General features: G+C 39.7%; 3 protein-coding genes across 5 annotated transcripts; 1 reads left to right on the top strand and 2 right to left on the bottom strand.

Moving 5' to 3' along the window:
- Positions 1-25,907: 25,907 nt before the first annotated feature.
- LOC124266916 (toll-like receptor 4) lies at positions 25,908-27,521 on the bottom strand. Its single transcript, XM_046701760.1, has one exon. It carries the CDS (start codon positions 27,519-27,521, stop codon positions 26,181-26,183), a length of 1,341 nt encoding a protein of 446 aa, XP_046557716.1. The 3' UTR covers positions 25,908-26,180.
- A 4-nt stretch (positions 27,522-27,525) lies between these two features.
- LOC124266917 (leucine-rich repeat-containing protein 4C-like) lies at positions 27,526-29,657 on the bottom strand. 2 transcript variants are annotated; one of them, XM_046701761.1, is made up of 2 exons: positions 29,440-29,657; positions 27,526-28,697 (listed from the first exon to the last, which is right to left on the bottom strand). In XM_046701761.1, the coding sequence occupies exon 2, from the start codon at positions 28,661-28,663 to the stop codon at positions 27,536-27,538; it is 1,128 nt and encodes a 375-aa protein (XP_046557717.1). In that variant the 5' UTR covers positions 28,664-28,697; positions 29,440-29,657; the 3' UTR covers positions 27,526-27,535. The 2 variants fall into 2 exon arrangements, with proteins under 2 accessions (XP_046557717.1, XP_046557718.1); XM_046701762.1 differs by having other exon boundaries at positions 29,444-29,657.
- Positions 29,658-31,327: 1,670 nt separating this feature from the next.
- On the top strand, positions 31,328-57,557 carry LOC124266915 (sushi, nidogen and EGF-like domain-containing protein 1). 2 transcript variants are annotated; one of them, XM_046701759.1, is made up of 7 exons: positions 31,328-31,441; positions 49,530-49,787; positions 50,475-50,906; positions 51,430-51,786; positions 53,959-54,126; positions 55,729-55,872; positions 57,025-57,557. In XM_046701759.1, the coding sequence occupies exons 1-7, from the start codon at positions 31,402-31,404 to the stop codon at positions 57,438-57,440; spliced, it is 1,815 nt and encodes a 604-aa protein (XP_046557715.1). In that variant the 5' UTR covers positions 31,328-31,401; the 3' UTR covers positions 57,441-57,557. The 2 variants fall into 2 exon arrangements, with proteins under 2 accessions (XP_046557715.1, XP_046557714.1); XM_046701758.1 differs by lacking the exon at positions 31,328-31,441 and adding an exon at positions 46,262-47,213.
- The last annotated feature ends 14,532 nt before the right edge of the window (positions 57,558-72,089 follow it).

Here is a 72,089-nt window from a genome sequence, read left to right as displayed (position 1 = left end):
TGTCATGGTAGGAGAAGGAGGGTGTGGGTCGGGATCCAGGTATATAACCGAAACTGATTTGTGTTTACATCAAATACATGCTCTTGATGCTCTTGGTCTCGTGGACATTTCCTCCAGGTATCTTGAAAGACGTTTGCTGCTTGTGTCTATATTTATTGCTTTTCGTCGTTGTGTGTGACATCAGATTTTAGTTAGATACATATAATGTATACTTAGAATACCATTCGCCTGCTCGTGTTTCTTTTGGGTTCCATGTAAACCAGACAGGCCATATTCGCAACTCTGTTCTATTTCCTGTTCTAAGAATAGCATTGGAAACCCGCCAGAGAGAAACCTTTTCTTCATCTAATCACAGTGGTAGTCTTGAGTGGCAACCTGTGACTCTGTGATTCTGTAATTGGAAATTCTTACTTCCTTCACTTACGGGCCTGACGGATGCTTCGTTTCACGCTACTCGAAGGTATTACGATATCGAGCATTTGACAGACTCGTGTCCAAGCAACTAGTCCTTTTCTGTCACAAGTATGGCCAAAACTGTGTTACATGTGTCATAATTAAAAAATACTGTCTTTGGGTTTCTCCCGGGGCACATATATACGATGTCAACTTCTTATTTCAATTCTTTAATAATTATGTACTTCACACAGGCTTTCATATACTGACTATAAACCTATTCAAAAGCATAAAATGATCGCCCTTGGAGCGATTAGTCAATGTTTCAATCTCTACACTGGTTAGAATTGGTCCTCAGCAACCGATATTTGTCGTATGAGGCGACTGACGGCATCGGGTGGTCAAACTCGTAGACTTGGTTGATGCATCTTATCCCATGATTGATGCTCATGACGTCAATCACTGGATTGTCTGGTTTAGACTTGATTATTTACAGACCGCCGTTATATACTGGGAGGACTGTTGAGTGTGGAGTTAAACAACAAACACATATACAATCTCGAACAACTCTTTGCAGTCGTGAATGAGTATAGATTCAAGATACCTAACAGCAACAGTGCACCAACTCGACTGGGGACAGCAGTCCATTCCATTGGCATCCTTCTGGCCGCCATACACTGGATGCGGCCCAAGAATTAACCCGACTGTCTTCCCAGCCTGCAAACGTCTACCTGATAGACTCTCTCGCTCCAAAAATATATTGCTAAAATGATGCTGCAAAAACATGATTTTATAATACATGCAATAGATCTTCCAAACATGTTCACATAAAGCATCACAAAGAATCTCCAATTCATGTGCAATCAGTACGTGAAAATTATACAATAAACATTTGAACCTTCAAATGATTATGCAAAATTTCACAAGACCCTTTCCGCCGCATATCCAGAAATATCTACAAAAGCAGAGTCGATCGTTCGACTGTATCATGAACATATCATTATTTATAACTCACCCATTGAAGATATCACTGTTTAATAATTTTACAATGTTATTACATATTGTGTAATAACATCGCGTGATGCCGTGCGTATGACGTCAAAGTGGTTTACAGTTATGACGTCACGATGCTAATACGTCTGTCACAATGGTATTAGACCTTGCTTGACTCGTGGAAAGCTGAGAAAGAAGTACTTCGCTCGATATTATTTTGCTAATGTTGGGTGAGTAATAAATAAAATACTAAACTATGTCCCGTGTAATACCATAGTTATGAAACTCGTGAATGGTATTGGTATCTAACTCGCATTCGGTCGTTAGATACCAAACCATTCACGAGTTTCATAACTATGGTATTACACGGGACATCGTTTAGTATTCTCTATTTATTACCTACGAGGGCGAACATATCGGAGTTGATATTTTTCATACGATGCCCTAGGGCAAAATATCACTTTGTCATGGTGACGTGACGTCATGAACAAGACTATTTCTTCTGTGACGTTGCGTTCTACATGCGGCGACCGCGGGTAACCAGCCTGTGTTTGAAAGTAGATTTGGGTTTATTTTCCTCAATTTGACGACTTCGGTAATAAACAGAATATTATAATCGTGCCCATATCATACTCTGTATACGACACTCGTGCCTAAATATCGCACTCGTGTCGTAAACATAGTATGACATGGGCACTCATATATCCTCTATGAATGACTGTTAGATAGGGGTCACTATAGACGTTCTTGCAAATGCGCTTATCCTGCTAACTGGCAGGTCAAATGTTAATTAATTTATGTGTTCATATGTTTAATGAATGTGTTTAATAAATACATGAATGCATGTCTTTAATGCATTAGTTTATCTTTTTTAACACTAAATAGCCCTGACGAAGGGTGAGACAGTGTCACCGTAAGTATCCGTAACAAACATAAATAAACGAACGGGCATGGGGAACGTATGGTACAAATGAAGATAAGAATTACATCAGCATCATTACAGACAGACAGTATTTATTCAGTACATAGACCCTCGCCCATAATGCAATCAGATTGACACTGTGATAAGTTGGTCCGCAAAACAACTTTGCAGCTCTACATCCTGGAGGTTATCAATTTCTGTACATGATATACGTAAAGGCCAACATTGCATATAACAGCATCATTTTTGTTTTGCAAAAGATTTACAAAAGAGTAATGAGTACGTGGTTCTTTAGTAAACTTATCATAAGCATTACAAATAAATAGTACATGGTATTCATTTTCTATATAATGCTGACCTCTGGTTTTACGCAAAGGGCATAGTCTTTCGCACCATTACAATATTCATGTTGCGTTCTCTAGGTGACCATCACCTTTTTGCAAATAGCTGATATCATTACAAAAAGTCATATTTAATGCATAGATGTCTCTAACGGATTGTGAGTCTTGGCATCCACAAGTGGTATAGTTTACATCATGAGCTACAAATGTAACGTCCTGCAAAAGGTTCTTGGATGAAATGATGCTCATATTGGAAAATGAAACTTGATCCTTGTGCTCCTTGATACTTGAAGTATCATGGGCCATTTTGAGATTAGATTCATTAGTTTACAGTTTTCAAATTCAGGAACGCGTGTTTTTTTCGGCTTTTGTGGAGTCCAAATACTTTCATTCTGTAAACAATAAAAGTATTATTCATGTGAATACTTATTCTCATGAAACAAACGTATAAATGAAATCAACAGAAGCATGAACTCATTAGAATCCTGTCAGCACCCTGATAAACACCATGTCCCGACGGTGCCAGGCAGCTGTCTTGGCTCACAAGGGAGCGGGATCATGCATTTTTCATTCAACCACATACTTATGATATAAACCCGTTCGGTATATATGTATATGTTGGATACATTCTATATAAATCTGAAAATCATAGTGAAGAATCATGGGGTTCCTCTCTTTTTCAAAGCTTTCGAAGTTTTTTTCAGCAAATGTAGGGATAAATCAAAAGAAAATGTAGAAATGGACCGGACAGTATCACAGTTCATTTCACATACTGTTTTTGAAACGAAGGCCTACATGTGTGTGAGACAGAACATGTATCATTACTTGAATACTTTCAGACTCGATTATTTAAAGACACATATAGCTGGAATATAGCTGTGTGCGGCTTTAAACAAACTTCATAATCTGATACTGGGCGGCGGGCTAACCTTGTGGTTAAATATTTCAAGCCAAAATACTGGGTTCCTTTGTAAACATAAGCACAGTGTGTTTAAACCCATTTCTGATGTGTTGGGGTACGGCTTGAATGTTAACAAAAGAAATATTACTCTATATCATGTACAAATTCTAATATATAAAATATAATCTATGGTCATATTCATCTGCATCTCGTTTCATAATCACGAGACGATTTATAACATCACGTGGTTCATTCATGTGATATCTGGCGTTTAATGTTTACACCACTGCAATACAATAGTTATATACCAGATCAATAGCACATAACGCTTGACTGGCCTAAAAGTGATCCTTTCAACGCCTGGTATAGCTAAATGCAGTTCCAGGAATCTAACAATGCACTGTAATCATAATATCAATTCCATGAAGGAAATTAACTTTTTCACGCCGAAGCCCAGACACAATAACCCGTACGACATGTCACGATTGTTGATTTCCAAAGTAGAAAAGGGAAAGTGGATATGACAGTGACAGAAACTCAAATGCCAAAGGTACCAAAAACGCTTCGTTAATACTGACTACACGAAGATAAATGTGTTTACCACATCCAAGGCACCACAGGCTAATTTTGATTGGACAGATTTAGAGAGCAATGATGGCCATTTCCTATGAAGTAAGCGTGCGATCGAATAACATGTTACCGTAGCATAAAATACATGACCTAATGCAGGATAGAAATGAATCCAATCGTTTTGGCTTTAACGTTTGTTTTACCTCCATAATTTTATTGAAACGTCTGGTAAAACATGTATAAAATAATTGTGCTTCCTTCATATAAAGAGACATGAAGTTGACGTTACTGAAAATAACAACATATTTTGGGTTTGATCACTGTTTTGTTATGACATTTTTTTTTAGCTTTTTAACCTGTTAGTGTTGAACTCATTACCCGATTTGGAGATGTTAAAGAACCACTAAACTTTGTATTTTGTTACTCTTTTAACCATTACATATGAAAGATTTGTGGTTAGTCTTATGCGGAACACCAAATTTATTCTTTAAAAACTTGTGGTTAATTAATACCGAGCGATTAAAAGTGGCCAAAAAAGTCGCCTGCTTCCCTCTCGCCCGCCAACGAAACCCCAGACAGGTTACGTAACTCTGTCGCCAGAGCACTGCAGTGACGTCATATGAGGAACGATTTTCAGTTAGTTGTATAGAAAATGTGTAGCACCCTCATCATTTTGATGATTTCTCGACATCAACGAAGACATGCCGAATCGTTGCTTTGTCGTCAATTGCTCCTAGGGGTCGGGCGATGGTGTCCCCATGCACAGATTTCCACAGGACCCCGCAGTTCGTGCTAAATGGGTTATGTTTGTGAGTGCGAAGCGAGCGTTGTGGAAGCCTGAAACGATATCTTACTTGTGTTCAGATCGCTTCACGGAAGTTAAAGAATCAAAACTACTTACTAGTTGTAATAAAATATGCATATGATTGATGACCATAAAGATTTTCCATGACACAACTTGTAACATAACGATTTCTTCCTCGGAAGCGAGGTTGTGGTCGAAGTAACAATAATATTGTAAGTAGTATTATATTGACACCCACCTCGCTGCCAGGAGAGAAATTGTTATGTTATACGTTATGTCATGCAAAATCATATTATTATCAATAAAATACATATTTACTACCAGTAGAAAGTAGTTTTGATTTTAACTCGGTGAAAACAAACCTAAATAGCATTTATCCTCAGACTGGCGGATGTTCCCGACAGGGCGCCGCCATTTTTAAAAATAAAAACATCTGTTAGAATTAATGAGATTATAGTTTGTTTTCATCAAGTTAGAAAATCAAGACTACTTTCTACTCGTAGTTAAATATGTATTGGAATCATAACCAAACGGATTTTGCATGACACAACTTATAACATAACGATTTCTTCCACGGAAGCGAGGTGGGGGTCGAAGTCACAATACTGCGCGATAAATTTCTTGCTACATTCCCATGGTTAATGTCCACTCACCAGTATGTAGATACTAGTCAATGTGCGTCTTTATATTTTGTCTTATAATCCTAATTAAATACTTGTATGCATTTTGAAACTAAATAAAAAGCAGACGATCTGCTGAATACTTATAGTGAATTTATAACAGAACTGTAATATTTAGACATTATATAGTTTGCCAATGTGAATCATAATTCGCACACACCCCCTAGTGCATGTTGTCTGTCTCATTACACTTCACGGCGAAAACAATGATTCTGTTGATATGCTACGACAAATGAATAAAAACAAAATGCAAATATTAAAATTAAAACAGATTAAAGTTATAGGAACAATATCAGGCCATTACCTTGTTCGAGGAATGTATCCATCAATATCCACAAATCTGTTCCAAATGATGTGTCTTTTAACAGTTTAATATACGAAAAAGTGATCAATCTTTTCAGGTATTGGTGTATAGTCTCATTGGTCACCCAAGATAGCACACCTGGCAACTAATTGCATAATGTCCGCCTTTCTTTAAAAACAGTAATTTAGTTAGCCAATAATGGGCAATCAATCAATGTATTGCCGGTTAATCCTTTGAAAGAAGGACGTTGTTTTTACGCAGACACAGACACGACAGAGTGTATTCAGTATAGATTAGTAAATCTACATACATAAACACTACCTTTTGACAATTCCGCTGTGTAAGATAAAAGTAATTAATTAATCAGCGTGTTATCGGTTAATCCTTTGATCGATGTTTATAATGTTGAATATTTACTCCAGACACAGGAAATGCCAAATGGGAACCTTTGTCGGGTAATCTAAGTGTGTTACCACTAATTATACCTGTTATAAATTCATTAACTGACCATCAAGTGAATGATGACAAATAACATATGTAGGTATATACCACCTAACACGGGTTACAACAAGGGAGTATTAATTGCTGTATTGCATGTGAAAACTTATGGGCCGACACTGTTTTGAGAATACAAACAGATTTTTACATGACATGATTAAATATCGAGGTCAAAAAACACAGAAATGGGATCAATTTGAATCAGTCATTATACAAATAGGGCCTAACGACACCAATCGATTTTGACAGAATCGTCTATGAAAACAAGTTGTAACTCGGAAACTAGGCAAAGCAGGAGACAAAATTAAATGACAGTAGATTGTGAGAACATATAGCTTTCATTTTCCACAACAATTGTCACGATTTCAGGTTTATACAAGCCTGTAAACAAGATAATTTAACCCCTAAAATGTAGATGAATTCTGCATCGGCCCTCAAAGCTATTCTCATATGACGTCACAGATGCGCGCCGCTCTGATTGGTTGAAATTTCGTTCGCGGGTGAGAATTGTGCACTGTTGTCAAAAAGGTCGATTTAAGTCAATTAAAGGTCGAAATGAGTAGTTTTAATGACGGGGTTTCATTTATAACGATGCCAGTTAGTGATTTATGTATTTTTAACCCCTAGGGTTTATGTGACCTTTAATAGTTTCTCTTGAGACCGATGCCCATTTCATGTGTCCAGATTCTTAGTCTTCACACAAAACTCGCAAAGATTGTAGTCATTTTTCGATTAAACCAGAATTCTAAACACATTAGAGTCAAATGTACAGTATGTGTCAAATGACTAATCATGATTTTTACAAAGATTTCAAATGTGCCATGCGACACTTGCTCAAACCCGCCGTGATGTTGCTGGAATACCACTAAAACTCACTCACTGACTTGCTCAAAGTTGAGGGGCCATGCATGGTTGCGACATTCCTCGCCCCATCAAACGTTTAAAAAGTGTCTCATGAAAGATATGTAGAAGCCATTTTCAAATCTGACACATTAGACTTATGTCCGATGCAATTATCTAATTTGATTCGTACCATTCGTTTCGTGCTTTTTGTATTTTGGTTCAGGTGAACACTTGATTTTGTAATGGACGTCACTGTTGGGGAACAGGATATGCTCATCTGTTTGTGAACACTTTAAGTGAGTGAGTGACTTTTACGCCGCGTTGAGCAATATTCCAGCACCATCACGGCAGGGGACACCAGAAATGGGCTTCACACATTGTATCCATATGGGAAATCGAACCTGAGTCTTCGGCGTGACGAATGAACGATTTATCCACTAGGCTACCCCATCGCCCCGAACACTTTGTATCATCATTATCTGAAAGAGACATTTAGGGCTTTACCAAAAATAGGTTTTTCTTCGAAGGTTGTGTATATTGTTCTTCCAACACATGTTTGTCATCGCTCACGAAGACATTACAATACCAGAGCATTGAATGGATCACTGCCAAAATTGTGGTGGCACCATCAGCTGATGAAAATGTAGTTAGTGAGTAAGTGACTTTGAGAAACAACGAGTCAAATGACTATGGTTGTTATATTAAAGGTGATCCCTTGGCTGGAGGTGATGTACACATAGTGAGTGGGTGAGAGTATGGTTCAATAAATATTCCAGCAATATCACTGCATTGGGCTTCACACATGTACCCATGTGGGGAATCGAACCCGGGTCTTCGGCGTGACGAGCGAAAGCTTTAACCACTGGGCTATCATAGCAGATGAAAGGCTGGGTATGTTATGCAATGTTATACCTCCTTTCCCTTAAATGCCAATTACAATCTTCTTAGTTTCATTTAACTCTGCCAACGTATTCAGCCTTGGCGCTGGAGCCAAACACCAGCGGTCTGTCTTTCGTCTTTGTTTTACTTGCCAACCAACAATTGGTTTTTCATTCAATCATAACATATGTGCAGATTTACAGTCTAAGCAATATAGAAATCATTATTCAGTGTTATATGTTTCAGCAAGCAACAACCCTAGACGACTCAATGTTTTCCGTGTACATTTCCGCTGACTTACACCACGCTTCCTTGTAAATCTATATGATGCTGTAGGGTCGTGGGAGTCATTAAGAAAGCTGTAGTGGTTGCAGACAAATAAAATTATCTTATTTATTTGATCGTTCACCCACTGAGACCCGAACTGCAAATGGAAATCAGGCTTCTCCGTCGTAAACAATCGTTTCATTTAATTTGTTTTTGCTCTCTCGTCTGTCCCATGCTCGCGCTGGTGTGAAATCAAAGCGTACCCTTTGGTGCTATAATATAGAATCTTGTCATTCATCGTAGTAATAAATTTTAAAGATATTTATTTAAAACAAAAGACTGATTTACTCATTATGGCTTTTTGAACATTTGATTTTATTCCTATTGTTTAATGCATCTTAATATTTGGTTAAGCATTTCACCACATTAACTTACGATTTGTTCATTAAATGATGGTCATTTCTTACTGATCACTTTTTTTTTTTTGATTGCTAGTCGTAATTCCCAAACCATTCAAATTTAAGTTAAACCTACAAGATTTTGTAACCGTAGTATATTTGTGATTTTAATCGTGACTGAATTTGATCACATTTGCTGAAAGGAAAGTGCAAATCCTCCTAGGGTTTATGCAGGTAGCAAAATTACTGTAAGTGCCCAGGGTCCCAAATATGGTGATCCACCTTCAGTTGCTTTTGATCTATAGTGTATTGTTCTGTCTAGAAATCATATTTACTGTCTTTTTTTGTCATTTAACTTTATTTATCGTGAATTTATAACATATTTAGTTTCGATATGGCTGAAATACTGCCGATGTGACTATAAATTTAATCTTAATCAAACTAAGTGCAGGCAGGCTGACACATGTCATCGTATCCCAATTGCGTAGATGCTCATGGTGTTGATCCCCGGATTGTCTGGTCCAAACTCGATTATTTACAGACCGCCGTCATGTAGCTGGAATATTGTGAGTGCGGTGTAAAACTAAACTCACTCACCCACTCAAACTGTGTGTCAGTGTTTAGATGTGTCCTTGCAATCAGTGTCTGGGTCATTACGATCTCTTGTTGGAGGATTTCTTCCCGTTTGAGGTTAGTTTGCAACGATTCCATTGTGATACAAGATTGAATTATAGTGTTATTTTATATTATTTCAACGGGATATCAGCTAAGGATGCTAATGACAATCAATGCACATAACAGTGCAAAACAAAAAGAAGGGAATTATTCAGATGTACGACATACATTAACGGACAGTTTTGGTCTTACATCGTGAAGACATCTGATATTTTCCAATCAGAATCAAAGGTGTATTCTACTTTACGGCTGACTGACTGACTGAGTTTAGTTTTACGCCGCTTTTAGCAATATTCCAGCAATATCACGGCGGGGGACACCAGAAATGGGCTTCACACATTGTACCCATGTGGGGAATCGAACCCGTGTCTTCGGCGTGACGAGCCAACGCTTTAACCACTAGGCCACCCCACCACCCCTTCCACTTTACGGGGACGGTGGGGTAACCTTGTGGTTCAAGCGTTTCTCGTCACGCCGAAGACCCGGGTGCGATTCCCCACATGAGTACAAGACTAATTTAGTCCATTTCTGGGGTCCCCCCACCGTGATATTGCTGGAATATTGCTTAAACGGCGTAAAATTAAATTCACTCTACTTCACGTTTTCGGATTTCGATTTCAGACTCACGTTAGCAGATTGAGGCTCAGGTATGCTAATGAGTTCATCTCAACAGCCAACACTTTACCACGGACCGCAGGCTCTATCACAGGCTCTATCACAGGCTCTATCACAAATAATCAGTGCTTGTTAGCAAATGATCAGCAACCGATTGTTTACCTTTATGGTTCGTCATTGCCTCAGCGAAACTCGACATGTTATAAATATAAACAGCCTTTCCTCGAATAACTTTGGAATAACTCCTAATAATAACAACTAACTACCATGAGACCATTCGAAAAGGTATGGAGCGCTTTTGTCACCGGAAGAACTAAGGTCTAGCGAAGTGCTGTTGACCTACTTACGGGTCCTATTGCTTTTCCTATTGACATGTTCCCCCATACAAATCGCTCCTCTCAACAGACAATGTGTGATAATTGTACAGTCACCAGGCACTCAAAGTAACCAGCTCTGTACCGAGCTAGACCACCCGATCTCGTGAACATTGTGTACATATTTTCATAAATAATTATAATTTGCTTTTTTCTGAAATGTTTATTTCTTGCTTAAAGACGCACTGACCAATAATCCAGCTATGTGACGGCACTCCGTTAATACGTGAGTCGGGACCCAGAAATCTAGTGCTTGACATCATGAGCAACGATCTACGCATTGGGGATGCGATGACATGCATCAACCAAGTCAGCGATCCTGACAACCCGAACCTGTTAATCGCCTCTTACAAGAAGCACGGGTAGGTTGAAACCAGTTCAAACCAAGAGCATCACCCGTACCACAGTATCTCTAGAATGAGTGTCCGCCTATATCCTGCTGGATGTTTATGACCAACAAAATGATCAGGTCTTTGAATGGCATTTAGAAGTGATACACACAAGGAAGTACGAAAGCGTAGTAGGGCCACGGTGAAAATTTTGTTTGTGTCACTATCTCCTACGTAAGAGTTATTAAGTCCTACGTAGGACATATTATCTCCTTCGTAGGGCATACTATCTCCTACGTAGTACTTAATATCTCCTACGTAGGACTTAGTATCTCCTACGTAGGACATACTGCCGAAGACCAAAAATTTCAAGTTATCTTTATCTACTATATCTACTTTAAGTTCCCACTACGACGCTATTGTTAAGATACCCTTTTGCGATCAAACACTCCTTCACGCTCCTTAGGGTTAGAATACTATACGATCCTGAGGTTTAGTTTCTTTAAGGAGTTATTCCAAAGTAATTCGAGGACATATAGGACATACTATCTCCTACGTAGGACTTAGTATCTCCTACGTAGGACTTAGTATCTCCTACGTAGGACTTAGTATCTCCTACGTAGGACTTAATATCTCTTACGTAGGACTTAGTATCTCCTACGTGGGACATAGTATCTCCTACGTGGGACATACTATCCCCTGCGTAGTACTTAATATATCCTTTTTAAGGTTCGGATTATGAAGTATGGTAATTAAGTTGAGAAATGTTTGGCTATGCAGGACGTTAGATAGTAGTCAGTGAATATTCTCGACACTAACGCAGTGTTACTATACAGTGTTATTGTGTGTGTTACGTTAGGGTGACGTGGACCCTGTTCTAATTGCAGTTATGGAGGTGTTGGTATGGTTATGTTTAATCTATCATACATACATCTATTCACACTCACAAACACACACACACACACACACACACACACACACACACAGAGAGGTGGGTGGGATGGTTGGGGTGAGGTTCTGATCTGAAACTCGGGTTATAACACGACCTCCGCAAGTTGTTGCTTGTCTTCAGATTGGGCTAGGTTGGATCAGATGCAACGCTCGTTTGCGGCTCGTTTTTTCGTAATTGTTTACAGGTTGACTTGACTGGGGTGGAAAAGCGGCGTAAACAATACGAAATTCAAAAAGGCAAAGAATTGTGATTATAGTTGTTTGAATAATTACAAGGGGATACGTACACATTGATTGCTACCGATAGTCTAAGACACGTCTGTACACGCACATTATGATTCATGTGCAACGACCTCTGAAATATCCAACGCATAATAGTAAAGTGTACCAAAGTGCAACATATAACAGTGAACTAACTTGACATTTCACTGCATGCATGAATAGTCCCTTGTATGTCAGCTCAATGTGAAAAGAGGTATAGATACGATACCAAGTAAGAATACCCGCACTAATATATATATTGGTATTAATTTGGGACAGGTACTTTTTGCTTTAAAAGGTCATGCATCCCTACAGAAGAACTGGTATTTTATGGTATGCTACTTGGAAGTAAGCAAATGCACATATATATCTGCTTACTTCCAAGTAGAATACCATAAAATACCAGTTCTACTGGAGGGATGCATGACCTTTTCAAGCAAAAAGTACCTGCCCTAAATTGTAATTATACACAAAGTACATGTAACTTACAAGCGTGTTTATATTTGCCATTGATTGTTACGACGGCAAAAAGGACATATATTACTATCGGAATTGCAAGTGTGGCGCCAAGGTTCCACGAATGCTAGATCCGATCACTACGCTAAATGTAGCTGCTGATATTTGGTGCCAGCGCCAGTGACATCAAATCTTGAGGTTTTTTTGTGGTAATTACCACATTTTGTTCTTTCGTCGGCCTACGATATCACCGACGTGGTCTTCTAAAACCATGGAGAAAGGTAATTAGCACCTCCAGCCTACGTGACAGATAAAGTCTGGGTTGGCACATCAAGTTGAGAATTACACCGTCAGAATTTGTTGTAATGAAAACCAAGTACAACACAGCGTTTGAAAAAAACTCTTCCATCACACAGGAAAATTAGACTCATTTTACCACCCACACATTGAGCCTCTGTCAGTCGAGTGCTGGATGTCGTGTTGAAAGTCCATAGGTGTGGCATCTAAATCTGCTGAAATTGGCATCAACTAATCTTCATCATTCCTCAAGGTCCAGATGTTACTGACATCTACTTTCCCGATGTTGACAATAGAGTCAAGTCAGTGGTTTTAATCCTCTCGTAGGAGCAAAAAAAACATGACGGAAATAACCAAAGAAAATGTCCTTTTGAAAGCCTCTTATTTATTTCGGACAAGTATTTGAGACAAGTGGAGACACGTGGGTTCAAAATCGTTGAATGATTTGGGTTGGATTTTTTCGATATTTTTGTAATGTCAGATAGAAACCAAGTAAAATTCTTTCTAAGCATTTGGGTTTTTAAAACTATGTCCACTATTATCCCATTCGTCAAACTCAACTGGAAGAAACATTTATATTTTCACTGTTTTTCGAGGGGAAAACTTAAAAGTCAAGGCTCTTGTAATGTTCGTCTGAATGGTCTTGATGACGTTGTGGTCTAATTCAGTGTTATTCCTAATCATCATCTCAGTTGTTATCATTAATACTGTTGCATTGTTGATCTTGTTTCTATATAAATATATGCTAACTAAAGCAATTGCATTTATCATTAACACAATACTTTATCACAACCTGAGCATCTTATGTTGTATGATGTGACACGTTATATAAATGGCGTCCAAGGTGTATCAGAGCACTATTGCTGATGTTGGAGATGTTTCGCTGTAGTGGATGTCGTAGTTGGAGGCCATAGTTGATGCAGATGTGCGGAAGGTTCGTCCTATGGTTGCGATGTGAGAAGACGTGGCGGTGGATGGTGGCAGATTTTTAAGATTTCATGGATGATGTGATCATATTAACAATGAGCCATATGCTACAATCGCTACCCATGTGGGAAATCGAACCCGGGTCTTCAACGTGACGAGCGGAGGCTTTAACGAAAAGGCTACACAAACGCCCCAGTAGTAGTAGTAGTAGTAGTAGTAGTAGTAGTAGTAGTAGTAGTAGTAGTAGTAGTAGTAGTAGTAGTAGTAGTAGTACGAGGATGTGTTAAGTATATTGTCACATTAATTACTTTTAGATACTATGGGTCACAGCAGTTCAAAGCGCTGAAAGTAGATTTGAACTCACACCGTGTATTGAACTTAGGCTATGTATTTTCAACTGTTACGAGTAAGCTGAGGAGTTACCTACCTTTGTTTTTTGCTTCCGGAGTCTTCGGTGGGATTCTAGAAATTCTGAGAAGATGGTGGTCTGGCATGTCTTTTGTCAGAACACTCTGGAACTGTATAATTGGTATATAAGGGGTGGTTGCTGAGATGTATGAGGGGACGATTTTGGATTTACGCTCATCTGTCTGCTATAGCTAACATTGACGTTTGAAGGCCTAACCCTCAAGAGGCCTCGTCTACATTGAACTTTCAACAGCTGTCAACAAACTTCAATCAGTATATCTACAATGATCAATACTTTGGTGACCATAGACGTTTTGTTAATATTTTAGATTTGTGGCCCAATCGTATTGTATTAGAAATCTGTACTGCCATTCATTGTAGCATTGTTTATTTTGTATTCAATATATAATTGAATATTATAGACTTGTTTCTGTTTTCTTTTGGAGGTTTAAAGGGGACTCACAAGCCTTTTATCACAGTAAATTCTAAATCGTAACAGTAGTAGTAGTAGTAGTTGCTGTTGTTGTTGTTGTTGTTGTTGTTGTTGTTGTTGTAGTAGTAGTAGTAGTATAGCAGTTGTTGTTTTTGTAGTAGGTTTACTAAAGTAAGCGTTGATGACGGTATGTGAACGGTCCTAATGTGTCGGTAATGACTCCTTTGTCCCCTGCCGTTCATTAACGCCATCAAATGGTCATATATCTCCCATTTCATCACACACAAAGCTCTCGCTAAAGAACTATTGGAATCACATCTGGCTATCGTTGAGCCTCCAGTCTTAGAAAGGACAGATTCACGACCACGGCACTCTGTCATGGACCGTTAAACCTTTCTCTGGTCAAAGTGCAAAATGGCTTGTTTCAGAGCAGCATACTTCATGTCACGTCAGCTTTAATCAACAGGCATCAAATTACTTACAAGCATCATATTACTTATAAAACCAAACACTAACTGATACAGATTCAAAAACAGTGAAGAACCGGATTAGAATTGATCAGTAACCCATTTTTGTCGTAAGGGGCGACTAACGGGATCGGCTGGTCAGGCCCGCTGACTTGGTTGACACATGTCATCGTATCCCACTTGCGTAGATCGATGCTCATGCTGTTTATCACTGTATTGTCTGGTCCAGACTCGATTATTTACAAATAGCTGGAATATTGCTGAGTGCGGCGTAAAACTAAACTCACTCACTCACCCACAAACATTTGGATATTGTATAACTTAGGGTCATTTAGGGTCACTGAGCAGAGGGAAAATATTTTGCAGCTCTGCTTGAATGACATTGCTTCGCGTCGAGCTAAAGAGTGTATTTTAGGAGTGTTTCAAATGGTAGCTTGTGGTGATGTCCGTCAACTAAGTTTCCTAGTAGGGGAGGTGGGGTAGCCTAGTGGTTAAAGCGGTGGCTCGTCGCGCCGAAGACCCGGGTTCGATTTCCCACATGGGTACAATGTGTGAAGCCCATTTCTGGTGTCCCCCGCCGTGATGTTGCTGGAACATTGCTAAAAGCGGCGTAAAACCAAACTCAGTCAGTCAGCCAGTCAGTTTCCTACTCAGGCCGGGTGGGACAACTTGGGAATGGCCAGCGAGTCCTAACTTGACACATAGAAGGAAGCGAGCTACAAAGACATATTTTATATCATTGGAAAGATCTCGAGGAGATGAACTCAACAAATTCATGTGCCAGTGCGCGCACGTGTTCATAAGCTCACAAATGGGCTCTGAAAATGCATTTCTGCAGAAATTACTGGCAGAATTATTTTTTTCCGCAGAAATTTCTGGCAGAATTTTTTTTTTCCGCAGAAATTTCTGGCAGAATTTTTTATTTCACTACCAGAATTATCTTAATTGAAAAATATTAGACACCATTTTAGGATAATTCAATATGGACTTTATTGAAATGATGTTACTTTCTCCTGTAAACAACTTCAAGTTGGAGGGGATAATGGTTCCCAGAAGTAGATCGCCGCACAAATCTTACAAGGCATATTTTAACATCTTATCAAGACGAAATGAAAATAAAAATAATATGGTGATTTTTTTATACATCTTTTATTCACGTTCTGTATAACATGAGTTTCACTGGACGAAGTTACAGTCATTTCATGTTAGACATGAGCCCTGTTGCCAAATGTTTCAGAGATAGATCCTCTCGGATCTGTGTCCTATATATATATATAAATATTTTTCAGGGTTGAGATTGCGATCTGATCGGAGATTCTACCAGTAGAGACTTCGCAGTCTTTACCAGTATCCTACGGTCTACTCCCATTTGTGAGAACTTCCAGTTGTGAGACTCCCAGTTGTGAGACAGTGGAGTAGGTACTTAGGAAAGAAAACACACCTTACTCCCCTATCTGATAGAATGGATTAACCCCAGCTAATTATGGATTAGCTATTTAACTGAATCTTGTGGAGGTAACTTAATGAAACTCTAAAAGATAAAGTAATTAACCTACTCAGATAAATGGCTTTAAAAAAATAAACACTTTGTGTAGGTAACTTCGTGATCATTTGAAAGAGAAATTAATTTACCTACTCAGATTTACGTGTTTGAAAAATCTAGCAATAACTGTTGTAACAATAATTAATCCAAATGTATTTATTAACCTTTGACTGCTCTTTCCGATCACCATTATGGCAGGCCTTCAACAAGTAGAATATATCACCAGTTCAGGATAATCTTTTTCAGTAATTCAGTATCTATTGAAAACAATAAATGCTCTTCAACGAACAATGTCTTCTGTGTCAATTAACTCATTAATGAACTATGCCTCCGGCGGGTACTCTTCAATAACAGGGCTGTTCAACAACAGGGCTGTTCCCACTTTCATCGTAGGGATGGGGAAGCACCACCTGTGTGCACTGAACCATTAATTAATGTGTCTCACAACTGGGAGTTCTCACAAATGGGAGGACACCGTATCCTACTAGTAGAGACTGAAATCGGATCCTACATGTCAGATCCGATTCTACCAGTACAATTTCCAATTCAACTGGTAGAAACCCTGATTTTCTGTAGGCAAACAACACTTGCATAGGTTATTCTATATAATAAGTTTCTACCAGTACAGACTCCGCTTGCAATCTCTACCCTGGCATATATATCATCTCTCTATATATACATTGTATATAGTTTAGGTGAATTAATTCATGTATTCAAATCATATATTCTGAACAACATGAAAAACCCTCAGTCTTTTCCTATAAATATAAATGCATCCAATATGTTTGGACACATACTAGATACATAATAACAATATTTGATCATTTACATATTCCTAGAAATGCCTCCATCAACACGCTCAACATGACCAGCGTACCGAACTGAGATGATAAACAATACATAAGCGACAATGTATCACTGTTCAAAGTGACAATACCCGAGAAAATCTAATTGTTTTCACACCTGATAATTTGTTGTTTATGGGGCTGTCCCTACAAGCGGCCACCGTCCCGGTTCGGTTGTCCCAGGTGGCCACAGCAATTAACAATTGCGTAATCCAGAGAGCGGCCACTCAGGGGAAAACACCAAAACAATGTCGGGTGGTGCCGCATGGACAATACACGTCTTTTGGGTTCTATCCAGTAGGGTTCGAATCCCCGCATGGGTACAATGTGTGAAGCCCATTTCTGGTGTCCCCCGCCGTGATGTTGCTGGAATATTGCTAAAAGCGGCGTAAAACCAAACTCAGTCAGTCAGTCAGTCTATCCAGTAGGTTTTATCGGTTCAGTTAAACACCAGATGATGATATTTTGTTGATTGTAGGAAGACATTAACAGAGAACTTTGTAATGAAACATACATTGGGTCCGCACAATTAAATTTCACAAGTTATAACTTTATAAATATTCTCTTTCATGTATTCAAAATACTTTTTTTTCTAAACGATGCATAGTTTGATAGTTTATCCATGTATATTGTGGTATTACACAAATATGATATTAAGCAGCATGCGCAAACATATTTAAGTCATATGTCTGCACCCCCAAGTACTTACAATGTCGTATCGGAAATATTCATTGTCCTGCAGCAACAACAGGTGTGCACTGTCTGCCGATTTCAAATAACAATATCAACCGGCATACCATGCAGATTTTATGTGGTACAGGAAAAGGTAGGCAACGGCTCAGTGTCCAAGCAAACATATGCTGCTGGGTAATCTACGATAAGGGTTACTATAATTCATTGCAAATGACAAAACTCTATTAGAGAGGGGGTAATCATAATTATCAAAAGGAGCAGGTGCCCACTCTTTGCACAGATCAGACTTTACAGGGAATAAGTAAAACAACATGTAGGCGTGCATCAAAGGGATTAACAGCAACAACTATAGGATAGGGTAATAAAGCAGTGACAACAGGGGGGAAGTCAAATGTCCAAGAGGTAGAAAATATACATGGCTGGAATGCTCTGCTAAGTTGTTGCTATCAGTTCATTGTATGCAGATGGGATGAGATATCCTTCATCTCTGTTGATGGAGGGCTTGTGTCCGCGGATTTGAACTGCTTAATCCATGTTGATGTATATATAAGTCTGCTACAGCACCTCAGTCTCGCTTGACAACGGTATAATAATCTATACTGAAACGCCGCATCCTATATAATATAGACGTTGTCATCCATGAAGCGAAAATGTGTTGAAAGAACAATATGAATGTAAGTCACTAACGTGAGGCTCTAAAATCATATGGTGGTGTGCAAATCATATGCGTTTAATTCGTGATTGGTATATTTTCTCATGATATTATTGTATGAATAATCGTTTCCTTTCACACTCGTATTACAACACAAATCATAAAATAGATAAGATCTATATATTATGATCTCGGTAGCAACAGCATGGAGCGTGTTGTTCAGTGACAAAACAATGTGAAAATTCATCGAGGAGATACTTTGTCCTTAACCACCTCAGCATATATACTATACTTCACGGCAATGACGATTTATCTCCTTTAGACAATGAAAACCTTATAAAATCCGTTCAGAATTATATAACTGAAACTAACCGCTTTACGGAATTCAAGTAACAACCTATAAACATAAAATGCACTTGGTGTCTTGTTCTTTATTTTATTTTCTTTATTTTCTTTTGTTTTGATTCATTCTTTAATGTCCTAATGTCTGCTCCATAGAATTAAGTCAAGATAATAACGAACTATATGCGGAGAAGCATTGACATAGGCCATATGGCCTGTTTGCTAATCCTATTTCCATTTTGTTATGTCGTGTATTATGAAAAATGTAAACATTAATGGAAATTTTAAAAAATACTGTTTAAATCACAATACTGTATAAATCTCGAACAACCTCTGCGTTTTGCAGGTATATATCGTAGCTCTTTCCAAACGTATTCATCAAGTTTCATTCACCATTTTATCTAAGAAAATTTTGATACCTTTTCGATAGAACGTAGACATTATAGTTTGTTGGACCACTGACTTCAAAATACTGACTTTATGCATTTCATTTGTGCAATGGTACATTATGTTTAGCACTATCTATGTGCACAAACCAGCCGTTTCAACACATTACCTGAAGAGATATTTTCATAAGCAAGTTTTGCTCTTTTACTGATCCAATGTATAGGTTGTTTATTGCAACGGCAGTGTTAGGTAAACAAGAGATGTGGATGAATGAATCATTAGGACTGGTATATTTTCAAACAATTAAACACGATATTTTGTAGGAATCCTGGGTGACTGACATCATTTCAAAAAATCAGTGGTGACACGACATTCACAATTGTCTCTAGTTTCCCAGGAATGCGACAGCAAAATTGCTAATAAAAGCATACGGTCTTTTTGATAGCAACTTCTTGTTAATTGCATAGAGCAACGTTTCTGTGTAGGTTCTCACACCATGTTCAAGCTTACGGTGACAAAAACCAAGTGATTAGAATGATCGAATGCTGTGACAAACATCGTGTACTTGAATAACAAGGGGTAGATAATTGGACGAGGCCAGGTGGGAAGTAAGAACAATAAATAGCACAGCCATGAAGCCGATAAGCAGGACGGATTAAGTTGTAAAAACAGTCATAAAAAACGGGTGCTGATTGAAGTCTATAGCTTGGTCAGTTCTTCGTAGGCTATGGTATGTAGTACCCTTCGTCAGCCACTACATTCACAGCGCTCGTCACACGTTGCTTTATTCAAAGAACAAGAAGTTGCTATTAAGAAGCCGCATGCTAGAATGCCAATGAAACATATAATCATAATTGCTGTTCATGACGTTGTTGTATAATTTGTATATATATATACAACCTACTTTATCTGACCTCGTACACCTGAAACATAGTGTATCGAACAGGTCCAACACAGAACTGAACCAAAACATCTAATGTCATGATGATATGAATTGCTTAAATTCCTCAAACCGGTCTTTGAGGTAATAACAGAAGTGTATATAGTTTTAGTTTCCTGATCATGAATCAGTTATTGTCATTCTGATGCAAATACCCCAAACCCAACAAGATCAGATCCAGATCAGTTGATCACACTGATTGCTAATTACCTAGAATAAACAAGAAGTGGCCCACACGCAGGTGTCTCATAAATTATCTGATACAGGTGAAAGGACGGTCAAATACACACTCTCCCAAATAATTAGCCATTACGAGTATTTACACAGGATGGTATTTGTCGGGATCGTTTATTACTGCTGTCTAGAACACATGTTTTCTACCCGCATTACGTTATTACACAACATAATGCAGGATTTGAAGAAGTGAAACATTTCAAGTTTTATACAATATGTATATACATGCATCCCTGTCTCAGTTCACAACATTATAATACTGTAATCAGAACCCTTGACCTAAACACTCACCTACTACCTATGGAAGATTCGTTCTGTTAGTTCATTCCGGGAAGACGACAACTGTGATGTTTAAAACAACAAATCAGTGGAGCATGCAAGGATTTTCAAGTCGACTGCCTCTGGAGAACAACGGAGGTTCTGTGTGATTTTAAGCAGATGGATGATACTAAATTGTTAACCGGTAAATAAATTAAATACTCCCACGAACCATTATTTACACCCCTTAAAATACATATGACATTTTTATCCGTGACAAGTTTATCGATAACAAATAATTTATATACATTTGAATGTCATCATTCAACTGTAGAAATAGTTTAAGTGCAGTTCTTATCTAGGCACATCCATGATATCCGCGATGCAGCATTGTGTTTGCGGCTCACTCTAAACATGTATCCTATCTATACAGAGACACCTTCCTCCACGTGAAGTTGGAATGAACTTGCACTCTAACTGCTGATTTGCCATTTCGAAAGTGATGCATTGGATTGCGGATAAGCAGGATATATACCAATAATAACTAGTGAGTAAATATCAACAAATAATATAGTGAATTAAAATCAGTGTCAAAGGCAATCAGTAGTAGTGAGTTTAAATAAATCAATGTCAATCAATAAGCAAACAAATAATTAGTGATTTAATATCAGTGTCAAAGGCAATCAGTTAGTCGTGAGTTGAAATCAATCAATGTCAGTCAATAAGCAGTGAGCTGAAATTAATCAATGTCAGTCAATAAGCAGTGAGTTGATACCAATGGAAATCAACAACCAGTGAGTTGATATCATGTTCATATTACAATGTGAGTTGATATCATGAAAATGAACACCGATTTCGTTATGCAGTTCAGTTTATAGTATAACCCACCTCACTAATCCATTAAAACAACATGAGTCTACCTCGGCGAAACATCAAAGGATTTTCACTGTAATACCAAATGTCGTCTTAAGGGGAAGACACCTAATCCTGATTCGATTATTGCAAGACTATTTGAAAGACAGCTTCATTGTGGTTTCAAGAGTACACATCTGCCATATACAATTCAGTGTTCCATTTTACAGTTCGAGTGACTATACAAACAATAGAGATACATAAACCATACCAAAGGGACAACGGGACTCATGTCAGAGATGAAATGACTGCAACTTAGCGCAATGAAACTCATGTAATACAGAGTGTGAATAAACGATGTATAAAGAAATCATCAAATTATTTTTATTTCATTTCGTCTTGATAAGATGTTAAAATATGCCTTGTAAGATTTGTGCGGCGATCTACTTCTGGGAACCATATTCCCTCCCACTTGAAGTTGTTTACAGGAGAAAACAACATCATTTGAAGAAAGTCCATATTGAATTATCCAAAGATGGTGTCTAATCATTTTCAATTAAGACAATTCTGGTAGTGAAATGAAAATTTCTGCCAAAATTCTGCCAGAAATTTCTGCGGAAAAAATTAATTCTGCCAGTAATTTCTGCAGAAATGCATTTTCAGAGCCCATTTGTGAGCTTATGAACACGTGAGCGCACTGGCACATGAACTTTTTGGGTTCATCTCCTCGAGATCTTTCCAATGATATAAATTATGTCTTGGTAGCTCGCTTCCTTCTGTGTGTCAAGTTAGGACTCGCTGGCCATTCCTAAGTTGTCCCACCCGGCCTTGGGCCCAGTGAGTAGTATTCCGAATTTCGGGAGACATGCGACTGTACATACGACAAAGTGGGTAAGCACCAGTAATGTCATTCGCTTATATGTTTGTAGCTGGTGCGAGGAAAATCTGGGTTAACTACATAGTTCTTTGTACCACCAGCCTCTGTTATAGTCATTATTTAAAAGTCACTCACAAGCTTATAATGCACAGTAAGATACACATTAACATATAAAGGTTAAGATTTCACATGATTTTATTGCTTCGATAGAATTCTGTGGACAATACGATATTGAAACCTTCTTTCCTTAGTGTTATGAAAAGCTCTAAATGGTACAAAATGATAGGTATTCCATACGTCAGGTGGAAAATAGTGATGAAGGTCTTTTTCCCATTTACCGTAATAACCTAAACGTGGAATAGAGTTTACCTTGTTTAGGAGCATTGTATTGAAAATATTGCAGCCTTTCTTATTTTCATAGAGTATTTTTACATTCGGGGAAATAAAGGGTAAATGTCTTTGCTTTGGCAATATTGTAGCTTTTTGTTTTTAATACTGTTTTATTGAAGATAATATTCACGCATATTCAAAGACATTTGTCACTACTCTATACATCTCTTTAAACTCAGTAAAAAGACAGAAAGGATTCATCATTTTTTAATACGTCATTTATAAATTTTACATTAATTTTGCTTTTAATTAGTGTTCATATAATATAGATTTGCTTCCATTTTTTGTATTGTTATTTGTCCAAATATACTGTTTGCAAAAGTCATATTTCTTATAAGGGTATCGTTCTTGTAAATCAGCCCAAGCTCCCAGAACATCTTTCCAGAAAAGGTTTTTAAGTTTTCGGATGATGTGTGTTTTCAGATAATTTGAGCCCATTTCTATTGGGTTTATAGTATTTACCGTGTTATTTAAGATATTGTTGAATTTAGAGTTTGTTGTAAATAACCTTCTTATCCATGGTAGTTTCTGAGATTTTATAGTTTCTAGTATATCTGGAACTTTCAAGCCGCCTTCTTTATAGTTTCTGATTATGAAAGATCTTTTAATTTTGTCTGGATTGCCTCTTTTTCATTTGAATTGTATTCATTTTTGGGTTTTGCAGTGAGGAAAATAAATAACTGAGTGTGGGAAATATTAGGCTTTTCAAGATTGTTATTCTGCCGAATGGTGTGAGATCTCTTAGTGACCAACGTTTCATTAATTTATCCATTTTCTTTAGTTTATCTTTATAGTTTCTTTCAACCATTTCTGCCTTATTATGTTGAAATAGAATACCTAGCAGTTTGAAAGGTCTTTGCGTCCAGTCCAGATAATAATCTCTGCAATACTGTGTACTTGAGAATTATTTAGAAATATCCACATATTTTAGTTTTATCAATGTTTTTTTCAAGACCAGAGAAGGATGCATACTTCTAATGATTTTTTAAAAAAACGTTCAGATCCGTCTAAAATTATAGTTGTATCGTCTGCACACTGTGTTAGCAAATATTCTAAGTCTAACATTTTTATCCCTTTTATTTTGTTATTATGACGTAGCATGTAGGCAAGGACTTCTGCGACTATGAGAAATATGTATAGCGATAGAGGATCACCTTGTCTACAGCCTCTAATCATGTGGAAGAAATCTGATGCAAAACCATTTATTAAGACGCTAGAATTTATGTTATTGTAAAATGTTTTAATCCAGATTGATGTTCCACATTAAAAAAAGAAAAACATTTCTCAATAAACGTCCATTCAACGGAATCGAAAACGTTTTCAAAGTCTATCATTACCAATAATCCTGGTATATTCATATAGTCTGTATATTCCATAATGTCACTAACCAATCTCGTACATTCACCAATGTATCTATCTACCTTTCATGAAGCCTTTCTGATCGTCGCTTATTATTTTCGGGAGTACACGTTCTATTCGCCCTGAAATTACAGACGAGGCTAGTTTATACGATATATTAAGAAGTAATATGGGCCTGTAGTTTTTAATTTGGTCTTTTGGTTTATCTTGTTTGGGAATACATGTTATAAGGCCCTGTTTTGGGCTTACCTAAGCTCACCTCTTTTGAAGGCGTGATTCAATGTGTTTATCCAAATATTTGTTAACATCATGCCAAAAGAATTTGTAAAATTCCGCAGTAAATCCAGTAAACGGCACACGCTTTAATAGAACACGTCGGCGGATAGGGTGTGATGCTTCTTTGTAACATCCCAATGGCGTTGTCCTAAAACTCAAACATTGAGTTTGTCAAGAGAATGCAAATGCAAATTTTGTTACACGCGACTGCATAAAACATTCTTTAAAAAGCAGTTGCTGGTTCAAAAGGAATATTACTGGGGGGAAAGTTCTGAGAACTTGTTATGGACAGTTATGGAACTGTTTGAAGTTGTGAATGACACAGACTCGCCATTCTTGCATTTTGTGCGAGATTTACGAATTTAGGAACTAAAGTTACAGAACTGACTGTCGAATATAAACCCTGAAGGAATGAAGTAAGTCTCTGGTCTGATCGGCCGAGTCTTGCAACTCATTAATAAGTGGTTCTATTAGTTTAACCCACATACCTCTATTTACCGTTTATTTCGCAGGCATTATCGATGTGAAAAATTCAGCTCTCCGTACAAGTATATAATTAGGTAAGATAAGATGAGATTAGAAAAGCTTTTATTATCCAGTAGGAAATTGATTTACAGAGTACAAGATCTACAGCAATATATAACAACAAGTCACGGTATCACAATACTTAAGAATGTATGCATATATACACAGAATACATAATATTACAGACAAGTGCTTGTAGTTATGAATGATCGCCGTTCCTGTGTCTTTTCATTGTCGGCATTCTCAGGCATTGTCCGAAGTGAGGTTTTTGTTATGTGAGGAAAAAAATTCGATATTTTCCTCACAATTCAGTGAATTTACTGTTTGTCAAATGCTTAGTCTATGATTTTATGAGCGGCGTTAATAATGTTTTTAAACTATTTTGAACAGAAATTTCAAAAAAACATTAACACAAATCACCAGTTTGTTTTCTGTACCAGACAAACAGACAATCAAAACAACAAGGGACGATTGCTTCACGAACAGTGAGTTGGCTTAAAGAGTAAACAACTGTTGCTGTCGACATATATACGTCTAGCAGCCTATTTGGGTTTGGAAAGCAATCAGACAAACAATCGTTTGTGTATTTGACCACGGACATTTCTTGTTCAAAATGGCTTTTACAAGAATACGGCTAGTGATTCCTTGCGAAGCTGGCGCTCATCCCCTTGGCTACCTCCATTAGGACAGAAACAGATTGCCACAGGACCGACAACTTACACAATAAAGATATATACAGATCTGGACTGCCTCAGCGTAACATAACCGGTTCTACTTCGTCAGACAAAGCACCCCTGAATGCCTCAGTTTTGTAAAAAATGTATAAATACAAGTTTAATTATCCATTTCTTCATTTTGAATTAGCTGTTAAAATGCATGTTTCTCAGTTACAAGATGCCTTTATAAATCTATGCATGTGTCTCAGTATCTGTTAAATGCATTAGATGCTTATAGCATGACAAAGGGCATATCTATATTGTCATTAGATAAAATGCAAGCAGATTTCAGCTGTAAAGGTTGTTAGAATACAATAGCAGATCCATTCTCCTCCATTATCAGTTGCCTAATTGTTGACCAAAACTCATCTCCATCACTGATGTCTATGATATGCTCCTCTGGTACAACATTCAGCAGCAGCATCGGAACTCTTGCCTTCACTTGCGGGGACACGTCTTTGTACAAGAGAATAATGCGACCAGTGATATCATTGTGGGAAGAAAAGAGTCTCACGGCAGACACAATAGTGAAGTGTGTCCACTCATCTGTGAACATTCTTTCAGAGATTACGACGACGACTTTCCAGCTGTTACTCAATGCCTCAATAATGGCATCAGCCTTGGAACACCCAGGCAGCTCATGTAGGTCAGGCAAATACAGTCTTATGTTATCGTCTAGCCTCTGTAGCTGCGGAAGCAGACACAGACATGGCCACTGATATTCTGAATTCTCGTAGGTGATGTAAGCATCAAACATGAAATCCTTTCTCTTCAGAGGTTCAATACTATTGTAACCGAATTTGTTCAGCAGAAAGTTTTCAATTTTAGGTGAATATTTTTTCAAAAGAAAAGCAGCTATAATGGACATGATTTGCAGAAGGAATAACACAATGGAAACTGTAAACCAACGCTGCCCTATACACTTTTTCCAGTGGTACTGAAAATGTATACTGAACAACCAAGTGTTCGATGTTAATCCCTCATTTGTCAGACAAGAATAGTTGCCTCGGTTATCCAGATTCACTTTCGTGGCCTGTAGCCATTGAATAAATCCAAGAGAAAAGCAGGAGCACACGAAGGTATTACCTTTTAGATGTAGATTGAAATCCTCCCAGTTTTCAACTATGTTATCAAGCGCATTCATGTCCCTCTCTGGCAATGAACTCAATGCATTGAATGATAAGTCAAGATTCTTTAAACTTTTCATGTTGTATATTTCCTCGGGTATGCAAGTAAATGTGTTTTCAGACAAAACGAGCGACTCCAATTTTGTGAAGCTTGTGAATGTGTGTTTTTCTATCTGAAACATTCCTTGTCCAGAAAGATCCAGTATTCGGAGATGAGGAATATCGAGAAATATCTTGGATGTCAGGAAACCCGGTGGAAAATAAGTATGGTCAGCATACAGTTCTTTTATGTTAGTTCTGATATCTGTGTTCTCAAACGATGACGGGTGAAAGGACCCATGAGATAAATACAACTTTTGTACATGACATAGACCTTTTATAAAGCCTCGTATGTATTGAAAACCGAGATGCGAAAAGTCAAGTGTATGAAGATTGGTTGTATTCATGAGCAAGACTTCAAAGTTAACGTCGTCATGGCCAAGAGTGTGTAACCCCAGTCTTTCTAACATAGGAGGCATGTGAAGTGTTAATCCTATCCCTTTCCGTCTTTTTGAAAAGTTTCCAGTCTTGATAATTCACCTGTATCCAAGTTTGACAATGCACCAACATTCAAAACCTGTAGATTTCTGAAAATCTGAAGTTTAAAGAACAATCCACCATCACCGTAAAGGGAATTCTCACTTAAATCCAGATTCTTCAAGCAATTGTAAAATGGTGAAGGAAAAACTGCATCAGCGCGAATTATCCGTAGTCTGTTTTGAGACAAATCAAATTTGTCCACGCATATCTCTGACACATACAGCATCATGGTTCTTGTTACTTCATCATTAGATCCTATACGCCACCGGGTGTCCTGAATACCGCGCAAACTGATTGTGGTCATATTTCTTCCAGAAAATGAATGCAAAGATCTCATTGCCTTGTCTAACGTCATTCTTCCGGAAAATCGGTTTTGGATGAATATGGTCTTCAATTGTGTAAGTGGAGAAAATATATTTTCGTCCATATCATCAATATGTCCATTTAAACGTAAAGTCGTGAGGGAAGTGCTACTCAGTATTACAAAGGTCGAATTTGGTAATACTCTACCGTACCAGTCGTCAATTTCGGTCACACTTAAATAAGACAGTTTTTGTAAATGTTGAAAGCAAAATGACTGATTTAGGTTTGGCCAGTAACTGAGTTCGAGGTGTTTTAGGTTTACTAAATGTTCAAATATATTACATGGAAATTTTCCATAACCGACCTCTTCCATTGTTGGCGTCAGTTTGAGGATTTGTAGATTCCACAAGTGTCTAAAAATACCATCAGGGTAAGTCTCTGAGTTCACATGTAAGTCGTTGCCACTTAAATCCAAAGATATTAAATTCAATAAACCATTAAACGCTCGTGATTCAAGTTGTGAAATATGATTAGCAGACAAAATCAATGCAGTTAAGTTACTGTAAAGATAGAATGTATTGTTTTTCAGTTGAGTGAGGTAATTACTTTGGAGATTAAGCACTGCAATGTCTCTTGGGAGATGCAATGGAACCGTTTGGAGTTGTCGCTTGCTACAGTCCGCAATCAGAGTCCTCCCGGAAGCATCATAGTGAACGTCACATGTTGATTGTGCTTTGTAAACATGAGTCAAGACGAGAAGTGAGAACACAATTAGCATTTTTGTTTTATCCAGAATATCGAAGTAATTCTTCCTGGAAAAGAAACGACTTACTATTAATTGAATAAATGACAATAATTTCAGCAACTGATGCATAAACATGAATATATTTCCTCATTTTAACTTTAATTCGATATTGTTAATACGGTTACACAAATTTTGAACGTATTCACAAATATCCATTTTTCCCCAAGATGGAGAACCTTCCACATTACTTTCGGAATCATTGCCTGAGAAACAGAGCTTTATCCTCAGGCTAGGCCTAACAAAACATAGCACAATCTTGTGGTCACATCTGAGTACAAATTAATTCTCTGTATTCTCTGAATGGTCGCCGGGTCTGTTCTAATATTCCTGTCATGTTCTTATGTATGTCATAAAATATCTACATTTAATTTTCAGTGGATGATGCTTTGTTTCTTCTAGTTGCTAGTACTGTGTACAAAGTTGCTATGTGCTACTCAGGTACTTCATGAATTAAAATTCAATGGATGGCAAATTAAACCTTAAGAAGTATAGTTTCAAAATACTACACGGAAAGTATGAAACTGCATAGTTATTTTTACCAGAAATTAGACAAAGGCGAAAGGACAACGTCTATAAAGAGCTCCATTTCCATATGGTAACAGATGTTCAAAACCAAAGTCTATCGGGTTTCCATGGATTTCAAACGAGGATAGGGATCGTTTCGGTAGTAACGCTTCGTAACTCACAACCTGTTTCCTTTCTTCTTTGTATTTGGCAAGATGGGTCACAAAAATACAAGTATATATTACCTACGTTTACTTCCTGGAGTCCTCACAGATAGAAGTCGAATCTCTCTCGCCTCGCTCAGCTGCGTCAGCCAGAAAAACGACTCCTGACAGATAATGTGTGATCAGTGTTGTGCAGCCAGGTAGAAGTCCAGGCTTGTGTCCCTTTAACTATATGAGCGTAGTCGTCATAAATCAACTTCTCGTGGTCACTGGAACACGGTACTGGCGCCAATAGATTTCAGACCTAGAACAAAAAATACGATAGCGATAGTGTGGCTAAGATAAGGTCATTTGAAAGGTTCCATTAAGAACATGGGGGTGACGAGTTTTTATCTGCCTTTTTGGAGTGAGTTTGTGAGTGGGTTTGGTTTTACGCCGCTTTTAGCAGGTCTGCGTTATGAGAAAGACGTTGTGAATTCATTGGTGAGTCGCTTCTTTTACATACAAACCACATAAGACTGTGGTGTATATATCATGAGTAACATGGGAATACGTTCCGACAATCAAGCGGAAACCCTTAAGGTGTTATGTGTATGTAACGTCCGTATACAATCAAATAGTGTCAAAATCATGCCATTCATACGAAACTAATGCCCGTTTCACATATGTGAGCATGTTATCAGTGGAAAATAGGGCTAAATACCTAAATGTACTTGCATTTTAAACTTAATTTACTTGCTACCGTAAAACCATATACTGTTAATATAGCAGTTACTGTAAATGAGTCGGGGTTTTTTCCATTTATTGAGATGTTGAAAGGCAGGAAACGAAACGAGTATAGCTAAGGTAATCTACTGTTGGAATGGTCTATTTTCAATTTGGGGCTGAAAAGCATCTGTTATGAAATTAACTTCACGTCTTTTCTGCCTTTTGGGAAGACCTCATTGTGACAAAGAGCCTTCACTGCTTCATCAAAGCCCCATGTATCTAGCTGAACCGTGAGTCTGTGGAAACATTGGTGTCACAGACAAATACGGTTTTAATGTATGTATCATTCATGCTATGGACATATGTGTATCCATATACTGACAAACAAAGATACAAACATATAGTGTCAAAACCACGTCATTCATTATAAACTTATAGCCATGTGACATATGTGAGCTTGTTAGCATTGGCAAATAGGGCTGAATACCCAAATGTACTTTCATTTTAAACTTAATTTACTTACGACAATGTAAAAACGTGATTTAAATCATATAATGTTAATAGTTTGTTTTATAAGTTAAGTTCCATGTGATTAATACGGTTAGACGGTAAGAAGATGCACATGTACTACACAAGTCCGGCAAACATGATTCCAAATTACACATAATATGTAAAAGCTATCTCAGTCACCCTAACCATTAGATAATACACAGTAACCGTTGTGCTTACTCAGTCTTTTGCTCGACTGCTGAAATATACGTGTCATGACTCGCGACAGTTTATCAAACTATAGTTTCGATCATATTATAACTCATGGAAATACGTTGATATATTCAAGCAATACTTACATGGACGACCGTTCATGTTCATGCCTCTAACGATGTGTTCTGTCTAGCAGACAAGGAAAAATGCGAACATAATCTTTTTATTTTCACTGGAACGTTCTAACTGACAGAGCGAGGAAGTATTATTTAATGGTGCATTTCTAATGAGTGTTCACTGTTAGTGACAGGAGTTTGAATGACTTACGCATTGTTAAATATTGCGCCCTATAGGGTTTCTCATGGACAATATATATATTGGTAGTAGTGTGCTATTCATACATGTAAATGAATGCCGGTCTGTTGAATGCCATATCAGGTAACATGTTCTCTCATCCGTATGATATTGTGGTGATTCGTAGCTACACACAAACACAAATCCCATTGGTAAGGAACAGAAAAATGATACCATGACAGTGAACACAATTATTCGCAGGCCTGAAATGAATTCAACACGGAAGTCCCTGATCCCCACTCGAATTACTCCCAACGTAAATTATCAAAAGAGCCTTCAATGTATCACCTGTCAAGCTCGGAACTCAACGAACACTTAGGTATGGCATGGCAGCTTTCATTTTGGTTTGTCAGAGTAAATCAAGTGTATATGAATCAAATCATAATGTATGGGACACAGACTCATGCGCCTCATACAGTTCGTGAAAGGTATGCTTACGCTTTTAAAACATAAAGCTATAGTTTGCCTTCAGATAGGACCGTCTCCATGGTGTAGTGGTTAGAGCGTACACCCGGAGACTTGTTGGTCCCTGCCTGGCGCTCGGCATTAATGGGTACAACAAGGACTGGTCGGCTCGGAGTCAGTATAATGTGTCTGAGTAGGGTATTCATGCTTCACTGCGGCATGGTATCTCAGTGGGCTAGCACTATAAAACCAGCTTAAGTCTGGACTAGTACAAGCAGCCGCACATACACATACACACGTATGTACGTCGTCATATGAGCGAAATATTCTCAAGCACGACGTTAAACCCAATTTCACCTCACCTCACAGCCTTATGATAGCAAGGAAGGTTTATATACTCGCGACATTAATAAAGGGTCAAGCTACACAGCGGGTGGCCAAAATATTACGTACATTGATGGCGGCTGAGTGCCACGCCTCCTGTCAGCGCGGTTTATTCAAATGGTGATAGAGCATGAAATAAAGGGTGACTTACCTAATACTTGGTCATATGACCCTTGTTCCTCAAAATATTCACTATTCTCCGTGGAATTGATCTGTACAAGTTCTGTATGTAGTTAACTGGCGTGTTTTGCCAGATATCCCTGATTTCTCTCTCGAGATCAGTTGCCGACTGAATATGTTGTCGGCGACCGGGCAACTTGTTTTTCAACATCAACCAACAATTTTAATTATATTTGCATCCGGTGATTGTGCAGGACATACCATGCCATTTATGTCATTCTTTTGTCTATAGTTTTGTACAATTCGGGCCCGATGCACAGGGGCTTGGAAGATATAATTATTTCCAGAAAAATGACCTGCTACAACAGGCCAGAGGTGAGAATCTATGTCTATATATTTCTGGGCATTTATATTGCCGTTAACAACAGTCAAAGTCCGGACATCATGCCAAGTAATGCAAGCCCATATCATCAAACTCACTCGAGGCTGCCGACCTGGACACAGGCATTCGGGCAGGTACTCTTCGCCGGGCTGTCTCCAAATATAGACACGATTATTTTCTCCAAGAATAACCTTGCATTCATCACTGAATATTACTCTATTCCAGTAATGATCCACAGTTTTGTATCTTTGCCCTCTTGCCCTTGCGAGACTTTTTCTGATGTTCCCTCTGATTCTTATTTTCTAACGATACGCCTGTGAAATTTATTCTTATGTAAAACCCTTCTAATGTCCTCTGTGAGACAGGGGAATTCCTACCCCTATTAAAAATGTTCGTTATTTCATGTAAAGGTGCGATGCGATTGTCTTTCACGATCCGAAACAACTGTCTCCTACCTCTCTGTGACAACTTGGCGACACGACCTGTTCGATGGCCATTTTCTATCGAGCCTCTTCGATGAAAACGATTTACACAAGAATAAACAGTACTTGCAATAGCTGAATAATTTTGGCCATCTTGATATCTTTCTACAATAATAGTTTTAACGGCTGAAGGCAAGTCTTGGGATTTTCCCATGTCGACAAAAATAGCAGACGGAAGCGAGCAGACGACTTTTTTCAGTCACGTGAGTGTCACGTGACGATAGAGCGTGTTCGGTTCTATTATTTCGCTAAGTTTGGTTATGTTTAGAGTGGTAGTTTTCAAACGCGATAGTTTCAAAGGAAGATTAATTTCTAAATTTACTAAAAAATATGGACAATGTACGTAATATTGTGGCCACCCGCTGTATATAAACAATAATTCTTAAAAAACCTTAAGTTTGTTTTTGCTTGAAATATATACACGCATAACATTTGAAAGGTCGTCTCGTGTAGAATCTCCAAAATACATTGATTTCAGGTAACAGGATCTCTTACGGATGATAATATCAGGTGAAGAGTATCTGTCCCACTGTGGGAGATCCTGCATGTTCCATACCTAATATTCCCTCAGTGGGAGATCCAAAAATGTTCTATACCTTTTGTTCCCCCTGTGGGAGATCCGACATGCTCAATACATTATATTCCCTCAGTGGGAGATCCTACATGTTCTATACTTATATTCCATCAGGGGTAGATCCGACATGCTCTATAGCTTATATTCCCTCAGAGGGAGATCCTACATGCTCTATACCTTACATTTCCTCAGTGAGAGATCCGACATCCTTTATACCTTATATTCCCTTAGAGGGAGAACCGACATCTTTTATACATTTTATACCCTCGGTGGGAGATCCGACATGCTATATAGCTTATATTCCCTCAGAGATCCTACATGTTCTATTTCTTATATTTCCTCAGGGGGGAGATCTGAGATGCTCCATAGCTTATATTCCCTCAGTGGGAGGACCAACATGCTCAATACCTTATGTTCCCTCAGTGTGAGATCCGACATTCTCTATAGCTTATAATCCTTCAGGGGGAGATCCGACATGCTCAAAACTATATATTCCCTCAGTGGGAGATCCGACACGCTCTGTAGCTTATATACCCTCAGTGGGAGATCCTTATGTTGTACATGTTGTATACCTTATATTCCCCCGGGGGAAGATCCGACATGCTCTATAGCTTAGATTCCCTCAGTGGGAGATCCGACATGCTCTATACCTTATATTCCCTCAGTGAGAGATCCAAAATGCTCTATACCTTATATTCCCTCAGTGGGAGATCCGACATGCTCTATAGCTTATATTCCCTCAGAGATCCTACATGTTCTATACCTTATATTCCCTTAGTGGTAGATCCTACATGCTCTATACCTTATATTCCTTCAGTGGGGACATCCAACATGCCCTATACCTTATATTCCCTCAGAGGGAGATCCTACATGTTCTATACCTTATATTCCCTCAATGGGAGATCCGACATGCTCTATACCATGCATTTCCTAAGTGGAAGATCCAACATGTTCTATACCTTATGTACCCTCAGTGGGACCTCCGACATGCTCTATAGCTTATATTCCCTCAGTGGGACATTCTCCATGTTCTATACGTTATATTCGCTCTGGGGGGAGATCCGACATGCTCAATACCGTATATTCCCTCAGTGGGAGATCCAACATGCTCTATATCTTATATTCCCTCATTAGGAGATCATAAATGTTCTATACCTTATATTTCCTCAGTGCTAGATCCTCCATGCTCTATACCTTATATTCCCTCATTGGGAGATCCAACATGCTCTATACCTTATATTCCCTCAATGGGAGATCTCATATCTTTTGTACATTATAATCCCTCAGTGGGAGATCCGACATGTTCTATACCTTATATTCCCTCAGTGGGAGATCCAACATGTTCTATACCTTATATTCCCTCAGTAGGAGACCCAACATGTTTTAGATCTTATATTTCCCCAGTGGGAGATCTGACATCCTCAATACCTTATATTCCCTCAGTGGGAGATCCAACATCCTCTATACCTTATATTCCCTCAGTGGGGATCCGACACATTCTATACCTTATATTCCCTCAGTAGGATATCCGACATTTTCTATACCTTATATTCCCTCAGTAGGAGATCCGACATACCCTTTATCCTATATTCCCTCAGTGGGAGATCCGACATGCTCTATAGCTTATATTCCCTCAGTGAGAGATCCAACATGTTCTTTACCTAATATTACCTCAGGGGGAGATCCAACATCCTCGATACCTTATATTCCCTAAATGGGAAATCCTACATGTTCTATATCTTATGTTCCCCAAAAGGGGAGATCCGACATGCTCTATAGCTTATATTCCTTCAATGGGAGATCCTACATGTTCTATACCTTATATTCCCTCAGTGGGAGATCGGACATGCTCTATAGCTTATATTCCCTCAGAGATCCTACATGTTCCATCGCTTATATTCCCTCAGGAGGAGATCCGACATGCTCTATAGCTTATATTCCCTCAGTGGGAGATCCTACATGTTCTATAGCTTACATTCCCTCATTTGGAGATCCTCCATGCTCTATACCTTATATTCCCTCAGTGGGACATCCAACATGCTCTATACCTTATGTTCCCTCAGTGGGAGATCCAACATGTTCTATACCTTTTATTCCCTCAGTGGTGGATCATAAATGCTCTATACCTGACATTCCCTCTAGTGGGAGATCCTCCATGCTCAATACCTAATAATCCCTCTAATCCGACATGCTCTATAGCTTATATTCCCTCGGTGGGAGATCTTACATATTATATACCTTATATTCACTCAGTGAAAAATCCTCCATGTTCTATACCTCAGTGGGAGATCCGACATGCTTAAGACCTTATATTCCCTCATTGGGTGATCCAACATGCTTTATACCTGACATTCTCTCTAGGGGGAGATCCTCCATGCTCAATACCTTATATTCCCTCAGGGGGAGATCCGACATGTTCCATACCTTATATTCCCTCAGTGGGAGATCCAACATCCTCGATACCTTATATTCCCTAAATGGGAAATCCTCCATGTTCTATATCTTATATTCCCCAAAAGGGGAGATCCGACATGCTCTATAGCTTATATTCCTTCAGTGGGAGATCCTAGATGTTCTATACCTTATATTCCCTCAGTGGGAGATCGGACATGCTCTATAGCTTATATTCCCTCAGAGATCCTACATGTTCTATACCTGATATTCCCTCAGTGGGAGATCCTTCATGATTTGTACCTTTTGTTCCCTCAGTGGGAGGTCCAGCATGCTCTACCCCTGACATCCCCGTTAGTTGGATATCCCAGAGCATCGGAAAGGTCGTCTCATGTAGAATCTCCAACAAACATTGAGTTCAGGTAACAGGGATCTCCTACGGATGATAATATAAGGTGATGAGTATCTGTCCCAATGTGGGAGATCCTACATGTTCTATACCTTATATTCCCTCAGTGGGAAATCCAGCATGCTCTACCCCTGACATCCCCGTTAGTTGGATATCCCATATACTTTACAGTTAGGTCCCTACCGGTAAAATATATCACAGTTTCTACTCCTTACCATCTTGTGACATTATTGTCAGTAGGAGATCCCATATGCTCTACGCCTGAACCCCCTGAGAGAGGCCTAACACACTCTACTCATGACATCATCAATGCTTGATGGAGATGGCACATCGTATTCCTGTTAATGGGAGATCTCCTGTCCCGTGCCGCACACCTCGCATCCAAGTCAGTTAAAGATCCCTCATAATTTTAAGGCATATACAAGCAATTCTTACAAGGACACGACGTTTCTGTTTGCAATCGTAAGGTACTCCAACCCTGACGAGGATGCAATAATATTATGTAATAATCTGCTTTAGAGGAAAGCGTTATTGTTGACATGGCTGGGCAAAAAGGAAGTGTCAAACATCACCACACATTGCCAGAGTGTGCGTTGTTATTAATGGACAATGGAAATGCGGTTATTTATTGTGTGTATTGTTTTGTTCTGATTGTAGGCAGCTTCATTGGGGAAACAGTCTACAAAGTCTAATAAATGAAGGCGACCAGCGGTTATCGATTTCCCTAAGTGGGAATTCATGTTGTAAACATGTGTCGTGACAAAAACTGAACGGGAATCAACTAGTTCTTGACGAGGACTGTAGATTGTTATGTTGACAATCATAACAGAAAATGAGCCGTGAGAAAGTGAGAGTATCTTCCTGGTCGCTTATTGTGACGATCGTTAAAGTCAAGTGCTCGGTGTCTGATCATGCGTGATATAACACGATGTTTGCACTCGTCACATGAGGTTATAGAGAAGGTCAAAAATCGACAAAGCATGCAACCTGTGAAGTAGAGTCTGGGAGTTTCATCAGGGCAGTCATTATCAAATTTAACTGCCTACATGTATTTCCATTATATTTCCGGGCAGTGGGGTAGCCTAATGGTTAAGGTGTTTGCTCATCATGCCGAAGACCCGGGTTCGACTTCCCACATGGTACAATGTGTGACGCCTATTTTTTGGTGTTCCCCGCCGTGATATTATTGGAATATTGCTGACTCACTGTCTATAATATTCTAGGTTTAAAGCTCAGAAACAGAAGTTATGCATATGTCAAATGAATATGTTGCTATATTGACATCATCTTCACTAGTTGTCCTTAAATGTATTTTTATTACCTAACTTCGCTACACCCAATACCCCTGCAAGAAGAAGATCATACTCGTGCTACGTCTAACAACCACATCAGTTTGCAAAACGAAAGGTCGTTCTTGTAAATATTGCTTTATGTGACTTAAAATTCTGTGGGATCTTCATCTGACTTGGATGCCAGGTGCCTGGAAGTATCTTCCATAACTGTGATCTTCCATTGGGGCTGATGCCAACTAATCTACAACTGATATCTCCGTCTAAAAGATACCTACTTGTCCAACACTTCACAAAACAGATAAGCCCAATCTGGCCTACACCCTGTATCAGCTTAATAAGGAACTACACATCCTGAGTTAATTGAACATTTACATTGCACCTGATATCCCCGTTCAATTTGTCAGACGTAAGAGGCGACTAACGGGTGGTCAGGCTCGCTGGCTTAGTTTCTGCATGTCATCGTATCCCAGTTGCGTAGATTGATACTCATTATGTCAATCACTTGATTGTCTGGTCCAGACTCTAGTTAAACATTACACACACAAACAACTCAAAATTGGTCAGATTCCTCTGGTCCGTGCCAGTTCTGAGAAGCAAAACTTCATATGCTACACCTTCCAACACAACCAATGGGGGGTCCATCTTCTCTGCAAATGATATGCGTGCGGGAGACAGACTTACCTGTGCTTCACCTGGCAACCCCGTCGAAAGAACATTATAACTACCCTGCATCTAACATCCTTGTGAGAAGGAAATTATGCACGTGCCCCATATGACAAAGCTGTCAATAGGAAACTGTACTCCTATTATGTTCAGGGATTGGTTACAGTGATCGATACTGTTAGCATCGATCAACGCACGATGACAAGGTCGCCTCCCACGACCAGCATAGATTCCTTGTGATCGGTTCTGAAAAATATCCACACGGGTTCCCTTATTATTCGCCTCTTACGAGCAACGTTGAGGGCTCACGGGGATACATTGCACGCCTCAGTCCACAAGGCATATATTATCATCAGTTTTTACACACGCGTTTTTGAATATCTTTATGAGATAATTTTGGTTATTTGAAACAGGTGTTATATAACCAGTTGACAGTTATCCAACGTGTGTTCTGTAACCAAACTCTTCTATTCAGCGATAGTGGCGTCATAATGCCGAACTTTCTGTTGCCACCTCAATATATTACATTAACATTATCCAGGTAATATAATTCAAGCAGTTTTTTACCAAAAATGTCAATCCATCAAAACATTAGGTTTGTGCGTAAATAAAATTAGTAGTTTTTTGTTTTCAATTGAATATTTTCAATTGTTTATTTGTATCTATATAGTAGTCGTGACAGAGTTATCTCCCTTTGGTTTTGTTTACATCCGGCATTGTCTGCTCGATTTGTCATCATGGATCACACTGTTTTCCCGGCCTGTGTTTAATAAATAGATCACAAAACTCGTTGTTGTTGAATACGAACTATGTTCCAACTCAGTAGTATTAAAAAGTTCTCTCGTGAATAAATCAAAACGTTTGAAAATATCTCGTTGGAATATTTTCCATATTCAGCACTCACTCGTTTTGTAATCTCCATGTATATACTATGCATTGAGAGAGCCTTTGCTGATCATATATTTAGATTCTTAATATTTACGATACGGATACAAACGAGAGTATTCTGTTTATCTTTATATAATTCCTCAAACTGACCATATCTAATAGAGGGCGTTGGAGTAGCCTAGTGGTTAAAGTGTTCGATTGTCACGCCGAAGACCCGTTAAACTAAACTCACTCACTCACTCACTCACTCACTCACTCACTCACTCAGTCCATATCTAATATGTAATTTCACTTACTGAAGAACCTTTGAATGTGAATAAAAACTTCAGTAAACCGCCCTATGTATCATTTTGCGTCACGCCATTTGAACAAAATCTGTTTACAGAAACACAGGTACATCACAACATCACACAGGTACATCAATACATCACACAGGTACATCACGACATCACACAGGTACATCAATACATCACACAGGTACATCACGACATCACACAGGTACATCACGACATCACACAGGTACATCACGACATCACACAGGTACATCAATACATCTCACAGGTACATCACGACATCACACAGGTACATCACGACATCACACAGGTACATCAATACATCACACAGGTATATCACGACATCACACAGGTACATCACGACATCACACAGGTACATCACGACATCACACAGGTACATCACGACATCACTCAGGTACATCACGACATCACACAGGTACATCACGACATCACACAGGTACATCACGACATCACTCAGGACTGAAAATGTTTGGCAACAGTTTCTTTTCAAAGCAGGTAAACATCGAACGATGGGCTTTGATGAAAGTAGTCAGAGCGAAATTACTAGATTTTCACATTTATCGGATTGATTTATCGTATCGATAATACAATAAAGACCACCACAAAGGACGTTACAATCTTAAGAGGTATAAACGTATCTATGGTGCTTTTGTGGTAAGTATTATATCCTGCATGACAACCTTTATGTACCTTCAGTAATACAATGCACCCCTTTACCTTCAATGTACACACTTTACATCGCGCAGTCTGACGGTCTGATATACTTTCCAACGAACGGCGTGGATCAGGAAGTCAACCGAAACGGTCACGCAGTGCACGTAGCTGTGTTGTGGTGTGTTACAGTACAGTAATGTACGGTGTGTGACGGCAAAATGCCGTGTGTTACAGTAATGTACAAAGTGTGACGGCAAAATGCCGTGTGTTACAGTAATGTAGGCGTGTTACGTCAAAGTGCCGTGTGTTACTGTAATGCACAGTGTCTTACGGCAAAAGCCGTGTGTTACAGTAATGTATGCGTGTTACGGCAAAATGCCGTGTGTTACTGTAATGTAGGCGTGTTACGGCAAAATGCCGTGTGTTTCAGTAATGTACGGTGTGTGACGGCAAAATGTCGTGTGTTACAGTAATGTACGGTGTGTGACTGCAAAGTACCATGTTTTACAATAATGTACGGTGTAATATGGCAAAATAAGGTGTGTTACAGTCATGTATTGTGTGTTAGGCCGAGCTGTCTTGTGTTACAGTAATGTACGGAGTGTGACGGCAAAGTTCCGTGTGTTTCAGTAATGTACGCTGTGTTACGGCAAAATGCCGTGTGTTAGAGTAATGTATGCTGTGCTACGGCAAGGTGCCGTGTCTTACAGTCATGTACGGCAAAGTACCACGTGCTACAGTAATACGCGGCGTGTTACGGCAGAGTACCGAATGTTACGGCAAAGTACCGAGTGTTACAGTAATGTATGCTTTGCTCGGTGAGTTACGGCGATATACTGTGCTTTACGGCAACGTACGATGTGTCACGATTGTCTACGATGAGTTTGGCTATGTACAGTGTGCAACGGTTATGTACGATGTGCTACACACTGCAAATAATGAAACGTATAAGTGATTTTGAGAATATTGGACTCATGTAGCTGTGGTAAAAACAGTATAAATATACTATTTCTTTCCAAAACATCACCTTCGTATGATTGTAAACAGCTTTAGTGCCAAAACGCAGCAGTTTTAATTTTTTCCCTTGTCTTAGATTTTTGAAGCGTTTGAAAAAATATTCACCAAAAAGTCACCAAGTAAACATAGAAAGCAAAATGCACGTGCAGGTAAGCGGAAAAGCATGCAGTTTCAATCACTATAAACAGGCAAACGTTGTGTTTAATTTTGTCATTCGTTTTTGCCTGGAAAAGAGGAAATCATCATGCCACGAATGTGTGCCGTCCATTGAAACATCGCCATAGGCCGCCTTGAAGCTGGGGAGTCGCAGTCGTCGGTTGCCGACATTTCAACGTTCATCAGACAGACTCTGAGTACCAAATCTTGCTTTTGGGATCGTTTCCCGCAGACCAATTGCAATTCCGCCCATGATCGCCCAAGAAGCGGCCGTCCAAAAGTTATCACCTAAGCTCAGGACCGCTACATCCGGGCTGCTCACCTGCATCATCGTCTTGCCACAGCCGTGGAGACTGCACAACACATCCCTTGTTTGAGAAGAATTTGGGACCAAACTGTCAGGAATCGATTTCGTGAAGTGGGGATTCGACCAGAAGGCCAGTTGTCGCCCATGTTTCGAGAGACTACCATCAGCGAAATTGCTTGCGGTGGTGTCCTAGAGTCCGGAACTGGAACTAGAGACTTGAAAGTTGTCTCCGTTGGTGGATGTCATGTAATTTCCTCCAACTCAACGTTGCAAAAACGGAATACATGATCATCGGTACTAGACAACAACTAACTAAGGTTACCCAGACGCCAAGCACCACAGGAAACTCCACTGTGCCACCATCAGACACTGTACGCAGTCTCGGAGTAATGTTGGACAAGATCTTGTCCTCAGAGACCCAAGCACTTACAGTAGCCAGAGCTGCAAACTTCCATATAAGGAACATCGGGAAGATACGTGGATGTCTCGATGTTGATACCACCAAGCTCCTAATGCATAAATACGTCTTAACCAGGTTGGACAACTCCAATTCCCTCCTCAGCGGCACAAGCTCCATTCAACACCTGCAATGAGTCCAAAAGACCGCAGCACGCATAGTATCAAGATTATCGAAAACAGACCACATCACTCCATCCCTGAAAAACCTACACTGGCTTCCTATTAAAGCAAAGAATTCATTTCAAAATCCTCACTCTGGCTTTCAGTGCTCTACATGACCCGAAGTCACCCCAATACCTCAAATTATTACTATGTCCATACCAGCCCACAAGAAATCAGAGATCAGCAGACAGCCAACTTCTCGCTGTACCTGAAACTAAGACTAAACTGGCCGAGAGGTCTTTCTCAGTTCTGGCTCCAGTACTCTGGAATCGTCTGCCTCTCGACATTAGACAGACTAAAGACTCATAGATCTTCCGATAACAACCTAAAGGAGAATACTAGACAATTGCAATAATTTGCTGGGTGAACGATAAAGTCATCAGAAACATGTACCCCAATTATGTTTTATCGCGAAAACAGTTTCTGTGCTTCGGCCATTATTCATATTCCGCTGGAAATCACGTGACCGTTCCACCCATGACGTCATATGTGACTAGCGTCCTCCATATTGACAAAGGACAAGCGCTACAGTAATAAAAATCGTGTTGTTTCTGTCGTTTCTGTAAATGGTACGATGGTGTATTCCGTTGCCAGGGGATGCACGGAATCATCGAACAATGGAAACAGCCACCATTTCTTCCGTTTACGAAGTAAAGAGACAGATTTAGGCAGGAGAAATGCTCCGATCATGCATATGAAAGAGACATGCACACATGGGGTATGAAAATCCCAAAGCTAGGCTGAAGAAGGAAGAAGTGCCCACGAGATTCATTTTTACTCAATCATTCCCTGTTACAACTTATTGTCAGTGGTATTTTAACATAAATTAAATCAAGTCCGATTGCCAGTCGAATTGCTCCCGCTACACATTGCCCAAGCAGATTTGGTCAAATTGCCCCAGGGCGGTAGTTAAAATGCCCCAATTTATTTAAAATGATTAATATATGCCATAAATGCATAGTTCTGTCAACTTTGATATTATGTTCTTTATATAAAAGTATATACATAGTTATGAGTTTACTGATGGAACATTTTTCAGAAATATTACCTTCTAATAACTTTTACATGAAGAATATAATATCAAAGTTGACAAAAACTATGCATTTACGGCATATATTAAGTCATCTTAAATAAATTTACGAAATCAGAATGAATGACCAAATTTGCTGGGGCATTTTGTAGCTAGGGCAATTCGACTGGTACCCATGAGATACATATTATCAAAATCAGTAAGAGGTTTCACATGAGCTTGAAAATATTTCGCTATAACGTTCTTTTCGGTTTGGAGCCCTAAATGCTGCAGTCTACCCGAAACATTGTCGAATACAACGGCAAATCATGAAGTACTTGTTGCTTTCAGTGTTTTCCATTTTGTCCAGTTACGGACGTTGGCATCAGACTCGCTATCTGTCAGTAGTGTGTGCCGTGAAAGTTGTTCTGTATTCTCATTGGCTGACAAGATGTCATTCTAAGGCAATGGCCGAGTTCCATACTAGTAACTATTTTAATAACCAAACACTGGGGAAACATACATTGTCCTGACTAGTATTTTAGAATTCACCAGTTTTCGGGGAATAACTTATCTGCGTCGTGAATATTATCTCTGCTTGACAAGGCTGGGATCTTGTATGGAGACTTGATACGTTATACTGTATCACATTTTGCTGACAAATAGTATTCTTGTTAAATGATATGGTCTACTTTTAAATTTATTTTGACCTCAAGCGGTGCCTCCGTTTTGCTTGATTCTTCTTCTTCATCTTCACTGGAAGATTGTCTTGCAAGATGTAAAATGGGATCGTATAGATACGCTCTAGCACCCATTTCAGAAATGACATCGGGAACATCTTTTACTGCTTCAGAATCCATGAGACACTGTTAAGTTGTGAGGCAAAATCAAATAGGAAGCCATCAGCAACAGGCACATATGACGTCATGTCACGTGATACCACCTCTGCTCATTAACTGTCGGGTGTTTCCGTAATAGGCGGAAATACGAATACTTTGTTTTGTGTTTTTATTGCTATTTTACAAAACTTTGTGTTAAATGTTATCACGGAAGGTGACTTTAAGAATATTCTTTACAATATATCATTTTTTTTTGTTTTCGTTCGTATTCTCCTTTAAGACATTTCTCTTCCGAGATGCATATCCATAGGCCATCAAGTTGAACTGTAGCAGCGCCGTTGAGCAGCAGATACGTTGGAAACCAGGCGCTATATATATGTATTATTATAACCTTAGGATACCTGAAGCAAGTCTGGTTCAGTGATGACTCACGATTTCTTATTCACCGGTGAGATGGAAAAAAGAGTGTGTACGGTCGGAGTAATGAACGTTTGCCCCTAGTGTCATGGTGTGGGGTGTGATATCCAGCACACGAAGATCTGATTTAGTGGTGGTTCAGGGGGATTTGAAAGCAAATCGGTACATCAACGAAGTCCTTGCACGTCACATGCTTCCGATTATGGACCGACAGAGGGAGTTGTTCCAGCAGGACAACGCTACTTCACATACAGCACTCATCACGGTCCGCTACCTTGCCAATTCTAACGTCAATGTCTTACCATGGCCTTCCCGATCACCATATCTAAACCCGATAGAACACCTATGGGATGAATTCGGTCGGCGTGTACGTGAACGTCAAAACACGCCTCAGACACTTCCACAACTGGCCTTCGAATTACAGGAAGAGTGGGGAAGAATTCCGCAAGAACCACTTCGTCCACTTATCCAGTCGGTCCAGAGCAGTAATTGCTGCCAATGGTGGCCATACAAAGTACTGACTTTGACGCTATCTTGTGGACTCAAGTAAACATCAACACAACAACGTCTATAGACGTGTGAATTTTCACCTGTTTACCATTGAAATTGCATGAAATAATTGCCCTTAAACTAACGCAATAAAGTATTCTAAAAGTAGAATATGCGTTTCCTTTTTTGAAGAGTGTATATTAATGTGCGATCTTTAAGGGTTCCATACGTGGTGTTAAAGGTATGAACTGTGTGTTATGGAAATGCAAAGCGTATCACAATATACGTACGATTTGTCATGCTCAGGTCATAATCATGACTAAGTAAGTAATGTTATGTGACAACCTGAATAGATGTGTACTGTAAGTTGTATACCGGTTTAGTAAGGTATGGTGTATTTCAGAAGATGTGCCAAAAACGTTCTAGCACCAAATCTTGGATGGGTGACCGTGTTTGGCAGCTTGACTCCTGAAAGTTTCTAGGACTTCAGTCCTGCCCTACAACGACGCATATGTAATACATGTTGTCTCATCCTAGGCAAGTGAGTTTGTTCAAAATTGCCTCTGTTCACTCAGCAGAAAACGGGTACCCGGTGGGATAAGTCTAGCAACTTCTAGCACGTCACAAACAGCTTGGGTTAAATGGGGTAATAATCACATTGCTCAGCCTAGTGAATGGTGTTAGCGCATTATAAATGCACTTATTGTTATTATTATAAAGGGCGGCGGGGTAGTCTACTGGTTGAAGCGTTGGCTCGTCACGCTGAACACCCGGATTCGAATCCCCACATGGATACTTCTGGATAAAAGCGGCGTAAAGCCAAACTCAGTCAGTCAGTATTATTATAAATCTAATCGGTTTTTCTGACCAGCACCCCTACAAAACGCCACATCCTACATCGACATTGATAATCCGTATTGCTCAAACTGGCGGTGCATAAAATGATCTTACACAATCAAAGCTACGGAGCTTGGACTGACTGACTGAGTTTGGTTTTACGCCGCTTTTAGCAATATTCCAGCAACATCACGGCGGGGGAAACCAGAAATGGGCTTCACACATTGTACCCATGTGGCGATTCGAACCCGGGTCTTCGGCGTGACGAGCCAACGTACGGAGCGTGGAAGACTGATAAATAAAAATCACCGTTTTGTATATGGTCTATCTCTTGCTCCCTCAAATACTGACGTTTCATTTCCAATTAAATATTCATCATACTCAATCATTGTAACACGACACTGTGATATCCAGCAACGTGCGATTACCAGCTCTTTTATCTTTAAGTGCAGTTTCATGCACGTGAAACCGATAGGCATCACCACTAACGTCAGAGGCTGTCGTTAACGAGACCTTGTCATGAAGTGCACAAATAGGTCGGTTCGACATCTCACTATGGGGCATGCGTTTACTGACAGTATCTCTGATGATCTGACATAAAGTTTTCATTTGAATTCATTTACAAAGCAACCGCTACCCCTACGCAATCTGCCGCTGGCGTTGCTAGGCAATAACTTTATATGGAGTGTAGCACTGGAACGAGGAGCTATATTTCGTACGAAATACTTGAGGCAATGAACACAGGCGAAAATACACAGGCCATTTTTCAAACTGTCACACACATGCAGATGTGCACGTGGTTGCTGTTGTGGAACTTGCGAATGTTTAAGATTGGAGATCTATAAACGTTATAGATTTGTTTGGTGTCATGGATTCATGCTGAGACGTCCAGACAGAATGCTCTGCCCGGTTCTACCGCTGGGAACGCGTGGGTTTATGTTATAGTTTTTCGGGCGGAATTAAAACGTGGATAGCCCTACATGGCTGATGCTGGTACAATGCAGCTTTTCCAACCGGATGCAACAAGCTGAGAAAGTTAACAGAATGTCAACACACTTTGAACTTGTTCGTGTGCTGGTGTGTCTTCATGTGTTGCTTCTGGCGTTGGTGTCAGCAAACAACAATGCAAATAACGGTGATGATGATGATTCGACAGCTTTGTCAGCAACGTTTGCGACTACGACGTTGAGGCCTTCGTCTCAAAGACAATGTTTTCCCGGTTTTGTGTGTGTACATGGCATTTGCTCGGAATCCGGCAGCAGCTGTGACTGCGACCTTGGATGGTCTGGAATATTTTGTCAAACATCATGTGGGTTAGATTGTGGATCGCATGGTGTTTGTGACGTCTTTGTCAACGGTACAGCATTTTGCATTTGCAACTTTGACTACACTGGTTCACGATGTGAGAAGAGGCGAGATTTAAACACAACAAAACGTCCAGGTAATTTATTTATTTGGTTTTCTTTCGGACTTTTTTCGGTCTTTTGGGGATTCGGTGTTTAAGTGAATGAGTGAGGTTAGGTTTACACTGCTTTTAGCAATATTCCAGCAATAACACGGCTGGGGACAAGAGAAATTGTCTTCACAGATTATACCTATGTGGGGAATCGAACCTGGGTCTTCGGCGGGACGAGCGAACGCTTTAACCAGTAGGCTACCTCCTTCCGGAGTCTGAATAGATTGAATAAAGGTCGTCGGATGATGCGACTTAATGGATAGTGTCAGACTCCGAACTGCATTGAACACTATTTTCGTGAATTTCGAGGCCTGGGGCAATATGGTGTATGTAACCTTTTTCATACATGAGCGTAGTACTGTGTGGGCGGTAGGGTAACCTAATGGTTAAAGTGTGAAGACACGGGTTCGATTCCCCACATGGGCACAATGTGTGAAACCCATATCTGGTTTCACCGCCGTCATATTGCTAGAATATTGCTAAAGCGGCATAAAATTATACTCTCTCGCTAGTATGCTATACATATAAGAAACAAACCATACCATTCAGCTAACCGTTGTGATGTTGGCTGGTTCCGTGTGGATCCCCAGCAAACTACGCTGGTCGCAAGAGGCGATTGAATGGGCATGATCAACCTCTGCGCTATAGTTATTAGTTATTATTTAGTAAATTCACCTGTCCATGGTAATCGCTTTAACAGAAAGTCATTTTGTTTTATTTTCAACTTTCCAAAGCGCCAGTACGGAGAAAACATTTTCCAAATCTTAACTGTTTTCGTTACGCATTAATGACTTTGCTCGGACGTTGACAAATGTGTGCGCTGAATAAACTGAATGGCAAGGAAATACACACCTTTAGTTATGACGTCAGCATCTTTGATACTTACTCAGCCTACATATTTGTCATGATCATACTTCCGAAAAAACAACCATAGACAACGCAGAATTGTCTATTTCATGTCGACAGTTGTACAGAAATAGTATGCAGCCAGGATATGCTCATCCGTTCATCGTGCGCCATCATTAACACATTTATCAGAAGACCCGTGACTGCAATTTTCTATTCATCGAATAATCACGACTAAGAATACATGGACGTCCTCTTCATTCATTCCTTCATTCCTTCATTCATGCAATCATTCATTGCTAGAATTGGGCTAGAATTGGTCTTCAGCAACCCATGCTTGTCGTAAGAGGCGACTAACGGGATCGGGTGGTCAGACTCGCTGACTTGGTTGACACATGTCGTGGCATTCCAGTTGCGTAGATCGATGCTCATGCTGTTGATCCCTAGATCGTCTGGTCCAGACTCGATTATTTACAAACCGCCGCCATACAGTTAGCATATTGCCGAGTGCGGGGTTAAACAACAAACCAAGCATTTATTTATTCATCTCCCGTTTTATAAAGCTTGTTCGTAGTAAGGATGCAGTATGACCAAAAACACGTTCCATAAAAATTATATACATATCCATTTGTGGAAGTATATTGTAAAGCCGTTTACCAATATTGTTATTTCATCAGTTGTCAGTTACCTACGGAACGTAAAGTATGATACAGCCTTCCCTGCAAGGTCATCCGTTAAGGTATGCCATTTTATGGCCTAACCTCCTAACAATAACGACATACGGACATACTTAACTGACTGAAGGTATATTTAAGTTAACGTCAGCGGAACGGTCAAGCCTAAGGCTGTGATTATATTGGCTGTTCTCCGGGGCACCATGTGGCCTTCATGTGTCTGCTGTCTTGTTACCTGACAGCGGTGTCAAACATTTCGCCACCAAGAAGGGATTGTTTTTGCAGTGTTCTGTATCCTCGTTTTTTTTAGATGAGGTCCAAATATGAGCATGGGTTAAATGTAAAATCATTTCTAATATGAATTCTTTTATATTGCTTCCAAATTTATGTCATGTGGATGAATCTTTTTATTTTTGTATTTACTTGTAAATGAGTCTTGAGTTTCGGAAATCGCATCTCATTATAATCAGTCACTGATATTTTATCAAGAAAACATCAATTTGGTTGACTTTTCAGTCTACCGACCACGTAGACTAAAACTATTTGCTTTTTTTGTTAACTTGCTTTTCAACGCAAGTTTGTTATGTTTCACAAGTGAATAAAGTGAATAGATTAAAGTTCTGGGTGTTCTGCACTATAATGCTTATTTCTTGGAACATATTTCCATTTTTCTCCTTGTTCATTTGTTATATTTCCTTTCATGAATACTTCACATATTTGACACCGACAACCAGCAATTCTGATAGATGCCTTACATTTACCTGCCGTTTAATTTCTGTAGATGTCATCCCGCCCACTACCACATCAGTCAGCAACTGTGCCCCAGGATTCCCCTGCAGGAATGGACATTGTCCGGCTGGTCAGCTCAAGTGTGTTTGTGACAAGGGCTGGTCCGGACCTTTCTGTGGGACCCCGTGCTCACTGGACTGTGGGGAGAAGGGCACCTGTCGTGTTATTGGGGGTCAGCCTGTGTGTATCTGTGAGTGGGGATACACGGGACGTTGGTGTGGCGAGATGTTGACCACAACACCTGGATCAGGTTGGTAATTGTGTCTATTTAATAAATCCAAAACAAAATGGAATATCACAATAAATTGAACTCTATTTACAAACAGGGTATATATAGCATTGATTATACAAATATACCTGGATATAAAAACAATATTACAATGCCACAACAATCTTTTCCGAGCAGTCGGATCAGGTAGAAACATTGTCTGTTTGCACATTGTGCACGTCGAAACGCTACGTCTTGAGTTTTGCAGCTATACGCACAACAAACATCAGGTGTTGTCCGTAACCCATTACTAAGCATGTCACACGTTCAATGCAATATTGCTGAATCACTGATTGACTCGTTTCTTTCTTCCAGCTGTAGTAAAGTTGTTATTTTGATGTAATCATGCTTCTTGTCACTATATATCTTCAAATGATAATAATTGAAGCCTAAAGGTAATTTTATTCATAATTGCAATGGTAGTTCTTTATAAGTATATGGTTTCTTTTTAAGTGTCATACAAGTACTCTTATTCACGGGGCGGTGGGGTAGCCAAGTGGTTAAAGCGTTCGCTCGTCACGCCGATGACCCGGGTTCGATTCCCCACATGGTACAATGTGTGAAGTCTATTTCCGGTGTCCCCCGCCGTGATATTGCTGGAATATTGCTAAAAGCGGCGTAAAACCATACTCACTCACTCACTCACTCACTCTTATTCACATTTTACAGGAATCAGAAATGACAACAATCTACCGTCATCACAATCCTCAAACCCGACTACCCTTGCCACCACTCTTACCCAAGACAAAAGCTCCCTCTCAGCAGCAACATCCAACTCCACCTCTGTAACGTCTACGTCTTCTGCAACATCCTCCCTTCCTACTACCAGGCTGACATCCACTCTTCGTCCACTATCCAAGCGTCGGTGTCTCACGGGGTTTACCTGCCAGCATGGTTACTGCAGACCTGGGCAGCTCAAGTGTTTCTGTGATGCAGGATGGGTGGGCATATTCTGCCAGACACCTTGTAGCCTGAACTGCGGAACACATGGACAATGTAGAGCTACCTCGGCTGGTCAGACATGTGAATGCAGCTCTGGGTTTACTGGAGGCCGATGTAAGGATGTCATCAGGATTGCACCTCAATTAACGTCGTCTTCAGGTATGCCTGATTATTTAGGAATATTTTTTTTTTACCTTTTTAGCAATGTTCTAGAGTAGTAAATCATAGGTAAACTGTCTTTGCGTTGGGGATGGGACTAAGTTTTGTGGAGTGCCGAAGCTTTACGGAGCAGTACATAAATACTGCAAAATTAGACCCATGAAGATCCGGGTTAGAATTGGTCTTCAGTAACCCATGCTTGTTGTAAGATGCGACTAACGGGATCGGGTGGTCAGGCTCGCTGACTTGGTTGACACGTGTCATCGTATCCCAATTTCGTAGATCGATGCTCATGCTTTTGATCACTGGATTGTCTTTTCCAGACTCGATTAAACAATTAAACAACAAACCAACCAAGCAACAACATTTATTTATTAATCTCCCGTTTTACAAACACACAACAAACAACACCTGCAAAATTAAAGTCGAAAACATAACTACGAAATCCATCATCAAATATAGGAGTATTGTTGGGCATTATATAATCAGTCTTATAATTTATCGTCTTTTCTTTCTGCTTCAGGACCAACACAAACCCAGAATGTGCCGCAAGCTGTATCTTCTGTTGTGGCCACAACGTCATCAACAGCGAGTCTCCCTCCTCTATCGGCCCGCCAGTGTATCTTAGGATCATCTGCCTTTGTCTGCAAACATGGTAGCTGCTACAAAGGAGCCAAAAATAGGACCACGATCGCAGGGTCTGTTTTAAAGTGCGTCTGTGAGAGGGGTTGGTTCGGAGTATTCTGTCAAGAGCCGTGTCCACTCAACTGTGGACCACACGGACGTTGTGATGTCTTCAAGAATGGCACTTTCTACTGCAGCTGTGCCTCGGAATACATGGGTCCGACTTGTGCCACTCTACGGCCAAAACCCGAACCAGGTAATCTGGTGCTTTGGGCCTCTCTGCAAGATCTGTTTCAAGTCTTTCATAATCCTAAACATAAAGGAATTCGTGATTTCTTCAATTCACGAATATAGATTTTTGTCGTTACAATGTCTTAGCGAAATTGCTCTAATTTAATTCCACTTATCGTTGGTCTCAACGATGTTCACGTATGGCTTTTAACACAACTGACATGGCAATACTTAGCTCTTTGTTTCTCAAATATGCCCTTGTCGTACCATCTTATGTGCCAGAATCCGCTGTGTAGAGAAACCTGCGGTTGAGGGTTCGAATCCAGAATCGCCGGGATGATGTTACTAGGTTAATCAGCACCATTATTGTGCTCGTCAACATCACCTCAGGCTTTCCTTCCAAATCACTGATATGACGTGATGTAACTGAAGTAACGCTCAAAGCACGCAAGCATGCATGCACGCACGCTCTATTTCTTTCTCTCACCTACGCACTCACTCGCTCAGTGTGTATAGCCTTAGGGGTTAACGACAGTGACAGCACTGAGAACTGCTTTGTTGACAGCTCAGTTTCAGGGGATTGGGTAATAAGACACACTATATATAACCCTTTTACCTTTGATCATGTGATATGTTTGATGTTATATCTCTTTGAACATTTAGAATGCATTAAATCAAAAGTATATGCGGTTTCTTTCACATTTTGATTCTCAGTAAAACAATAGTCCGATTATAGTGTTTAACATCTTTTAACTTTCTCAATAAAAGATGCAAGATTTATGTCTGTTTTCATTTATGCTTTCGTACTTGACATATACATATCGCTAGCTGCTTGGATTCTAAGCAATCAGTGTAGCTGGTGAATTGGACAGAAAAGAAAGAATCTGTTCGATATATATGTCTATAAGTATGTACATACATCAGCTTATATCTTATCGCCGGTGAATGTATTTGACGTCAGGCATGTTCTCCATTTCTCAGTAAACGATTACTCCAGGTTTTAAAGTGTTCTTTCAATTTGTACTCCATTACGCATATTATGTAAACGAGGTGGCCAAGTCGTCAATGTAGCCGCATTTCCCAGTGCAGAGTTGCATCTGTTGTATTCTGAGAAACCATGGGTTCAATCCCAATCCCAATTGTTTGTGAAGTCTGCCAAGACTACACGTGGTTTTACACGAGTGATAAACGTCCAAGGCCTGCCTCACTGTGTGTTTTCCTGATGCATCAAGCTGACAAGACACGTTGAACCACATTCAATCATTATGTAAACGTCTTGTCTCGTCAAGTGATTTCAGAACAAGTTATACACAAATATAGACCACAAGATTTCGGAACCCTGACCTACACCCTTGGCTTTGTCTACGTGTCCTAAGCCCCTCATCATTCATATGACAAGTGATGTAACGAGGACGACTCCCTCTCCGGGCATTAGCGGCAAGGTCACAGAAACAGTCAGGCCTTTACTGCACTGTACAAGTGCACTGTGACACCGTTTGTCGCCTAGTGCTATTTATGTAAGCCTTTGGTCATAAGGCGTATAATCCATGTCTAGATTTGTCAGTACATCCTGATGTATTCTTGATACGTGGCAACACAACGAATCGTGTTTTATCTAACCCAGTGCAGTGGCGGATCCAGAATATAACTAAAGACCTCATTGAAGTTAATGTTGTGCAATGGCAGAGCCAAGGTGGGGTTCAGGATCCGCCTATGCAGTGCCATCGGAGTTAGGCTCAAGGGTGTTCCATGCGTTTGAGGGGCGGTGGGGTAGCCTAATGGTTAAAGCGTCGGCTCGTCACGCCGAAGACCCGGGTTCGAATCCCCACATGGGCACAATGTGTGAAGCCCATTTCTGGTGTCCCCCGCCGTGATGTTGCTGGAATATTGCTAAAAGCGGCGTAAAACCAAACTCAGTCAGTCAGTCCATGCGTTTGACTTTAATCTATTCATTAATACATGTGTAATGGAAACATTACAAATGCTCACTACACGCACGACCACGACCACGAGGTGTAGTAACAGCCCTGAGCACCACAGGCCTCGAGTCACATATGTGTGTTTCATGTATAAATATGACAACTGCTGGATATGTAAAGGTGGTTGAACCACTCCAGACTTTTCTTGCATACATGTTCATGTCCTGTTAAATGCAGTCTGATATTAAATCATTCTAACTGGGCGTGGTATGTTCAAGTTGTAGAGGTGCAGGCGCCGTTCTGGCACTGGTGGGTTGTGGGCAGCTGTGTGGGCCTGCTGGTCATCCTGCTAGTCCTTCTGGTCATCCTGCCCTACATCCTGTGGAAGAGGCGGTATATCTTCATCATGAAGTTGGTCTACATGTTCCAGCCCTTTGAAGATGATGGTGAGTTCATGTGTTCAGTACTCAACTAACATTATTCAATTCCCACAACCGACTTGTGTATCGGTCTCTTTTTTTCCTTTATCAATAAAATTTGTCAACTTGCCATGTCATAATTTTGTAATATGTACAATTTAGTTAAATATATTATCATGAAATACACATCAAAGTCAGTTACATTATCAGTGATTAGTAAATATGATGAAATATGATGGAGCAAAATTCAAAGTATATATAAATATTTTACCCTCTGAAAGATCAAAACAGTTGACCTTTTCTTTTAAACATGAACCAACCAGATTAAAGAAGAACAAATATACTATCCCCTCAACTGCTTCACAACACGTCTGTGTCCTTGTATTTTATGTCGAGTAATTATACAATACATTACGGATCCGTCTACCAATTTCTTTCCCGAAACAACTCTATTGGTCAGTACCTCGTGATGACACTTATCTGACGTCCGGATCCTGCCACCAATAAACTGCTTTTCCTCCTTCGCAATGCATATGCAAGATATGCTTACCGGTAACCTTTGGCGAGCAATCTTAAGCTTTTGACAGGTGTATTCAGACTACTGATGAAGCTGACCATAAACGTGACATAAGTGTGTCACTGGTTTGTGGATGTGTGGCTTAATCAGTCTTTGTGGTTTCATTCGACGTATGACAATAAACCACAGCACGTATTGTCGTTAAGTTCGCTACGCTAGCCCACATTCTTATTGTGCAGAGACGGTTGCCTTGGAAGTTCGAGGGCCCGCTATCATAAACGAGATTTTATGTTTAAAGTTAATCTTGTTATATAATGGGGCGTTTAAACTGTCTAGTTTGATATAAATGAGGTAGTAAATACATTATTGCGGTGTACTTCAAGTGAATTACTTGAATGAAATTTCAAATATTCTGAACCAAGTGGCAGAAACAATTTGATACAATAATCATTCATAATTATTTTTATTGATCTTTGTATAGAAAGACACAATGTGATCCATGTGATAAAATATAGAAGTCAAACAAATCGTTAAACAGGATAAATGTGCATGTCTTGAGGGCATTCATATTCTTGCTACTGCCACAAGAAAACGAAAACAAAATTGGAACTACACTTTATACAACGATTACACTACCTACACATTCTGAGCTATGTTGATAGAGGCTTTATTGAGAATTCCTCAAAGTTACATACAAGGAATTTCGTAATAGTGACCCTTTATTGTGGATAATGGTTTCGAGATATATCCACAAAACGTGATTCCGTTGAGCGAATTAATGTGCTGTGACAGGTAAAGTCTGTAAAAAGATTCTTTTTTCTTGGACGTCTGTCATGAATTTCTTGAAACAACATGCCTTACGGATTTGGATTCCTTTTTGTCATAAATTCTTACTTGTACATCATTGATGCTTATAGAGAAAAGCGGCTTCTTGTATAGAGAAATGTGTTATATGATATAGATAAATATATATGAATTATGTCTCTGCTCGTGACTGAAAAATAACTTTAAACATATGTCAGTAACTAAAATGCTGCACAGTAGTGTTGGAATTAATTAAAATTTTATCCCGCTGATCAACTTCAATCAAAATAGTCAATTTTCAATTCCAGATGATAAACTCTTTGATGCATTTGTGTCCTACAAATCAACAAAGCTGGATGAGGATTTTGTAGTCCACACGCTGTATCCTAAACTGGAGAAGAATCTCAATTTTAAGCTCTGTCTACACTTCAGAGACTTTATGCCGGGAGAGAGTAAGTACAACCATGTGAATGATGGTGAATGCATATTTGAGTCAGGCTAACCTGCACTCAGGCGTAGATATCTTATTGGTTTTGATGTTTTATGTGTGTTTGCAATTGAATGCGCGATACATAATTGCTTTTCTTGGGCTATAGAATGTATTGCGCTGTTTTATGACCACGATCGTCACGTACAACAATGACGGGATGACGAAGCAATGTAAACACACGTGTATAGATACGGTATATCCTGCACATGTACATCCGCCTCCCTTGTAGGCCTGTTGTTAGTCCGGTACACAAAGGACACAAGGTGACTTTTCATATTCAAATACAGCACAGGTTTCCTTGATTCCACAATAAGTGGTGATATATAACCCCATTAAAGGTTTCGACGTGTGAACAACAATATTGTTCATAAAGAAGAATATTTTTATGGATGTCAACTTCTTTATCATGAGGAACATAACGTTTCGGTGTATATTCTTACTCCTTCATTAGGTGAATGAATGGTATGAGGCAGAGAGCATATATATGTACATGTGAGAACAAACAAAAGTAACAAGAAAACAAAGACGGGGGCTCAACAATGGAAGCCAAAGGTTAACTGTTTAACAGCTGATGTGTGATTGGCAAAGGCCAAATGAAAGTCGGTACTTAATAGTTAATTAGCACTGAATGGACGCCAACACTCAACAGTTAATTAAAGAATGTTCTATAGTCATGGGTAACGCTATTTGAGAAACGATACATATAAGTAGGTGATAAACACTTTATCAATCGATGTGCTGCAATTGCCGATAACCCGATAGTAATTCAACCGTGCCATTCCTGCAAATTCCCTGATGTATCCATTGTAATAATATTACACATGCCAGATCGATACTCAAGCTGTTGATCACTGGATTGTCTGGCCCAGACTTGATTATTTAGAGACCGCTGCCATAGAACTAGAAGCAACAAACCGATCAACCATTGTAATATCAATTTATTGCATCATTATCTAAATATTTAGAAATGGTGAACATTATCATTCACGACCACCTACCTTTTGACAAATATCTTCTTCAACAATAAAATGAAGTCTACCTCTTTGTCAAATAACGTCAAATAATCATATGTGTGTATTACTTCACTAATACAACTCTAACATTTCTTCTTCAGCCATTGCTAATAACATTATCGAAGCAGTTGAGAACAGCCGTCGGACGATCATGATACTGACGCCCAGTTACATCCAGAGCGAGTTTTGCAGATTCGAGTACCAGAGAGCGCAGCACGAAATGCTGAAACGGAAACAGAGAATAATACCCATAGTACTTCAGGACATTACGCAGGACCGGGTGTATATGGACGAGACACTTTGTACCATTTTAGATTCTATAACGTACATTGAATGGCCAAAGGACGGAAATGAGAAAAAAGTTGAGAAATTCTGGAAAAGGGTTGAATTGTCAATGCCAAAAAGGAGATCAATATGTTCCAGAAAGAGTGATGAGACATCCAGTGGTCAAAGCGCTGACGTCTCTTCTTTACCACTGGATATGATTCCAAAAAACGCGTTCTGGTCCGTGGCCTGATTTTGGTATCGGGAACAATTCGTTTCATGGTGTGGATTCCAGTGTATTTGATACCGTTGACATGAATGAGTGTAGGCAGTCTCAAATAGTCCCAAATGGCATTTTGGACGTGTGATAAAATTAAAACAGTGACATAAATAGCCTCGTCCTGCTGGAATAACACCGGTAATTTATTTATTTATTGTGCATACCTGAATCGTGACAGCTTTTCGTGTTCTTACCGCTATATGTGTTCTGAACATTGAGACGATGTGGTGAAGTTTGTCGTTGCTGTTGATGTTTTGAAAGAAGTTAAATCTGTGTAATTCATTTCTGATGACATGCTTTCCTCTACGTAACATAAACAAACACTTCAGCACATGTATGACTATTATATTGTGTTACGTATTGACGTATATGCATGCACCCACAAGCACAGTCACACACACACACACACACACTGACATTGACACACACTGACATTGACACTGACACACACACTGACACACACATGTATAAATGCATGTGCACACAATAACACCACAAACAAGATACTACACAACAATTCGGTTTCCCATATGTACGTTCGTAAACAGCCTTCTTTTGTGATCAGGTTCGGTGGGGTAGCCTAGTGGTTAAAGCGTTCGCTCGTCACGCTGAAGACCCGAGTTCGATTCCTCACATGGGTACAATGTGTGAAGCCCATTTCTGGTGTCCCCCGCCATGATATTGTGGAATATTGCTAAAAGCTGCGTAAAACCAAACTCAGTCAGTCAGTCCAAGCTCCGTAGCTTTGATTGTGTAAGATCATTTTATGCACCGCCAGTTTGAGCAATACGGATTATCAATGTCGATGTAGGATGTGGCGTTTTGTAGGGGTGCTCACTCACTCACTCTTTTGTGATCGGTTAGGTTTTCAAATTCAGATCAGTTAATTTGACACCAAAAAGGAACATCCATTGTATCCAGTGCTCCGAAATGAAAATGAAACACAATGCAAACACTCGCAGTACGCTAAATCTCAAGCAATGAAACAGATATAATAACGTATGTGGAACGCATGCTGTCTCCTTTACAAAGTCCCTGGTTATTAAATCTAGTCAATCCAATCATTGTTTATCGGGTTGTTTTGTTGTCCATTTTTTCATTACAGTGTCCTCTGAACAAGATCGTGTTGTCGTTTTTCAGTGTATATTCTTATTGTGCGGACAGACGTCTTTTTGTGGCTTTTATTTTAGTAAATGTCGGTGGTCTTATGTGTTGATAGTAGAAACTGACATTTGTCACTAGTTCAATATAATAAACGCCCAGAAACGTCTTCAATACGGGTGAGTCATTCGAAGAATTACGACCAGCATCTGGCTACAAATCGCTACCAATTAGTGCTCGCGAAAAGCATATCCTGCGCACTTGTAAACAAACATATGCAAAGGCAAACAAGTGTTCACCTGAATAAACACATGAAGAGAGAATTATATCGGTATTTTGGTCACTCATCTGGAAATGTGCACCACTCAAATGTCATGAAAAAACCGCCATGGGAAATATATTGCTGACAGGTTTGATTAATTGACGATCAAGTTTGGAACTTGATATATGCCCTAAATCATCATGAATATGAAACTGAGATACATTTACGCGGCACAATCATTGAACTAAATTATTAGTTGTTTGACACACAATGACATAGATTTCAAGTACCACCCACACACTCAAAAGCCATTAGGTAGCACACAACCATGGGTAATATAATGATGTTTGTATAGTGTCACAAGTGTTTTACAGAGTGATTGTATAAATGAGATTGCTTGATGTTGATGAATGACCTGGCAAAATCTAATACCCAGAGGACGTTCCCTATAAAACAGTGATTATTGAGAGTGGCAGTAACTACGAGACTCCCCATATAGCTGCTGATTGTCGCAGTGGTTGGAGCGTGTCGACGTTGACTATACACCATGATCATATCCACAACAGATGTATCAGTCTTTACATCTACATATTCTGCTTTTAGTATAGATGGCTTATGATTATAGGAAGGTGTTTGTCGGGTTTTGGGTTTTTTCCCTTCATAATCAGAAATTATTATTACACTGATTATAAGTGTAAGAGCGTGATAAAGTATCTCCGGATTTAGCAAAATGGTCACAGGAAAGACACCTTCAGTTAGTATCTCCCTTTTATGGAATTGCTGGGTACAGACAACAGAAAATAACAGCTAACAACAGAAAATCACAGGAAATAATAGAAAAGACAGAAGATACCGGGAAATAGAGTCCTTAACATGACTATGCATCCGTGATCATATACACAACAGATGTACCAATTTGGTATAGATGGCTTATGATTATAGGAAGGGTTTTGTCAGTTTTACTTAATTGCTTATTGCACATTCAAGTACTCGCATGAAAAATGCTCTTTATATCATGGGCTCCTTCACTTAATGAAAATCAGAAATTATCATTACACTTACTGATTATACATATGAGAAGCGAGAGCATGATAAAACACTACCAGCAAAATGATTACAGGAAAGCATCTCCTTTCATTGAATGGCACAGACAACAACAGAAACTTACGTGTAACAACAGGAAACAACAGAAAATCACAGGTAACAACAAACTAACAGGTAACAAAGGCAAATAACAGGAAAGACAGTAAATAACAGGTAACGATAGTAGATCATGGGAAGTAACGGGTGACAACATTATATCACAGATAACAACAGAAAATTACATAACAGGTAATAACAAAATGACAGGTGGCTGGGTGGGGTGGATTGTGTCAAGGTGTAGTCCCTTAACATGACATCAAGAAGCGGGATACCTGAACAAAAACACTTTAATTCAACCAAGATGTTAGTGTTCCACGAGTTATCTCCCTTCCTATATTTTCCAACACAACCGTACGGGATCAATTTTTTCTTTGTCAACGCGAGGTGTAATCCGGAAATCAAAATAAACAAACACATAATATGCTTTTAAAAAAACAATTGTATTTTCATGTGTCAGTGTCTACATAATTTTAGAAAAATGTCAAAATGACACATGGTTTGATTGGGATGGAGGATCATCCTCCTTTGATTTGCTTGCCACAGACGTGTTCGGTTGAGAAATCAGAAACGTATTATACCACCGCGTTGGCTCATTTTATGATGTTATTACTACAAAACTCAGTCATTAAATATATTCATCAAGCTCGTTTATATCAATTTGTGATCACAAAATGGACCCCCTTTCCCAAACAGAGTACACTTTTGTGCTTATAAAAACGGTATTATTCTATGAACACACATGCCATGAGCTTTCGGCCGTGGAAGCAATGCCAATTTACACTTATCAGAGGGATACACAAAGTACGTGGTCAAGTCTACCAGTTGTCAGACTTCCATATTTTGTGGAAGCCGCGGTAGCCGATGGGGTTAGAGGGGTGACTTTGTGTGCTGGCGATTAGGTGCCTGACTCTGAGGGTGGGGGTTTGAATCCCGGATGGGACTGACCCCAACAAAAGTACTAGAATCTGTACTTTACTGAGACAGTGTATTCCCAAATATAGCACGTGTAACATTGTTCAAGACAAACAACTCAGCATAAAGTACAAGCGTACATAAAATATACCATTTCAGAATGTTTCTTACGTTTATGACGGTTGCCATGGGAGGGACAGGGTATGCTCACCTTTTCGCAAACGTCTGGTATCATCCCTTTTTGATAGTGATTCAAGAACTAATGCTCTGAAGGACGGGCGGGACAAACATAGGAATGGCCAGCAAGTCCTAACTTGACACACAGAAGGAAGCGAGTTACAAAGACATTTTTATATCATTGGAAAGATCTCAAGGAGATGGATCCAAAATGTAATGTGCATGTTTGCTCACGTGTTCATAAGGTCACAAATTGGCCCTGAAATTTCTGGCAGAATTGTTTTCGTCATCGTATCTCATGATGCCAATCACTGGATTGTCTGGACCAGACTCGATTGTTTACGAACCGCTTTCATATAGCTGTAATACTGCTGAATGAGGGTTTAAACAAACAAGCAATGTACCATCCCATTTCCAAAACAAAACAAATAGAAGTTAATAACATTGGCCATGCCCAACAGTCCATTATGATCCGTTCTGTGTCAGTTGTGAAAAGTGTGTTTGTCATTTATCTTCAATGAGTGTGCTAGTAACTAGTAACTAGTCTCGCTGATTATTTGAAACTAGTCATTGTATGTGCACGTGGCAGTGGCAGTTACATAAATAAGTATGTATTTATGTGGTTGGAGAGTTGTGCGAGTGGACATGTGAGTATTTGGAATTTCCGAGTAAAAGCAAGGTTAAATGAATGGGGCCTTAGTGTGGAAGCTCATGTTAGTGTTAAACGGGTATGTGAGAAGGTGCGAGATATTTGTATGCACAAGTATGTGAATGATTGGTATGAGTTATTACACAAGCCAAGCGGTAGGAAGGGAGGTAATAAATTACGAACGTATCGAATGCTTAAGGATGTGTATGGCTTGAAAGTTATGTGAGTATGAGCATGTCCCGTTCTTATCGCTCTGCCCTCTCCAAATTCAGATCAGGTACTGCTACTCTGCATTTGGAGACCGGCAGATATACAAATGTGAATGTGAATGAGAGGGTATGTTTTCAGTACAGTGAGAGTGTTGAGGATGAAAAATATGTTCTGTCGTATTGACCTATTAATGATGATTTGCGTGAAAGTTTATATGAAAATGTCTGTTTTAGCTATCCCAGCTTCTTAGATCTCTGTGATGATGACAAATTAGTTTTACTTAAAGTTTTTAAACACCATGTATATTTCAGTGCCAATCCTGCTTTTATATCTTGCAAAGAAGAAAACATATTTTATGTGGATAGATTTTATACTGTATATAACTTTACCATTATTTGTTTTTAGTGTTTATAATGCATAACCCTTAAAGGGTGGCTCACTTATATTTTATAAGTATATTTATATGTATCTTATGTGAGGTGAGACTGAAATATAATATATGTCTGTCTGTCTTGGATCACACAAAGCCTCACTCCAAAACAAATTCGTGAGCTCTGTTTAGTTGAACAAGCTTACAAGTGCCTTTGTTGGTTATACGACCGTGCTTAATCGTTATCCAAGCAACTGATACAATCTCTACACCCAGGGATAAGTGTGAAGCAAAGTTCGAGCTGGATTCCAAGATAGCATGGTTTTTAATATGCATGTACAAGAAACTCTCACTTCTCACCTACAAATGACGAACATATGTTGACGTGTTCAGTGAAAGAGTGTAAGGATCTCTTCTCTAAGTGCCGAAATGATTTGTTTGCTTGTTCGCTTGTTTGTTTGTTTGTTGACTGTACGTAACGGCGCCGAGGAGACGATCCTGTTATCCACATGCGCCCTAGTCCCAAACCGATCTTAGCGCTGCGACTGTCGTAGGAATATGTTGCAGAAAGGAAGATACGATCACCTCAGTTCTACGCTAGTTTTATGCCCGCTTTGTATGAGACTGGCTTGAAACTATCAACGCCGTCAGGGTAAGAATCCAAGCAATCAACAACCAAGTCACGACGCAGGGCCAACCTCCCCATTTAGTCGTCTCTTACGCCCTGTTATAGCCTGGAATATCCACGACAAAACCCATTGTTTAAACACGATAATAATAAGATCTGTTTTTACTCTCTCAGGGCAGGAACAGCAGCAAAGATCAACCAAAACAATGGAAACAATACATGTTTCTTTTTTTCAACAATATTTGCCAGATTGTCATATGGTAGGAATATTGCGATGTTGACCTGTTCTGATGTTTCGTATGAAAACAACATGTGACGTTCTCTTCTACGTAGTATATAAAGTATCTGCTTTTGTCCGAGGCCCCATTGTTTTGTGACCATGCATTACTCGATTTGTCTTTCTTTTCTATCGCTTGATGATAGAACACATCACGAAAATAGTGTCTAAAGACTAAAGAATGTAGTCTTCGGGTACGAGACAGCTTTTGATACTATTCACGAAAAATAATTCAACATGATAGAGAATTAATAATAAATAGTTTGCGATCAGCATTTTAATAATGTAAGAGATTCTGAACTCAGTTATTTGTTTCTCAAAACTTGACGAATTCTCAATGATTTATTTTTAAAAGGAATAAAAGTAACAAACTGCATTCTTTTGATTTCTCGATACTGAAAATCAACATTGTCTGCCCAAACTTTGCGCAATACACTTTTCCCACAATACGAAGCGCATATTTTTTCAATTGATTTGGGATAGGTCTTTTTTTTAATCTAAAGTGGGTTCAAAACACGGTCCGATCTCAGTCTTAGGTTTAGAGGATTTTCGATACCATACATGTTGGCGTGTGTCATCATAGTGGTCATATAAGATCAACATCGCTTCAGTTTGCTGCCACGTCCTCAACCACTCAACAGGGTGTATGGAATTGGCGATGGTTCGATGTGCGTCATGAACCACACTGGTGCGTCACGAATACGTAATGTGTGTCAATATAGTGTCACATACCTACAATTTCGGGGATATATGTCGACAGTCCGTAGAGTGTGAGGCGCAAAACTACTCATGCCCTACCCAGGACGAGCAAACTTATGTTATCTGTTTTGCGATTTGACGTCTAATTGCTCCAGTTGTCAGAAGTAACTGAAATGGACATATAGTACACCACGGTTATCACGAACTGAAAGGGGCAGCTAATTTAAGTTCGTCATAACCGTAGTTCGGTATACCCATTTCGACTAAAGTAAACATGAACCGGGTCAATACAACAGTTCGTTATATCTATAAGTTCGTAATAAGCGTAGTAATAGCCAAGGACATTACTGCAATCAATAAATGAACTCCACGTGGATGCCGGCTCATTATATTGTACCGTCACGCCGAAGACCCGGGTTCGAATCCCCACATGGGCACAATGTGTGAAGCCCATTTCTGGTGTCCCCCGCCGTGATGTTGCTGGAATATTGCTAAAAGCGGCGTAAAACCAAATTCAGTCAGTCAGTCATTATATTGTACCAAGCACCCCATATATGACAACAGACGGCGGAAATGAGGAGTGTCATCCGATCTCGACAATGCAGATGGCTGCTTAATCTATCAATCACCGATGTACTGGCCTAGCCTCAACTTTTTACAAGCGGGCCTGATGTAACTCTAATGTTCGTTTACTCATGATGTACACATTTAGAGGATAAAAGCCGTAATGTCATTTTGTGTACAACAAAATCACTCCAAGAAATGGATTCCGGAAACATATAATGTTTACACTGTTTACAAAACGAATGTGCAGCCTGGGGGTGTAAGCAAAAATGTGCACCTTCACGTTTACAGGATAGAACTATCCATCTACCTCTCTGCCTACAGTTTCAACAACAAAAAACAGGATGAATATTGTCGGGGATCCTGTTTCCGGATCCGGACAGTGAATCTCAATAACAAACAGTGACAAATATACACTATTGTAACCCACTTACCTAACATCAACTACACTTGACAATGTTTGTATGCAATTCATTACCTGACATCCAACAATCAAATGGATGTGTATCATGAAATCACAGTGTCAATTTAATTCTTGATATTACACATACTGGTTATAAAAATATTAATTAATATATATTAATTAATTTAGACTGATGTTTGTGTTTGATTTGATTTTTGAAAAATCAAAATTCCATCAAATAATGTTTATTGAAATTGTGAGTAACCACACGTAATCACTGATGTTTCACATCAACCACGTTCACATTTTTAACATTGTTGTCTTTAAGCGAACTTTAGTTTATAGACATGGATACATATACTACACCCACTATACTTTAATGGTTAAGAGTCCCTACTATTCCATTACGCTGTTCTACCATGATATTCTTCCAACACACCACATCATCATACTATTCGATCCTGTATATCATTTATTCCCAGCTTCATATCTCATCCTTACACTGCCGGGATGGGTAGAATTCAAAACATAATGTCCACATAAGCCATAACAACGGACTTGTGTGGCCTGTGTCGCGTGCCACACCTACAGACTTGTCGCCCTTGCTCAGATGGCAATGACGTACATCATACAAATTTATTGCTTCTGTGGGAATGCGAGGCGTGAGGTCAGCCGTCTAGCCCGGACAATGTTCTCATGCCCACACCTACGGTAATTATACGGTGTTTATGTCTTGGGGACATAAAGGATTAGCAATTACCTTGGACCTACACTATGTAGTTGTAATACCACAAAATGAAAAATGGCGTCATAAAAATATAGGCTTGACTAAAGCAATGGTAAGCTAGGTCTTCTCTCATAACGGGTCCCACAAAGGTCTGGATTTACACGTTTAGTGAGTGAGGAAGTGGACACTGTTTTGCGCCACAATCAGGAATCTGGGCCCGGCGATGATACAATATGAAGCATTGATCCTGAGTGAGTGAGTTGGGTTTTACGCCGCTTTTAGCAATATCCCAGCAATATCACGGCGGGGGACAACAGAAATGGGCTTCACACATTGTACCCATGTGGGGAATCGAACCCGGCCACCGGCGCGATGAGCCAACGCTTTAACCATCAGGCTACCCCATCGCCCCGATCCAGTCCTGACAGAGATAGGCGGCACAATGCAACGTTATAATATTGAAGGCCTGCATATAATACAGGATTCGTGATAACTGCGGATTTGAATGCCGCCTTAGTTAGGAGAGTATTGAGTACCTACAGGTACCTGTAGATGCAACCTCAATCTAGTATTTAATTGGGATCTACATGTAACCTGAGTCTAGAATGTACTGAGTACCTACTTGTACATGCAAATCATAGTTCAATGGGGACCTACATGTAACATTGGCTTGGTCAGTAATGAGAATAAAACAATAATGACGATCCACGTGTAACTCTCGTTTAATGCGTAACAGGATCTATGAGAATGTACATCTAATCTTAAAGGTGAAAGGGAACTACATGCAACATGAGTAAGGAGGACCTACATGTAATTCATCATGATTGTGAGTGAGTGAGTGAGTTTAGGTTTTAGGTTTTAGCAATATTCCAGCTATATCACGGAGGGAGACAGTAGAAATGGGCTTCACACATTGAACACATGTCCAGATTGTGAGAAGGGGACCCACATGTACATGTAATTCATCCTAATTATAAAAATGGGACCTACATGTAGATGTAATCCTAATCATGAGTGATTATGGTCGGCGGTCTGTAAATAATTGAGGCTGGACCAGACAATCCAGTGATTAACAGCATGAGCAGCGATCTGCGCAAATGGGAACTGATGACTCGTGTCAACCAAGTCAGCGAGCCTGACCACCCGATCCCGTTAGTCGCCTCTTACGACAAGCATGGGTTACTGAAGATCAATATTCTAACCCGGATCTTCACGGTTCTCTAATCATGAGAAGGGGACCTAAATTAAACCTTCATGTACATGTAATTCATCCTTAATATGAAAAGGGGACCTACATATAGATGTAATCCTAATCATGAGAGGGGAACCTGCATGTACAGACAACCGTGGTTTACTGAGTCATCGGGATCTACATGTACAGACAAGCGTGGTTTAGTGAATCATCAGGATCTACATGTACAGACAAGCGTGGTTTAGTGAATCATGAGGATCTACATGTACAGACAAGCGTGGTTTAGTGAATCATGAGGATCTACATGTACAGACAAGCGTGGTTTAGTGAATCATGAGGATCTACATGTACAGACAACCGGGGTTTAGTGAATCATCAGGATCTACATGTACAGACAAGCGTGGTTTAGTGAATCATGAGGATCTACATGTACAGACAAGCGTGGTTTAGTGAATCATGAGGATCTACATGTACAGACAAGCGCGGTTTAGTGAATCATGGAGATCTACATGCACAGACAAGCGCGGTTTAGTGAATCATGAGGATCTACATGCACAGACAACCGGGTTTTAGTGAATCATGGGGATCTACATGTACAGACAGCCGTGATTTAGTGAATCATAAAGAGCCACATGTACAGACAACCGTAGTATAGTGAGTCGTGAGGATCTACATCTACAGACAGCCGTGATTTAGTGAATCATAAAGAGCCACATGTACAGACAACCGTAGTATAGTGAGTCATGAGGACCTACATGTACATTCAGCCGTGGCTTTAGTGACTCGTAGATCTACATGCACAGACATCCGTGGTTTAGTGGATCATGGGGATCTACATGCACAGACAACCGGGGTTTAGTGAATCATGATGATCTACATGTACAGACAAGCGTGGTTTAGTGAATCATGAGGATCTACATGTACAGACAACCGTGATTTAGTGATTCATGGGGATCTACATGCACAGACAAGCGTGGTTTAGTGAATCATCAGGATCTACATGTACAGACAAGCGTTGTTTAGTGAATCATGGGGATCTACATGTACAGACAAGCGTGGTTTAGTGAATCATGAGGATCTACATGTACAGACAAGCGTGGTTTAGTGAATCATGAGGATCTACATCTACAGACAAGCGTGGTTTACTGAATCATGGGGATCTACATGTACAGACAACCGGGGTTTAGTGAATCATGAGGATCTACATGCACAGACAAGCGTGGTTTAGTGAATCATGGGGATCTACATGTACAGACAAGCGTGGTTTAGTGAATCATAGGGATCTACATGTACAGACAAGCGGGGTTTAGTGAATCATGGGGATCACATGTACAGACAAGCGTGGTTTAGTGAATCATGAGGATCTACATGTACAGACAACCGCGGTTTAGTGAATCATGAGGATCTACATGCACAGACAAGCGCGGTTTAGTGAATCATGGGGGTCTACATGCACAGACAAGCGTGGTTTAGTGAATCATGGGGATCTACATGTACAGACAACCGGGTTTTAGTGAATCATGGGGATCTACATGTACAGACAGCCGTGATTTAGTGAATCATAAAGAGCCACATGTACAGACAACCGTAGTATAGTGAGTCGTGAGGATCTACATCTACAGACAGCCGTGATTTAGTGAATCATAAAGAGCCACATGTACAGACAACCGTAGTATAGTGAGTCATGAGGACCTACATGTACATTCAGCCGTGGCTTTAGTGACTCGTAGATCTACATGCACAGACATCCGTGGTTTAGTGGATCATGGGGATCTTCATGCACAGACAACCGGGGTTTAGTGAATCATGGGGATCTACATCTACAGACAAGCGGGGTTTAGTGAATCATGGGGATCTACATGCACAGACAACCGGGCTTTAGTGAATCATGGGGATCTACATGTACAGACAAGCGCGGTTTAGTGAATCATCAGGATCTACATGTACAGACAAGCGTGGCTTACTGAATCATGGGGATCTACATGTACAGACAACCGGGGTTTAGTGAATCATGAGGATCTACATGCACAGACAAGCGGGGTTTAGTGAATCATGGGGATCTACATGTACAGACAAGCGTGGGTTAGTGAATCATAGGGATCTACATGCACAGACAAGCGCGGTTTAGTGAATCATGGGATCACATGTACAGACAAGCGTGGTTTAGTGAATCATGAGGATCTACATGTACAGACAACCGCGGTTTAGTGAATCATGAGGATCTACATGCACAGACAACCGGGCTTTAGTGAATCATGGGGATCTACATGTACAGACAAGCGCGGTTTAGTGAATCATGGGGATCTACATGTACAGACAAGCGTGGTTTAGTGAATCATGGGGATCTACATGTACAGACAACCAGGTTTTAGTGAATCATAAGGATCTACAAGTACAGACAGCCGTGATTTAGTGATTCATGGGGATCACATGTACAGACAAGCGTGGTTTAGTGAATCATCAGGATCTACATCTACAGACAAGTGCGGTTTACTGAATCATGGGGAACTACATGCACCGACAACCGGGTTTTAGTGAATCATGGGGATCTACATGTACAGACAGCCGTGATTTAGTGAATCATAAGGAGCCACATGTACAGACAACCGTAGTATAGTGCGTCATGAGGATCTACATCTACAGACAGCCGTGATTTAGTGAATCATAAAGAGCCACATGTACAGACAACCGTAGTATAGTGAGTCATGAGGACCTACATGTACATTTCAGCCGTGGCTTTAGTGACTCGTAGGGATCCACATGTACATTCAGCCGTGGTTTAGTGGATCATGGGGACCTACATGTACATTCAGCCGTGGTTAAGTGCGTCATGGGGACCTACATGTACATACAGCCGCGGTTTTAGTGACTCCTAGGAATCCACATGTACATTCAGCTTTGGTTTAGTGAGTGATGAGGACCTACACTTACATGCAACCGTGACTAAGTAAGTCATGAGGACCTACATGTAATGAAAGTTTGTAGAATAACCACATGGAACATTGAAGTGAAACAAGCTGGTAACTGTTTTGCAATCGCACTGAAGAGCTTATTTAGAAGTCGTTTGTGGGATGTGATTTCAGAATAATGTTCAGAATAAGGCCCCAAATCTATACTTTTATTTACATCAAGAAAACATTCTTGAATTCATCAGCTCTGGGCAGATAGACGAGTTTTCACTGAGAGCCTCTCACCAGAATGAACCACTATTACTCCATGTTACAACGTAAAAGTTAAATGAAGCATGACATGGCGACAGTCTGGTACAAACAGTAAAGGCAATAAACGACTGTTTCCATTTTTCAGTATTCACATAACGAACATTTGTAACACAGTAACCCCTTGGGGTATGCGAGATAAGGATTGCATTGCTATGCTTTAACAGACGGCATGTGCCACCTGTCGTCCACGTGTTTTCAAGGATGATAAGAGTAAATGAGTGAGCGAGTGGCACCAACTATTAACAAACCAATTAATATATCATTCACACATCCATGAAGCTACATCCCAAATACATCCACGCCCTGAAGGGCTGCCTGTATTGTGACGGCACGTACACGGTGACCCCCCGAGTGTGCGCATTCTGTAACGGAGGCTTGTAGACTGGCTGCCAACACCTGTCATACCGACGTGCGCCACAGTTGCAGAAATACTGCAGTAAACTGTGAAAGGTTTACGACGTCAGCTAGCGACTAGACGTTATGAGAGGAGGACTAGCAACAGGGTTGATCCTGGTAGGTTTTTCCAACTGTTTGTCTGGTAGTAAGAACGATTAACACGAAACAACATTATTTTCTTTCTGTCAGTGGTTTAGAGTTTAATTAGTCTGAATGTTGTTGCGCATATGAAGGTGGAGACAGTCAGCATAAATGCGATGTGTCAAGCATAGTGATTATGATTATTTTGATTTTTAAAGTTTAACTATGTTCCATCCTAAAGCACTCAGGCAAAAGGTTGCATAGATACACATGCAAGCACGTACACACACACACACACACACGCATGCATGCATGCATACATACATGCACGCACGCACGCGCACACACATACACACACACATACATACATACATACATACATACATACATACATACATACATACATACATACATACATACATACATACATACATACATACATACATACATACATACATACATACATACATACATACATACATACATACTTTCTTTATCTCCGAAGACGTCTGGGTGGGCTAAACTTGGGAGAAGTTTGATCCGCTGTTTTGGGCTGCATGTTGAGATGGCAGGGGCCTTCAACTGATGATGAGCCTGTCCAGCCTGACTGTGCCAGTATCACTGGAAAACACCAACAAAAACAGGAACAATACATCGAGTTTATGTTCACTGTACTGAGGGGAACAGCAGCCATACAGAGTCCCGTGGTTGAAAGAGACCGCTGGCCTGAAATGTGAAACGGAAGACTTTCACTTTGCTGCTCAAGGCCAGCGACGTTCCACCCCAAACCGCCAATATGCTCTTTCTTATTAAAGTGTAAATACGAAATTTATCCACTGACTATGTAATGAACTTAATGAGAAAGTGAGTGCGCAGGGTTGGCACAAAAACCACAGTTTAAGCAACATGATAGCCTGGTTCTATCCTTTTATTACCGATTTTGCCATACTTGTGGTATTTACATCGTCTTGCAAACCGATAGCTCTAAAATCACTAATAATAATAATAATAATAATGTGTCCATTTATATAGCGCCTAACGCCACACCAGGTATGCTCACAGCGCATACAACGAATAAAGCATTAATGAAGTCCATTGATAGAGAACGTTTAGTAGAGAAAGGTTTTGAGATGACACTTAAAGTTTTCAAGGGCTGGAGACAGCTTAAGTTCATCAGGAAGGGACCTCTGTTTGACCGATGTCATGTTCTGATAAGACTTGTATCCAAAATGCTTTGCAATATGTCAAAATGTCCATGAAAATCAGGGAAAATGCATATCGCTGCAGTGATTGGGAGCCTTCACAATCTCCGAAAAGTTAGGTGTAGGATCGATTCTGTAGCACTCCTGGGAGAACTAATAGCAGCAGCAGGAGTAGCAGGAGTAGGACTAGCAGCAGCAGCAGCACTAGTAGTAGTAGCAGCAGCAGTAGTAGTTGTAGTAGTAGCAACAGTACTATTAGTAGTAGTAGTAGTGATAGTAGTAGTAGTAGGAGGGTGAAAAACCAAGTTTTATGGATAGTCAACTTCTTTATTGCAATGAATGCGACGTTTCGGTGTAGATACTAACACCGTTATCACTTTCTTGATAACGGTGTTAGCATTTACACCG

Source organism: Haliotis rubra, unplaced genomic scaffold (genome assembly GCF_003918875.1).
Source record: "Haliotis rubra isolate DU_JTF1 unplaced genomic scaffold, ASM391887v1 Scf129, whole genome shotgun sequence".
Taxonomy (NCBI): domain Eukaryota; kingdom Metazoa; phylum Mollusca; class Gastropoda; order Lepetellida; family Haliotidae; genus Haliotis; species Haliotis rubra.
Note: the sequence above shows the minus strand (reverse complement) of the source record. Positions and strands in the feature narration are given on the sequence as shown.

Coding starts and splice junctions, on each gene's coding strand:
- LOC124266916 (XM_046701760.1), bottom strand. CDS start 27,521: ATGCCTCCTATGTTAGAAAGACTGGGGTTACACACTCTTGGCCATGAC.
- LOC124266917 (XM_046701761.1), bottom strand. CDS start 28,663: ATGCTAATTGTGTTCTCACTTCTCGTCTTGACTCATGTTTACAAAGCA.
- LOC124266915 (XM_046701758.1), top strand. CDS start 46,760: ATGCTGGTACAATGCAGCTTTTCCAACCGGATGCAACAAGCTGAGAAA. Junction 49,788..50,474: donor GACCACAACACCTGGATCAG/GTTGGTAATTGT, acceptor CACATTTTACAG/GAATCAGAAATGACAACAAT. Junction 55,873..57,024: donor AGACTTTATGCCGGGAGAGA/GTAAGTACAACC, acceptor TTTCTTCTTCAG/CCATTGCTAATAACATTATC.